General features: G+C 32.2%; 3 protein-coding genes across 3 annotated transcripts; all 3 read left to right on the forward strand.

The window, feature by feature from the left end:
* The first annotated feature begins 1,640 nt into the window (after positions 1-1,640).
* On the forward strand, positions 1,641-8,792 carry LOC134685083 (short-chain collagen C4-like). The gene is made up of 4 exons (XM_063544492.1): positions 1,641-2,187; positions 5,369-5,443; positions 6,237-6,476; positions 8,271-8,792. Exons 1-4 carry the CDS (start codon positions 1,902-1,904, stop codon positions 8,507-8,509), a joined length of 840 nt encoding a protein of 279 aa, XP_063400562.1. The 5' UTR covers positions 1,641-1,901; the 3' UTR covers positions 8,510-8,792.
* Positions 8,793-12,071: 3,279 nt separating this feature from the next.
* LOC134685082 (short-chain collagen C4-like) lies at positions 12,072-20,792 on the forward strand. Its single transcript, XM_063544491.1, has 4 exons — positions 12,072-12,441; positions 14,031-14,099; positions 15,888-16,121; positions 18,445-20,792. The coding sequence occupies exons 1-4, from the start codon at positions 12,120-12,122 to the stop codon at positions 18,684-18,686; spliced, it is 867 nt and encodes a 288-aa protein (XP_063400561.1). The 5' UTR covers positions 12,072-12,119; the 3' UTR covers positions 18,687-20,792.
* Positions 20,793-47,101: 26,309 nt separating this feature from the next.
* On the forward strand, positions 47,102-51,228 carry LOC134684295 (uncharacterized). The gene is made up of 3 exons (XM_063543582.1): positions 47,102-47,126; positions 49,390-49,458; positions 50,978-51,228. The coding sequence occupies exons 1-3, from the start codon at positions 47,102-47,104 to the stop codon at positions 51,226-51,228; spliced, it is 345 nt and encodes a 114-aa protein (XP_063399652.1).
* Positions 51,229-72,089: the final 20,861 nt, after the last annotated feature.

A 72,089-nucleotide genomic window follows, 5' to 3' on the forward strand; every position in this document is an offset into this window, starting at 1 on the left:
CATATATGTAATCAGAAATTTTTAATTATGCAGTTAGATTTGTCTGGAATAACCATATTTCTAAACTTTGAATAAATTTCGAAAACTATAAATACTAGTGTTTTGACACTTTTCATTCAAGTTTGATTTTTTTTACTTCCTCATCTGAAATGTTTTGAAAATCGTCTTAATTTCACCTTTCAGGCAGAAATTTACCATTAATGTAGATTGTTTGTTGAAGGTTCAGATTAGATTTAGACATTATTAAAGTCTCCCCACACACAAAATACATTTAAAACAAGATGTATGTCATGATATAAATATACAGTTTATTATATTATATAAAAAAAAATCTATGTATGTGCCATTCTTAATGAAATTATGAAAGACTATTAACACTGGTGGATCTAGAAATTTTCATAAGTGGTGGCCCACTGACTGCATAAGAGGGGGTCCGTTCTAGTCACGCTTCAGTGATTCCCTATGTAAGCAACACATTTTTTTCCCCAAAAAGGGGGGGGGGGGCGGCCGTCCCCCCCCCCCCTAAATCCACCTCTGATTTAGATATATATAGTTTGACCAATTTATATATATAAATACAACAAAGAGCAAATGTTGAGGTAAAATACTGTTTCTCCTTGTTAAAATGTTACTGCAGGTTTTGACAAATATATTGCAAATATCAATAAATTTAAAAAGATATCTATGTTTGTTACATATCATTTTGATATAATATATATCAATAAAGGTAAATATATAGTCTTAGATCCTCATATAATGGGCAATTTGACAGTTGCAAATTTTGCTGCAAAAAATATCTACTCAATTTTGCTTATTTCGTATTGCAGTATTCTAATATTCTCTAAACTAGTAAACCGATTAAAAAAAGACTTGACAGCAATTTTTAGAATAATTATTTTTTTCATAATACAGAAATTAACGACCCAATAAGACTCTAAAGAAAATCTCCTCAATGAAAAACATATTGCAGTGGCAAAAAACGAATTATCAGTATCTATATGCAGCCAAATCAGAGAAGTTTAGATTTACTTTCTTCAAAGTAATTGATGATCATTGATTGTAACACAGCGAAGATCTACAATTGAAACTAAGTTACTAATCATTTTCAAACGGACCTTATCCCGATGAAAACATTGAATGTTGATGGATCAACAGGACTGACTGCAAACACGGCAATCGAGACGACCGTTTCCAAAAATTGTATATATAGCAAACTTGTTTAACGGATAAAGAAGGTTATTTGTTAAAAAAAAAATGCCCTCTTTCATACAATTTTTGACATTTTCCAGCGAGGAAGACGGCCAGTAGAAATGTTAATTAAAGTTAGTATTTCAAAAATGCATTTGCATAGCATCATTTAAACTAGTTTAAAAATTCCGCCAATTTAAAAGTGTACATGCAAATGTATTGATAAAAATTTTGAATCCGCCAAAATAATAACCGCCAAAATATTTGCGTTTTGCCCCGATATTGTTATGCTATTGTTAGACATTCTTAATAAACATAATAGTTGGAAGTTATGGCAAATGTCCATTTCAGGTGACCAAAGGTTAGTTACGTCCATATAATTATTATAACCGTAAGGCAAGATATAAAAGTACTCTCCTGTTTTGTAAATAGATCAATAAATCTATAATAAAATCCTGTTTATAGTATCCTTCCTCCCAAGATAGGATAACCCAATGATACTACGGGGTCAATTTTTATTTGTGATTGATATAAAATTTTGATTTTAACACAAGATAATCAATCGGTAATACACATTTCGGTTCAAGAATTTCTGCGATTGTTATCTGTAGCTTATTTAAGGTGACGATAAGTTGCTCTAAGACAAACTCGTGTTACAAAGTCAAACCGATCAGATATTAAAAGTAAAGGTGTCAATATTTGTCAATAGTGCAATGTTCCGAACGGTATTTTCTTCTTTTATCGTGTTTGGAACCCTGACGTTATGTGCCTGCAATGCTGACGAAGAGGTTGGTCTACCGTTGACAGGGGCAATGAAAGCTGTACTGAAAGCCGACTTCGACGTATCCAGTCTGAACGCACAACTGAAAACTTTTATCGAGAAGGAAATACAGAATGGTGTTGAAGCTGCCATGAGAACCGCAATGGAAAAGCTGGTTGCCGAAGGAATGGAAGAGGCCAATGCTACAATAGTATCCACAATCGAAGAAAGAGTAACAGGTATTTATAACTTTTTCTTACATTTTATATCATAACTTTTTTCCCCGATATTCAAACATTTTATATTCCATTAGAATAATAGGATTGAATATTTGGCATTTTTAATCATATCTTATAAAAATGTGTATTTAAACATTTATAATTGACTGTCCTTAGACAAACATAAATGACGGTGGTGTAAAAAGGATTTCTGCACAGATCAAGAGGTTTAGACAGTTATAATTTGATCACGTGATTTCATAAAACTCACATAAATTGATTTCACGTAAACGTTCTTTTGAGTCGAAATTTACGTGAATTTTACGTGATATTCAGGTGAAATTGATGTTAATGAAATTTGCATGTGTAGGGACATACGTAATCTGACGAATAAAACGTTGATAACATTGAACTATAACTGTCCGAACTCGTGATACAATTTAAAAACTTTCGGAAAAAAATAAGGAGAATTAGGAAGAAAGTCATGATAGTGTTATTTGTTTATTCGGAGCCAAGCTATGGACATGCAAATAAATATATATTTGCACCTGTCCTAAGTCAGGAATCTGATGTACAGTAGTTGTCGTTTGTTTATGTAATATATACGTGTTTCTCATTTCTCGTTTTATTTATATAGATTAGACCGTTGGTTTTCCCGTTTGAATGGTTTTGCACTAGTAATTTTGGGGCCCTTTATAGCTTGTTGTTCGGTATGAGCCAAGGCTCCGTGTTGAAGGCCGTACTTTAACCTATAATGGTTTACTTTTTAAATTGTTATTTGGATGGAGATTGAGACTCAGACCACATCTTCCTATATCTATATATATATAATAAAAACTATTAAACAAATTCCCATACGTTTCGGCCATTACGGCCTTCTTCATTGGAATATATATATATATATATATACAACTCGTCTAAACATCAACCCAACAATGTTAGATCTGTAAATTTGCTTTCGCAAATTTTTGGTTCTTCCATGCGAAAGCAAATTTACAGATCTAACATTGTTGGGTTGATGTTTAGACGAGTTGTATATACATTATGTACACAGCCATGTATCACCATCATTGATGGCGATCCGATGGATACATCTGTTGTAGGGTTGTCACTGACTCAGACGTACTGATATATATATATATATATATATATGTATTATGCGCAAAAAAATAATATATTGTGTGCATTTTACTTTGCATGTCCCTAGTGGGTGTCCGTTAGTTTACATGTCCAAAGGTTCACAATAATTCATAAAGATAAAAAAGAAATAAGATTGCGTGACGGATAGTCAGTTTGTACTACATTTTCAAGGCGGTAATAACTGGTTCATTTTTCTTTATTCTAAAATCTTAAATCTTATTTGATTTCGTGAAAGTAAAGGAGTTGTCTATATCAAAACTTCCAGAGAACAGAACAATTTCGGTTCACGTGTTTGATTTTCTGTCATAAATAAATTATACATCATAATCCTTCGATTTTTTTCCTATTTTCTTGGTAGAATTTTTTTTTTTAAAACGGAATATTTTCCGAAACATAAAAAAAAATCATCGTAATGAAAATAAATGTCGTTATGTTCTCACTAGCTCGTTCAAGAATAAGTGTACAAGACTTTAAAACAATTTCGTGTATTATGGTAATTCTTATAAATTTATAAATTTTTTAATAATAAATCTTATATGTATGTTGACTTTGAAAAAAACATATTAACCACGAAAACGCTATTATTCGGACATCGCGATTAATTGTGTGAGATTCAAGATTTGAAATATTTTGCTAGTTAGAAGATATAATTTTCTTCTATCAAAATTAGGTTTACATATCTAGGTATTTTGAATGTATTGGTCTGAGATTGCTTATTGAAGAATTGTAGATCTTTTAAGCTATCCGATAAGAGGAAACTACAAAACTTTGAGTGAACCGGGGCCCGGCGGATCCATCCATTTGAAAAAGGGGGTTATAAATCCAGGACAAAGTAAGGGGTGTTCAACCATTTGTCCCCATTCAAATGCATCGATCGTCAAAAAAGGGGGGTTCCAACCCCCCAAACCCTCTCTGGGTCAGCAACTATGAACTTAACAGTATTTGACTCATCCTGGGAGGTATACCATGGTGTTTGATATTTGTTTCTGTTAACGGGCGATAACTCAAATCTGTAACATGTTTTACCATCCGTTAAAATGCGTAGTGCGTATATCTGATAAGTCCGATGGCAAAAGAAGTCCATATTTTTATAGTAATAGATATAAATAAAGACGTCATATTTAAGTAAAAGGTGGCGATACTCTTTATATCGGCTATTAAAATGTTTCACTGATAACTAATTGATAGTATTACCCGAAGACATATTGTTAAGTTTATTACATTAATCTTACTAACATTTTACAATGTCCTAAAGGGTTTTTAATTTAGTATCTTGTTTATCAACATTGGTGCAATACACTTAGTCTATTTAATTTAAAATTTTTAAAAGGAGTAAAAAATACATTGATTGAATAATTAAAAAAAAACATATTAAAAGACAGTCATATAGAATTACGGGAGACGGTTATTTACAGATTATGAAAAAAAAATTAACATCATTTGTAACACAACCTATTCAAACTCTCCACTATAAAATCATTGCGCAACCTTTCAAACCCATTCCTCATAACGCACATGCATACTTAAAATAAGTATGACACAGGCAAGCACTCCAAAGCCTTTAACAAAGCTCAAACGTGTGACCATTAATATATTCTATGTTATTTAAATATCTAGTCCCGATATATTTTATGGTAATATTTAGGGACGACATCAAAAGTTCAATGTAGGATAAAAAAAAACTTAATTCACATAGTTCTTTCACTGCCCCCCCCCCCCCCCCCCCCCTCTCTTAACTTAATTTGGGAAAAATTGATTTACCTATATGGATATATATATAAAATCGATTTTTGATCAACAAAACTTGCAGCAATGTTGACGCCCCTCCAACCCCCAAACTATTTCATTTAAGTTTTTATCCTACATTGATCTATTGATGTCGTCCCTTAGTCCCAGATATAGTTATACTTGAAAGGTAATCTTGTAATTCATTGGAACATCGTTTAAACTACATGTAGAAGCAAAATTAATAAAATACTATTTATGTTGGTTTTTTTTCAAATTGTTCTCCTGAATTTTGCGATTCGCTTTATCTTTATATATTATTTTCACTTGTTTACAGATGCTGGCTATGGTGTGACGTACATTCGATGGGGAAGAAAAGACTGCCCTAATGGAGCTGATGTTGTTTATTCTGGTAAAATTTATCTATCATCATTTTTATTTCTAATCACTCTTCGATTCAACAAACTTAGTTTAGTTAATACGACCCTTTTACATACATACATGGTCTCATATGCTGGCTTCACAGAAACCTCGATATTACATAGGTCCTACCTTGTGTATCTGATGATAAAAAAAATCAGAAAAAAATTAAGAAGTAATTATGTAATCAAACAACAATATTCAAATGATGTCAATATCTTGTGATGACGTGAACATTCAGTCGTAAGATCGGGACCTCACTCACCCTTTTTTCACCCAAAGACCAGGATCAGGATCATCTATTATCTATGTTAATCTTTGAATAGTCAAACCATACATAGTTTGTGCCTGTTCCAAGTCTGGAGACTGTAATTCAGTGGTTGTCATTTGTTAATGTGTAACATGGTTTTTTTTGGGTTTTTTTTTTGTTATGAATTTGACCGTTAGTTTTCTTGTTTGAATTGTTTTACATTATCATTTCTGGGCCTTTTATAGCGGACTATGCGATATGGGCTTTGCTCATTGCTGAAGTCCGTACAGTGACCTATAGTTGTAAATTTCTGTGTCATTTTGGTCTCTTGAGGAGAGTTGTCTCATTAGCAATCATATCACATCTTCTTTTTATATATAGCACTAATTCAGGCATATGACAGTTGTTTTTTCATTCGTTCGATGTGTTTGAGCTTATTTTGTAATTTTAAACAGGACTTTCCAGTATAGATTCCCCTTTAAGTTCGGTATTTTTGTTACTTTACTTCTTAATCCTTTGCATTTTTTCCCTCCAGGTAATGCAGGTGGTAATATCTACAACAACAAAGGTGGTGGCGTTAATTATCTTTGTTTGCCGAATGATCCTGAAAATGGTAACAAACAGTCATTTGACAACGATCAGATTTATGGTTCTGAGTATGAAATATCAGAAGGTCGAAAGCCATATGGATGGTCCTCAACTGATTTAAAACAAAAGGAAGTACCTTGTGCTGTATGTCGGAAGTCGGGCAAATCAGCAGTAGTGATGATTCCTGGTAATTATTTAATTTTTGTGAAGATATTTCAAAATGTATTTATCAAATTAACATTGAAACAAATGTCGTTCATTGGCCTTACCTTTCCCCATAAAACAACTATAGTGTAGGTAAATTGAAACAAAACTTCATCACAAATAATCTTGTCGTATAGCTCAAAAGTTATATGTTAATAACTTGATAAAAAAATAAATTCGGACCGCATTTAACTTAATAACCGTCGGTATCAGTCACAAAGTGACGATCTAAGGACAAAATAGTCTCTAAATCAAAATATATTTGAAAAGGTAGATGGCCCAAGACCACAATTAATGACCCCGCTTACGAATATAGTTCCTTTTAATTAGAGTGTATTTTTCCTTAATTTTTTTTCTTTCCTTTCCTCACTCATTCCTTCAATCTTTTTGGGTGGAAATGAAAGAAGAGAGGTCAAATAAATTTTTGGATGTTGTATTTTAACTGATTTTGATGTGGAATGAGTGATTAGGTCAAGTGCAAAAAGGTGATATTTACAGTTTTCGGAACATCTCTTGACTTGTCAATAGGGATATGGATGTGTATTGGCTAAATTTACAAAAGTGATTGCTTCAATCTTTCTGAATTTTGGATATATATTTGGACTAGGACAATACATTACACACACAAAAAATTTGACAAAAGTGCATGGTGCAATTTTTTTAATGATGCAAAAGGTTATAAAGAACTGATAGGGGAATTAATTGTGGTCTGTGGCCAGATTGATGGTATACCGCCATCTTGGATTGTACAATCACAGTACAAAATCGGTCTAGTTATTTGCCCAAAACAGCAAATTTGGAAACAGATTTGCAATTTTATGGTTAGACTGTTTAATTATAAAGAAAACTTGTTAATTTATTGTATTATTCAAAATATTTTCACAAATATCAACCTTTTTGTTTTTTAAAATCATTTTTTGCAAATGAGCCATTTAAGGGGAGATAACTCTTTTAGTACAAAATTTATACTAGACTAATAGGGAAATTTTTTATTTTTACTTGTGGCAAGAAAACAAGTTCGGTGACACCATGTTTTCTTTTTATTTTCTTAAAGGGTACTACGAAACCTATCTTCTCACAATTTATTTCAAAATTCTATCTCATAGAACTTTTTTGATGCACTTTTATGTGTTTTTCCATGAACAAACTAACCAAATTTAGGCAATTTTCAACGACTCATAGCTCGAAAAAAAGCACGGTGACCCATACTTTTTATCATATTTTTGAAAAAAAGTGTAGTAAAATCTTCATTTTGGCAAGTTATAAGAAAATTCTGTCTCAAAAACATTTACTTATGATCTACCTTAAAGTTTAATGTTATCTTGAAATTAGATGTGGTATTATTATCCATAGAGACTATTAATCCACCAGAGCTCAAGTGATGTCCCCTTTAGCACAGATGCGACGTAAAGCAAACATCAATCTATTGAACAATCAATCAGTTGACTTGAATTTACTATGCACTTTTATCAAATCCTACAGTTTTGGTTTAAATATTTTCTGATCGTGTTACATTGCCATGAATTGACAAGGTATCAAAACTAAGCTAAATTGTCACTGTCTGACTCGTAAATGGTCATACAGCAATTTGTTTTTACACTTTTCATTTTGCTAGGGTACTTAAACTTATTTTAATTAATGCAATGTATGAGATCTATGTTAATTAAAACAAAAAATGCGAGGAACTTGCTCATGACCAAATATGTACCTATTCCATTGATTGTCATAAAAAAAGCATTATTTTCAGCAATAATATTAAACATTTCATTATTTATAGGAAGAAAAACATGCTACGGTAATTGGAATGCCGAATATAACGGTTATTTAATGAGCTCACACAAGAACCATCAAAGGACAGATTTTACATGTGTCGATATAAATGCCGAACCATGTGACGACAGGCCTTCCAATGAAAACGGTGCTTTGTTTTATCCAATCAGAACAAAATGTGGTAGTTTGAGATGCCCACCATACACAGATGAAGCAGATTTGCTCTGTGTAGTTTGCACAAATTAAGACATCGGCATACAAAAACTGTGTTCAATTTGTTTTGTTATTTTGTATTGTTAATATCTGTTTAAGATTAAGAATTTATTTAACCAAACATCTAAATTTATTGTCGTTTTCATTCACATTTAATTGTATCTGTAATAACAATTGTGTTTTTTTCACGTTCGCTAATCCTTTTAAATTTTACATCCTTGTATTATATTTTCGGAGCCATCTAAAATTAGAAGGGTTTTTTTTTGTGTTTTGTTTAATTTGTTCTGTTCATTTGTTCTGTTTTTTGGGGTTTTTTTTTTCAATGGTAAATAGAATTCAGAAGAGAAAATCTTGCCCTTTTCTTGTAAAGTATAAATTTGATGTGTCGCATTGTGCCATTTTTCATTTATGTCATTTCAATATGCATGTATATATAGTTAATTTCTATAATAAACAGTATCATTGCAACATACGTGCCTGATCTGGTATCTCATTGAAATATCAACCCAACAATACAGTCTGCCCTCAATCTGTCGAATTCTTAAACAAAGTAAGGAATGCATCTGATAAAAATTTCCGAAGTTCTACATTCTAAACCAAGTTCATGAAAAGGACAAGAGAAGACACAAAGGACAATCAAAACCCTTAAGTCGACAAAATATAACAAAAACCGATGAAAAGACCAGCAACAGAGGGGAAAACACTACTAAAAAACTATAAATTGAGCAAATCGAAACTAACAAAAAACTCAGAGGTTTCCGAAAGATTATCTGTTTCTGGTCAACTACTGGTACCCGCCTTATTTAAATATTAAAGAAAAAAGCCAATAATCAGATATAAAAAAAATGTAGTATGAGTGCCAATGAGACAACACTCCAATGTCTTTTTCTATGAGTTCCGCCGCTATTGTTCATCGTCAATTTTATATATATTTATGAAATGCTTAAGACGTAGGTTACCCTTTCGAAGAACCTTCGGAAAATCACTCTAAATTTTTGCTGGGTCCATGTTCCTCACTCTTTTGTTTTATATGAAATGTTTTATGTACGAGTATTTGTCTTTTGATCGTGTTTCTTTTCTTGTCATTGCACTGTTAGTTTATTTTTGACTTATAGGTTTACTTTGCCCTTTGGTCTCTTTCGCCTCCATTTCCCTTAACAACATTTCATGGTATGATAGTGTAGTCAATTTAGGGAACATTCTGCAACTAACACAAAGTTTTTCTCTGAAAAACATGTCGTCTGTTACTTTCTATGAACAACATGCTTAAACTATACAAAAATATATTTTGCAAAAAGTGGTGTAATTCATGTAAACATTTTGTAGTAAAAGTAAGGTTATATGAGTTGCTAAACCATTATTTGCCAAGTTGAGAAAAAAATATCATATGGAAATTGATCTGTATTTTTGTAAATTCAGTTGGCGGTTGAGTGATTTTAGAATTAAATTGACAAGGCTATGATGTCATCAGTTCTATCGAACCAAAAAAGACAAATTACCGAGGTTATGCCAAGAGGGTCATAATTACAATGTCGATTTAAAGATAAGATCCACAAATCAGAAGATATCAGAATGGAAAAAAACGTACGTTTAAAGACATGCACATAATTTGGGTCTTATGTTTTTATTTATATTGCTCTTTAGTGCTTCTCCGACAAGCCCTTTCCAATTCATGTTTACAGTTTGTTTCTGGTTAATGAAAGGGTTGTGAGTTCACAAATATGTTTAACGCCACTACATTCTCCAAGTGCCTTAAGTGCCTGTTATTACATATATGTAATGGTGTCATTGATTTCTGTATATCATATTAGTTTTATTCTGGCTTTTCTTTTAGCATTAACAGGTGTTTGGTTTTAATATCCACTCTTTGCGGAGTGGGGGAACATAGTTTTACTAGATGTATAATATATCCGCCCGCCAGTCCCTACATTCGTACGTCAATCCATCTGAAAGTTCGTCCATCCGTCAAGTCAGTCTTTCCGTCAGTTTGTCAGTCCGTCCTATGCATATTTTTGTCGCATCTTTCTTAGGAAATACATTATACGGATATCTGAAATTTGGTTTCAAGGTTTATATAAATCAGCTATACCGTGTGATGAATTTTTAGATTTATCACTCAAAAACTTTGAGTTTTATACCGAGCACTTGTATCATTGAACACATGATAGCCGTCGTTTTCTGTGAAACCGATATCCTATAAGGATTAATCAAATCATAGAAATTAAACAACAACAGTGACCAAAACCACATTTTGATTACAGGGATATTAATATTCTTAGGTCAGTCCATCGTATAAATATAATTATTGTCGAAGATAACAAAAAGTTATTATGTTGGTTCGAGTTTTCGTTTGTGAATAATTATGTATGAAAGTCAGTAACAATTCCTTTAATCTTATTAACGAAAATTAATATATTAAGAACTCATAAAACAACTTATTGGTGATAAGAAAAATAAAGATTACTGAAAATTGTATAAGTAGTGAACTCCTATCGAAAACGTTAAGCATCGCTCCAGTCATTTCTATAAATAAAAGGCAGATGTGTGGTATGTGTCACTGATACAGCAACCTAGCGACATAAATATAAAGATAATAAGAAGCAATGATCCACTTTTCTGTACATAAAAAAAAATAACAATTTTGAAAAGATTCAAAAGGGCACATTTGTGTCATTATATAAGAAGTTGATTATAGCAAATCGACAAACACCAAGATTTAAGGTAGAAAATTCATTACAAAACAAGTAAAATTAAAATCACAAAGAAACTGTACTCCGAGGGAAATTCAAAAGGGAAAGTTCCTTACCAAATGGCAAAATATAAACCTCAAACAAATCAAACGAATGGTTTACAACTGTTATATACTTGACTTGGTACAGGCATTTCCTTATGTACAAACGATATTCAAAAACGAGTCTCTCAAAGCAATTAATACCGCTCATACCTATTGCAAGGTTACGTTTTGAAATTTATGGAAGAAAATTTCAAAGGCTTTACTCGGTCTTTTAGTAGAAGAATAGTAATAAAAGCTCTATTCCTTTAATTTTTTTCATGGACGTGTAGTACTTTTTTGTCATGAATTGATACACCGTGTCCTATCTTTTCCATTGCGTGATAATTCTCTTTATTTTTTTGTCCAAAAATTGTGAATTTTCGCAGATCCTGTATTATAAAGGAAAGGAATTAAATCCGTAATTTATAGTTTTATAGATACCACTTCGTAATTTTATTTTCACTTTAATTATCCTACAAGGTACATGCAAGCTGTATCAGTCTTTTAATTCATTCGCTCTTATGAAAGCTTTAAACTGATTCTTACATCAATAGAGATTTAATATAGCTTTCATCATAATATAAACTGTGAAAATAAACTGCACTTTGCACTATCTTGTTTATAAGAGAGAGAGAAAAAACATACCAAACTCACATGAACGCGTAATTTGAATTGGTTAAGTTTTAAATTCCATTCGTTTTTGTTTATTTCTTTTTTTCAAAGAGAGTGATAACATATGAATGTAGTTCGTTGAACAGATTTATTTTTTCAAACTGTTATTATAATTACCTTCCAAATTGTCTAACATTTGCAATACATAACTTGCCATACTTAAAATCACTGCGCAGTTAGTTTGAGGTAAGGTTTGTAATGGATCGGAAGTTTGTTATGTCTTACCAGGGATTTTGCTATATTCTATTGATGGTCGGAGTATTACCGTCCACATGTTCTGAATGCAATGAGGATAGTTGTAGAGATGTGATTACAATGCCGTTATTGGATGATATGAAAGCTACTTTAAAGGCTGATTTAGATGTAACAAATATGAACAATCATTTGAAAGCATACATAGAAAAACAGATACAGAAGGGTGTTGAAACAGCAATGAAAGATGTTATGAAACAGCTGATTGATAACAAACTAGAAATGGCCAATGCTACAATAGAGGCAACAATCCTTTCAGGGCTTGAACGTATGTTTTTTTTAAATTCATATCTATTTTTTTTTTTAAGAACATGAAGATAGTATTTCTGTTTGTTATTTTAAATCATTTATGAAAGGGAGATTTTTTTTGGTTATTTATGTTAAAAAAGTGAGAATTGATCATTGCAAACCTGTAGGCCTAACTGTCGCATTGTTTTCATAGATAAAAACATTTGAACAAATTCTGAATTTACATCTGTCTGTCTGTCTGTCTGTCTGTCTGTCCGTTCTTTCGTTCGGTCGGTCGTTGTCAACATGTCGGATATTGACTCACGTTAATTATTTTTCGTGAAATTTAGTGAACTATTTATATCTATTGACGTGAGCTTTTGGTTTTCTATAAATTTTGCATTTGGAGTCCCAGTTAGGCATTTTTGCTATATTAATTCTTATATAAACAATTATGAAATTCTTCAGCTGAATAATTCAAAATCTGTTTACGTATACTTGAAATAAAGGATAATACAGGCAGGTAAAAGTCTCAGTAAGCTTGATTTTCATCTGTTTGAATTAAAAAGAAAGGTTGCTTGAAATCTTTTATCTTAACGAAAAATTCGATGATTGAAATTTTCACGTTGAATTGTGTACTATCCATTTATATACATGTACATAATTTCAGCAGCGTCTTCATAATGGATACAGTGCTCATATTAAACTATGGATTCTAATGCTAAAAGTGAAATCTTTACTTATAAAGACTTACTGATAAATCAAGAGTAAATTGGTTGACAATTAAAAAATATTTTTGTCACAGTTCTGAAAACACGAATATGTTCATGTTGTCGAAGTAACAATTCCGTCCTCTTAGTTGTACTGGCATTAATTTGAGTATACATTAATTCTAATTAGTTATCTATAATACTAAAATAAAGAGGTCCAATTTGTCAGCCGTCATCACGTAAAAACGATGAATCAAAATTCAACTTTATATATAACAAATATAGTACAATGCTGTTGATTAAATATTACATCACTCCAGACCCTTTTGTTTTCCACATAATTAATATTGCCAATAATTAAGAAGTTCCGCATCTGACAGGCGCACCACCAAACGCTGTATTTAGGATTTTGCTATATACACGGGTCGTTATTACAGGGATGACACTACTAAATTCAATCATTGTCACATTGTTCCCGATTGTAGTATTTTAATCAATATGACTTTCTAAGATGACAATACGAATAATAAAAATCTGGACTTAAAATAAGGCGAATAGGTACAGCATGTACAGTTTTCAATTTGTTAGCCGGAATGACGTAAACAGCAAAGAATTCAACTTTATTTATAACTCATAAAGGACAATGCTGTTGATTAAAAAATACTCCTTTCCAGGCCCTTTTGTTTTCCAAATGAAATTAATAATACCAATAATTGATAAGTTCCAGGTCGACGGGTTCCAACAGAAAGATGTTGAAAGCATAGAAAACTATGCATCTTATAATTGGCATGACTTTTTCAGATGACAATACCAATACTAAAATAAGGCTTACGCAGAGATATATTCTTTAATTCAGTCACAGTTTTCTAGAATTACGTATATTTAGATTTATGTTAATTGTGTTTAATAATTTTAACAGGATATGGTATAACCTATATCAGATGGGGAAGAAAAGGTTGTCCTGATGGTTCTGAACTTGTTTATACAGGTAATGTTGGCTTTTTTATTCACGAAATATCCTTTATCACATTCCCCATTTCCATTCTCAGGTTTATCTTTATTTATAACTTTTTAAGTTAAGCTATTGATTTTTTTCAACATTTCCAACATATTCTGACATGATTAACTTAAAACGTCAATGTACAATGCAGTTTTATTATTGTGGTCATTCATTGTCTATTTGTTTAATCTATTTGAGACTTTGATTTTGCCAGTGAGAGGTTTAACGCTATAAAACCAGGTTTAATCCACTATTTTCTACATTTGAAAATGCTTGTACCAAGTCCGGAATAGTATGACAGTTCTTGTCCACTCGTTTTTAATGTGTTTTGTCTTTAATTTTGCCATTTGATATGGGATTTTCCGATTTGAGTTTTCCTCCGAGTTCAGTATTTTTGTGATTTTATTTTTTGAAATGTTTGACCAATAAATTCTATATTTGTTAAGAAACAATTGATTTTTACATCATGATTCACGATTTTCTATTAATTTTTATATAAGCTGTTATTCCTTTATACGGCTAGAATATAATCTTTTTGGATTTAAATATGCAGTTGAAACGAACAACAAAATGAAGAATCAATTATGCACCTGTTGAAAAAAAAATGTATCATCTATAAATCAACGTTTCAATTATTAAAAAAAATCACATCATTAACAAAAGAAGGGCGAAAGATACCAGAGTGAAAGTCAAATTCATAGATTATAAATAAACCGACAGCGCCATGGCAAAAGAATATAGATACAAACAGACAAATTATAGTACACATGACACACCATCGAAAACTTAAGACTAAGTAAGCAACACGAACCCCACCAAAAAACTGTGGAAGATCTCTTCGGAAGAGTAGACAGATCCTGCTCCATATGTGGCACCCGTCGTGTTGCTAATTATATAAAACAAAATCCGGTAAATAGCCCAATTCGGTAGTAGATCAAATTCGTGAAAAGAGAAGGGTATTGTAGTCTATGATTCTAAAAAAAACAATCACAGATATAACATGCAGAAAGTATTGGAAACATTTTGTTTTTACCTTTGACTTCACAATGCAAAATTGTGATTCCTTCTAAGGACAGCTTTTATATGATGTTTCATTATTTCCTTTTTGCATTTAGCCGTGTTATAGGTAGGATGTCTAAATTTTTCTATTTGTCGAGTCTGTGACATTAGTGCCACAAAAAGCAAGTAGCCAATCTACATTCTATCGTTGTGAGAGGCGTTAATGTATAGTTTCAGTATGTGGACAAAGTCAATAACAATTAGTGTTAAACCTTTTCTTTGTGGAATTTTATGAAATATTAGATGTTTTATTTAACCAAATGACACTATCAACCCCCCAAAAAAGAAGGAAAACGTGTTTGCATTGCGTTTGAAATTTGAAAACATAGTAATTGGTCTTAGTTTTTATTTCAATTAACTTTTCGATCTGATCAAGAACTTGTTAAAAAGCAGTTTCTTCATAGGGGGTTATTAAACTCGGGTAGCATTTTGTTTGTTGTTTAGTTCTTTTTTAAACAATATATGAAGCCAATTTTTCAGTGTTGTAAATCTTCATGGATTGTTGTAAATATGACAGAAGCAAATGTCCTACACTAAGAAACATTAAAAGTGTCTACAGAAAAAAGCGAGATGAAAATACTGTTTTATAGTTATGACACATGGTTCTGTGGAATCTTTTATACATTTTGTTTTCGCCGATTGCTCATAGATTAAAAAACCATAGGGTTTTTTTTTGTTAACTTTTATGAACCTTTGGTATTGTTTTTCTTGTTGTAGGTCAAGCTGGTGGTAATCATTATAATCATAATGGCGGTGGTGCAAATTATCTTTGTCTTCCAAATGATCCCGAAAATGGAGAACCCCAATCATATGACAATCCACAGCTTTATGGTGCTGAATATGAGATCTTTGATCGGAACCCACGCGGAATGTCGAGCATATTGGGTAACAAAGAGGTTCCATGCGCAGTCTGCCATAGGAAGCGGAGATCTTCAGTAATAACAATCCCTGGTAAATAGTTCTCATCTGAAATAAAAATCAAAGGCTTATGAATAAAACATTGGTGTTCATTGTGTAAGTGTATCCTTCACATTTATGTTCGCTTATTGGCAAATGAAGGTAAATTTTATATACTTTGCCTCAGGGTGTTCTTTGATACTTCAGGATATTTAAAATTACATGTCTACGGATTTGAACGTAGATTACTTATTATATCACTGAGTAAAGCGTTGATTCTAATATATGTATTTCAGTTGCTTGCATTTACCAAAGAAAATAGCAGACACGGTTACTTGCTCAGACACAGCTTAAATGTTTACTGTGAAATTTGTGAAAACCTTAGAATTTCCAAAAATTATCCTATATGTGCGTTAGAAATTATTATAAATTAAGGAATGTTTCTCCCTCATGCAAAGCTCTGATTCCTTTCACGGATTTGGCTATACTTTTTTGACCTTTTGGATTATAGCTCTTCATCTTTTATATAAGCTTTGGATTTCAAATATTTTGGCTACGAGCATCACTGAAGAGACATATATTGTCGAAATGCGCATCTGGTGCAAGAAAATTGGTACCGTTAATGTTATTACTACCACTGGGTCGATGACTCTGCTGGTGGACTATTAGTCCCCTAGGGTATCACCATCCCAGTAGTTAGTACTTTGGTACTGGCATGAAAATACGGATTTTTTTGTGTTATTGAAAGGAGTAAGTTCGGCAAGGGCCATATTTGGCCCCCATTATAAAGTTCATAGTTACATGACAATACATGCTTTAAGTTGCATTAAAGACATGTTGAAAAGTTAAACAGAACAGTTTTTTGTCAAAGTTTAATTCTAACACGTTGATTTTTATATCCATAAAAGGTCAATTTAAGGGATTTTGGTGAAATTTGACAAAATCAGCTAGATTTCAACCAAATAAAGGACGGGGAAACATAGAACGCAGGCGTCGACAAGCTTGAGATTCAAATAAGACATGTGAATTGTCTTCACAAACATTATTTTAAAAGATCTTTGTTGTCGACGTATGCGCTCTATGTTCTGTCTAATAATCTATAGAAATTTAACCATTTTCATTAATTTTTTCGTGAAAAATCATCATGAGTACAACTTGTGACGTCATAATGAAACGCAGAAACGTAAAATTTTCAACAAAATGGTTTATATCCTAGCTGGTCAATATATTAGCTATTATTTATCGTGATATTGGTCGATAAAACCGAGTTTGAAATTTACGCTAAAAATGGGGGCCATTTTAGGACCTTATCGAACATACTCCTTTGCTGTTACAAAATATTAGAAATTATTTTAAATTAAGGAAGTATCTCTCTCATGCAAAGCTCTGATTCCTATCTCAGATTTGGCTATACTTTTCAGACCTTTTGGATAATAGCTCTTCATCTTTTATATAAGCTTTGGATTTCAAATTTTTGGCTACGAGCATCACTGAAGAGACATATATTGTCGAAATGCGCATCTGGTGCAAGAAAATTGGTACCGTTAATTTTATCATAAGTCGAAAATAAACTGACAACGCCATGGCAATAGAAAAAAAGAGAAAAACATAACAAAGATAAATGGAGACTTTGCATTATGCATATTCATGTATTAAATATAAAAATCTGGAAGATTGATTAGTCTACTGAACTGCTGTGATCCCTAAAGTATTTTCTACATTTTAAAATTTAGCGAATATGAAAAAAAGATTTCGCTGGCCTAAGGTTTTGTACGATTTTGTAGAAATATGAGAACAAACGAATGAATTCATATTTCGTCAAAGAGGAAGATCTTTTGGATCAGAATGGGGTCATAAACTTCTGAATACATGAAGCTATATTTTATGCATACTTCTTATTTTAATGTAACGTTTTTTTCCCCCTTATACCCCTTTAACAATGAATATAAGTAAACATAACTGTATGTTATATATGTTGAGTAATCAATAGACCCATTTCACAATTATTTAGCAATCATTTTCATTGTTTGACCGCTACTATTCTTTTGGTAATTACATATTCGAAATTTGCGGGAAACCATATGATGCTCCTTCTTTAAATTTTAGTTTAGTCCACCAAAAAGAGTGTCTGCAAAACATTCATCAGGGGCGACAAGAATGTATCAGGCTAAACGCATGACACGTTACGTTTAAGATTTATGATGGGTTTAAAAAATATCGAAAAGTCAACAAACTTCATTTTGTTGCTGACCTTCACCATACAGAAAACATATTGTTTAATGGTATATCTTTAGGAATAGATATCATATATTAAGTTATATCAAGTTATCAGGAATTATTCATGATCAATACCCTCTTACCATATGCTTATTTTCAGGAAGAAAAACCTGCTACAAAGACTGGAATGTTGAATATAATGGATACTTAATGGCTGCTCATAATGTTTACAAAAGGACTGATTACGCATGTATCGATGTCAATGCTGAACAATTCGATAATAAATCAGCCTCTGATGAAGATGGTGCTCTCTTCTATCCAATCAGAACCAGCTGTGGTAGTTTGAGGTGCCCTCCTTACAAAGCCGATGCAGACGTATTTTGTGTAGTATGCACTAAGTGAAATACCGATTAGAATAGAAAAAAATCGGATACTACATGTATTATGCAAAATCAAAATTATGTTGTACTTGTTTAACATGCTTACATATGGTTAGTTCAAACTCGAATGTACATAGAGATTGGGTCTTCTTTTATTGAAAAGGCAAATTACGATAACAAACATAAATTAAGAAATCATGGTAATTAAGGTAGCACAATACAAAGATTTTTTTACTTCCAATCACTAACCTTTGAAATGCTGTAACTTTCTTATGAACGCATAGACAATAATAAAAGAGGTATATATAGATAGATAAATGATTAATCTTTTGAATGAATGCAATACTTTTATTATGCAATCATTATGTAATCAATTATTATGCAATCATTATGTAATCAATTATTATGTAATTAGCGGCAAAATCTAGGTGAGTTCACTCGAATGAATTTAGCTCTATCATCTCTTTAACTATACAGAAAATTTTAACGCAATCTTAATCAACACATCATGGGCTTCAAAAGGGTGTCTTAGATTGTCTCTATGGTGTTCCATTCTCTCATCTCTAATTAGTGTAAACATCCTAACCACATAAAAGAAGATGATGTTTAATTAGGAATAAAACTTGTTCTATACATTCTATCTGAAATCTGAGACACCTTTTTGTAGATAATGGCCATAGGAACAACATACAATAAAATCAACCCTCTAGGGATACCTATGCAGAAGCTAATTTCATTTGAAAGTGGAAATTTGGTGAAAAATATTTTAGACACAGTTAACATTATAATTGGTTACATAATTGTTGCGTAATACTAACATTGCATTAATTTGAAAGAGTAATCTGTTAGCTATCCAAAACTACCACTGTTTTTAAATTTTCAAGCATTATTAAGAAAGTTACAGCATTTTTTAAACTTGGGAGTTGGAGTTATAAAATCTTTGTATTGTGCTACCTTAACTAAGAACTATCAAACATGTACTTACACTTATCCTTTGTTAAAATAACTAACAATCGTAACGTTTGTAACAAGATAAGTGATTAAATTAAAAGAAATGCACAAATGAATAAGGCTGAACGCTTCTTTCTGATAGTTTTGACATTTACATTATTAATTTCACAGAATAAAAAGAAACTGAATAGATATACAAGAACAAGGAAACAAAAATATATTTTAGAAAGTACCTACTCATACCTAATTAACTAGTTTTTTTTACTATAAATAAATCTATATTTGTTATTTTGAATTAGGGATTAAACAAAACAACGATTTCATTTAAATTTATATCTAGAAAAAAAGTATTTTCTCAGCCAAAAACCTGAATCCATTACAAACGTTGGAGCTTAAAAAAAAACCAAAAAAACTAAATTACTGCTAAACCCAGACACAGAATCAGAAATAGATTATGGGGTTTCAAATGACGCGAATGAGTGTCTTGTTCTAGTAATAAAGTCAATGATTTTGACATTTCAAACATTTGAAACAATGTTTTAATCCTACCTATTTACATATGAATAAGCAGATGTGAGGTATATATCATTTAGACAGCAATCAAACAACAAAAATATCCAAATGACAAACACATGTGTTCAGCAAATTTAAATAACATATCAAGTTGGTGTATGAAGAGGACTTTTCTGTAATCAGCTTCTTCAGAAGGCTCTTTGCATATATTACAGATGCATAAATGCTGGGGATCTGTTTGAATAAAGGAGACCTTGATAAAAGACTAGACAAAAAACCTGGCAGGTCTTCGTTGCATGAATGAATTGAAACCAAAGATTTCATTTAATTTCTAATTTTATTAATCATAATTTTTAGAAATGTGTGTTAGAAATCATGTAAATGATGATATACTGACTAATGAGCTTATTTTAACGAATTAGCCGCAATACACTTACTTTTAAGTTGTTAACATTACATATTGTAACTTCATATGAAAATTACGCTTTGTATGCATAACGTCTCTTGTCAGTATAGTAAACAGTTTGAAATATACACACTACTTTCTCTAACCCCCAAAACCATCAGCTGTATCGACCTTGTGCTAGAAAATAGTCTCATAAATTTGGTTGCCTGATGAATAAAATTGAGAATGGAAATGGGGAATGGGTCAAAGAAACAACAACCCGACCAAATAAAAAAAAAACAGCAGAAGGTCACCAACAGGTCTTCAATGTAGCGAGAATTTCCCGCACCCGGAGGCGTCCTTCCGCTGGCCCCTAAACAAATATATACTAGTTCAGTGATAATGCTTGCCTGCATTAAACATAATGTATAATATTATTTTGGAACACAATGTGAACGTCTAATAACTTATCGTAGATTGGTAGCTATTCTATCCTATTCCTGACAATTAAAAGGTAAATATCGAAAACTAAACACCTAACGGGAAGGATTTTGCCTGATATTCATATGATGAAATCATAATCTTTCAGTCAGTTTAATTGAAGTCTGGATCTGGCATGTCAATTAACTGCTAGTAGTCTTTTGTTATTTATGTATTATTGTCATTTTGTTTATTTTCTTTGGTTACATCTTCTGACATCAGACTCGGACTTCTCTTGAACTGCATTTTAATGTGCGTATTGTTATGCGTTTACTTTTCTACATTGGTTAGAGGTATAGAGAGGGTTGAGATCTCACAAACATGTTTAACCCCGCCGCTTTTTTGCGCTTGTCCCAAGTCGGGAGCCTCTGGCCTTTGTTAGTCTTTTATTATTTTAATTTTAGTTTCATGTGTACAATTTGGAAATTAGTATGGCGTTCATTATCACTGAACTAGTATATATTTGTTTAGGGGCCAGCTGAAGGACGCCTCCGGGTGCGGGAATTTCTCGCTACATTGAAGACCTGTTATATTAAATCACTGGGATACATTAAAGGATGACGAAGAGGCAAACATTTTATTTTATATGATAAAAAGACCTCTGTGTGCTTTACGTATGCATAAAAACTTAAAAGAGACAGTAACATCAGCAACTCTGTGTTTTTGATATGTTGCAGATTATGAAAATAGTTTCTAAACTTTGTTCGTTAAATGGATAAAAAAAGGTTAAGTAGATAAGAGTATAGAAAAATATTAGTCAGACAGATCATGAGGTGTCGAGCCCCTAATAAAAATTACAGTATTTTTATAATAAGTGTCACTATGCAATGGCTTGGGCTCCTGACGATGGACATGGTCATGGTCAATTAGTTAATTCTAATAGGTCTAAATAGATGTTCGAAACACCTTATGATCTATGGAGTTGGGGTGCTGGGATAGGCTTTGACAACGATTTATTGAAATATTTGAGCTATTATCACGCTGTCAGCCTGAGAATTGTTTAGTTCACATCTTGTTGACTTTATGATCTCCTCGTACCACAATAAAGTGGTTATTTGGTACATTTTGAACACTGCTGCAATTTCCTGTATTTGCTTATTCACTGGAGGAAATATCTATCATCAGCAATGCTAAAAAAAATTAGGGTTTTACCCACATCGTCTTAAATTACAATCTGACACTTTAAGGGCAGTCGCACCAGTGATCTGTTATGGCTTTATATTCTATACAGTTTTATAAAAAAAAAAATTGAATTACATAAATGCAACTAGCGATGGATATGATTTAACTGAACTGTGTAACATCAGATAAGTCATTGGAAGATGCTAAAACATTTAACGTGTGCATATACACTTCGTTAGTGATGTTTTTTGACAAACAGCTGTAAAGTGTGTAAATAAAAGTGTAATATCTTATCACTTCTTGAGTTACGCTTAATTTATAGATATTTGATAGAGCTGAACAGAGAAGGTAAGTTTATCAATGAACCCAATGTAATTATGATGATAAACAAATGGTTACAAATATATCTTTATTTAAAGTTGAGAAATAAAACCATCAAAGATAATTTTTGATATCTTGTTTACGATAAGTGGTCATAATTAATACACTATAAGTAAATGCAACGGTTATTATCGACAATAGCAATAGTGGATTGATAATTAGTTTTTTATTTCTGTCAACATAGATATTGAATTTGAAAAATATCTTTACCGAAAGGTTTAAGGGTTGATTAATTATGTCAATTTCATGTTAAAGTTGTAATACATACACAATACAAGGAAAGTAAATGTACGTCAGAGATTCTTTATTGAGAGGAATAAATTGATAAGAAAGTGCTGAGATTTGCAAAACAAAAATGTATGGTTTTTGTTTATCTGATAAATTAAAAAGTCAAATTGTCAAAATGCATCTGGTAAACGTGTCAGTTTATAAAGCAATGAATGGTGATTGGTTGCAATGTCTAGGAGGGATGTTCTCCTCTTCCCCTTATTTAGTTTCCTAATGAGTAACTGATATCTGATTGGTTGGTGAGTTCATACAGGCTTGATAAAGAATCAATATTACATCAAGAAATCAATTGCACACTGCCTTCTGGCGATTTCCTCCGATCTGTAAGCATGGCTAACTGACACTTTAAGAGAGCAAAAAAAACAAAAAAGGCTATAACCCCTTACGGGAAGGATTGTGCCTGATGTTCATATGATGAAATCATAATCTTTCAGTCAGTTTAATTGAAGTCTGGAGCTGGCACGTCAGTTAACTGCTAGTAGTCTGTTGTTATTTATGTATTATTGTCATTTTGTTTATTTTCTTTGGTTACATCTTCTGACATCAGACTCGGACTTCTCTTGAACTGAATTTTAATGTGCGTATTGTTATGCTTTTACTTTTCTACACTGGTTAGAGGTATAGGGGGAGGGTTGAGATCTCACAAACATGTTTAACCCCGCCGCATTTTTGCGCCTGTCCCAAGTCAGGAGCCTCTGGCCTTTGTTAGTCTTGTATTATTTAAATTTTAGTTTCTTGTGTACAATTTGGAAATTAGTATGGCGTTCATTATCACTGAACTAGTATATAATTGTTTAGGGGCCAGCTGAAGGACGCCTCCGGGTGCGGGAATTTCTCGCTACATTGAAGACCTGTTTGTGACCTTCTGCTGTTGTGTTTTTTTATTTTGGTCGGGTTGTTGTCTCTTTGACACATTCCCCATTTCCATTCTCAATTTTATCATGAAAAAGGCCTTCTATCAGAAAAATAGAAAGATATAGATTCGCTCTCTTAAGATATATGTACGAACCATTGGCTTCTAGCTCGTTGTGTGTATACCTTTGGTTTTTGTTTGGTTTTACGAAAAAGTTCAATACAGGAGTCATACAGATTCATGTCTCCTTCGGTCATTGATACGACTTAGTGTGTGTAAGGGGGAGGGGGTGTTTTTATGTTTGAATCGCAATTCCAAAAATAAAAATCGATGTAAAAAAGTTTTTCTCACCTTAATATTATCAAGGAAATAAACCAACAGAGTTTCTAAAATCGGATTTCTCATTCCTCTGTGTTGTTGGTTAGCAATGTTTATTTTCGACTAAAATTGAAATCGGTCTGGGTTTTTTTTTCCCACAAGTAAACAAGAAAACATCATGCTAAAAAAGATGAACGGTCTGGCAAACAGTTTGCTGGTAAGTCAGAAGTTGTTCGGATTTCTAGAATTTACTAAAGTTGTATCTGAGTTGAAAAAAGAGATGAAAAACACATTATTTTTCAAGTTTTCGCCTGACAAACAACAAGACAGGAAGACAGGCTGCATCGAGTACCTTTATTTTCCATAACGTGTTTATTCTAGTCTTTTTTTTTTCTTTTCTTTTTTATATATCCCCATTTTTTTTCTGTCTTAGATGTTAATTATTATTGAAGAAGGCAAATCATTATGTGCATACGTTTTATTGATTTATTAGGTCTTTCAACTTTTCGTGGAAAGACTCTTAGCTTTCGTTCTGATTATTATTTATTTTTTTGGCCCTCTGTCAGATGCTTTTATGTTTTAGAACATATCGATAGGATTTTTGGCTAAAGATGTCGTAGAGTGATGGGGATTTCAAAACTCACCCTTGGTAACCAAACACTTATAGGAGATAACTTATCTCCCCGAGAGCCCTTTTTCCTTTTATCTTTTCATCTTTGAAATCGTAAAAGATTTCAGCAAACTGTTTTCACCAAATTGTTTGTCTTCTCTTGATAGATATTATATGTTTTGGTTAAGTTTAACTAATGCAAGTAGATGATATCTTATGGGAGTTATTTCCCTTTAAAATTTAACATAGGGGAGATGTTAAATAAATGCATACATTATGAGTAATAGAGGCCTAAAGTCTTTTGATATGAAGTCCTTGGTTCGTTAGGAGGAACATGAGGTCAAGGTCAAATGTCTAGGTAGTGTTTTAAATTTTGAATTTTGCTTGTTATCTTTATGCAAAAGAAACCATAACTGTTTATGATATGCTATGTTTGCCAAATAGTTGTTTACAAAAGTGCGCAACTTCAAACCATTTAAGTTGAAGTGTTTTGGTCAACCCTTAAAGGAGTGTTCCCCTTATGTTTTGAAATCAGTATTACTCTACAACCATACAAGAGAATGACCTTGGTTCTTTCGATTTTAGATCATTTAGCTCTGACCTTGACATTGAGTGCAAAGTCAAGGTCAATTTGACGTTCTAGATTTTGACCTTTCCTAAAAAAAATCTTACTGGTTCATTATATAACAATTAAGTTTTCTGCATTTGGTTTTAAACATTTCATCATTTATCAGGTCAACCGGAAATGGCCGTATTTTAACCGGAAGTAGCCTTTGTTAGACTAATCCTATGAAAAAGTACCTACACAACTTATTTTCTAATATCAAGTTGAAGTAACAGTTACATAAACCAGTAGTGACATTTTCCAACACGTTTTTTTTTTCAATTTCATTCTTATCATTGAGGTTGAAGGACCTTTAATTGAGAATTGGTTTTTAAATGTAATTAAGTTTGTTTATACAAATGTTTCTTTTAGTTCATTTCTATTTATTTTGATAGCTAAGCCATATCCGTTAAATAATATGTAGTTAGAAAAGCTTTTGACTTACTAATTTCGTTTTAGAAATTAGCGTAAACACTTCTGGCTTTGATAACCGTTGAGTAAACAATTCTATAATACACTACGTGATTCAAAATGTTGGGTAGTACACTTTGCGCAATCTTGTTTAAGAGAAAAACATCAACCTCGTAAGAACACGTGATTTGATTTCGTTAAATATCATTTGTTTAATTTTATAGAGAGTAATTACATATGTATAGTGTTCGTTGAACATATTTTTTTCTTTCAAACTGTAACAGCTATTTTGATAACCTTCAAAAAAGTCAAACATTAGCAACGCATAATTTGCCATACTTTACCACTGCGCAGTTAATTAAAGAGAAACCTCATAATGGATCGGACGTTTGTTTGGTCTTTCAATGGATTTTGCTGTATATTGATGATGGTGGGAGTATTACCATCCACAGGTTCTGAATGCAATAGTGATAGTTGTAGTGATGTGATTTCAATGCCGTTATTGAATGATATGAAAGCTACATTAAAGGCTGATGTAGATGTTACAAATATGAACAATCATTTGAAGACATACATAGAACAGCAGATACAGAAGGGTGTAGAAACAGCAATGAAAGATGTTATGAGACAGTTGAGTGATAACAAACTAGAATAAGTCAATTCTACGATAGAAGCAACAATCCTTGCAGAGCTTGAACGTATGTTTTCATTTATGTTTTTCATTTTCATTTTTAAGTTCATGTAGATAGTATTTTGTTTATAAAAAATGATATATATACGTAAGTTCATATAATAAAGATAGGAAAAGCAATAATATAACAAAATTAAAGTTTTTATTATTGCAAACCTGAATCTGTCGTAGTTTTTACAAGATAAAAAAATAATGCAATCATTTCTTACTTTTCAGTACTGATGTTTTTTTTGGCTTTTTATGTTCACACAGGCAAATTTTACTCACATCAATTTCACTTCAAACAAGCTTATACGTGAAACTCACGAACATCAGTTAATGTAAGTTTCACGTGAATCTCGTGTGAAACTCGACAAAAAGAAAAAAAATATTATACGGACCGCATATTTTCTCTCATACCTAAGATGTTATCTAATCTGTTCATGTCAATATGTTGAGGTTACATAGATGACTATACAAAACTTGCTGTAACAGTTAAAATATCTAATATATGTGGTATGAATCTGATGTAAAACAAAGTCTAACAAATATGTGGGACAATTGTGAGTTTGTAATACAAAACAGATTTGTTTTTGTTTCTCTGAAATTATGATAATCAAAGATCTTGATATTTGAAAAGCAAAACTGTACCACTGTAAAACTTATAAATTCAGACATAGGAATTCTCCTATTAGCAGATGATTTAATCATATTATCAGAAAGCTAAAACGGTCTGCAAAATAGCTTAAATAATCTCTCTGAATATTGTGATAAATAACAATTAACAGTTAATACAAAAAAATCTAAAACCATGATATTTGAAAATAACCTAAGTATAATAAATAAACCCTTTTTGAAATTTAAAGGAAAATACGTTGAAAAAGTATATGACTATAAATACCTTGGATGTGATATGACACATAATGGCAGTCTGCCTAGTTGTAGTTCATATCTTTAAAAACAGGCAAGAAAAGTTTAACTCTTATCATCAGGCTTTGTGCAACTTCCTGTGAGAGTGTCTTGCAACCTTTTTGAAACTTTGATCAAACCCATTCTAACATATTACAGTGAAATATGTTATATAGACACTTATATTCAATTTTATACACTAAACTCTGAGCTAACAAAAAAATAGCTCAACACCAGATGCTATTCATTTTATTGATAAAACTATCTTAGAAAAAAACAGCTACATTTTATCAAATAAATTATTGGCACAAAAAGAAGCTCAACAAATCTAGCTGTCTAGCTAAATTCTTTGCTTAATGGAGTCTTTAAATTAACTAAGAATTTAAATATTAAAGGAACATACTCTTGGTTTACTTTTGAAAAAAAATGTGTCTTAATGTCATAGAGTCATTTTGGACCTCATTTTATATTTGGTGAAAAGTTAGTTTTCAGCAAAAAGGCAAAAGTTTAAGATATTTTATTTATTTAAAGTCCATTTCGAAGCTGCAGTATTAATTAAAAGTATTTTTGTTTTATAATCGTTCATTATTGTTGAAGGAAATCATTTTTATATTCTCGAAATATTTCAGATAAGAATTTCAAATCTAACAGATATTTATTTTGGCATTTGTCACTTTAGATTTTCTCTTTGTTAGGCTTTATTTTTATCAATTTAAGATGTTTTAGCGACAAGCTAAGTGGACACAATCAGACATGTTTTTAGTAATTCTATTGTCCGGTAAACACAAACAAGTTGTTGTGTAAACAACCTATGTCTAGGTAACCTGGTCAATTAAGGTTCTTTGTCCTGTCCAGCAAAGACCTTTTCACGCCCCTTTTTACCCCAAAATATCAGGGTAACTAAGATAGCTTGATTGTTTAACGAATCTGATTGGACGAACCTGAAACAGTAACGCAAAATCGAACAAGTGAATTTCGGTCCCTAAAGTGGCATTATCGAATGTGCTTTAGAAGATATAACATCTAAAACCAACTTCACTGTGTTTGTTATAACTGTTTTCAGGTGAGTCAAGTATTTTTATTTATTATTTTATTTATTGCATCATGAAACTTCGTTAAGTTTCATTTCCATTTTATTTTAGTAAAGTTGATTGCTCGATCAGTGTAAATAAATGTATATATGTTCAAAAAAAGGTTGGTTTATTCTTCACAAACTTTCTGTACTCAAGGGTATTTTTAAACGCGTTATAGAATTAAGTATTACGCTCGCATGTTGGAAATGATAATTTTAACTTATCGCTTGTTCATACTTAATACAAGTTAAGGTCAGTTCCGCAAGGATAAGTTATTGATTATTTTAATAAACGCGTTATGCGTAATTTTCACATGTGTAGGTTTATTTAATGAGAAATTATTTATCGTAAACTATTCTTGTCGTTTAGTCCTATATATTTTATTATGAGTCATGAATTTTTGATACAAAGCAAGCTCGTATATTTTAATAGCTAGTTTTCCCCAATTCATATTATATTGTTTTATATTTATATTATTTGCATATTCGCGATTAGTTTCGTAATGCTAAGTTTAGTCTCGATTTCGCATATTTCTCAACCAATGCTCATTGTCGGAATTGATTATATTTGGGTTGATAGGTTTATAGTTTAAGCTTTTACAAGCACCATATATATGCTCTACCATGTTTATATTTCGAAAGATACCAGATCTCAATATGTTCTTACATATGTACATCCCCCTAGTCAAAATATTATATTCTCATTATTTTATGCTGTTCGGCACGTGCTTTATGCTCTGTTAGGTTCAAATAGTCGGTCTCGCATTATGCTCATATATTTAATATTAAGTTTGCATCTTGCTTATATATTTGAATGCTAAATAAGCTTTTATTTATAAGAAATATTATAAGCATACGTGTTCGTCAGTTTAAATGCATATGCTCATGCATTTACATAAAATTTGTATACTATAGATATTATTTGATCATTTATATAAATTATATGTTTATTACTTGTATTATATACTATTATATTGTGTTAAATATATATGGTTATCGAATGCGCTTTTGAAGATATAACATCTAAAACCAACTTCACTGTGTTTGTTATAACTGTTTTCAGGCCCTTACCCATACTCAATAGTCCGTAAGGTGTGCTGTTAGTTAAGTCCATCCATAACAGGCAAACATCAGTACATACAAACCAGCATCCGACAACTCAGATAACAGTCAGAAACCCAACTCTGATATTAAGATATAAGTATTGACATCACACTTATTGAGGAAACTAAAACTTTAAAACAGATTCAAAAGTTAAAACCCTAATTAAAAAAGGTTATATTATTTATTATCAAACTCTTATTGATGATAAAATAAATGACTTGAACGAAAATGATAAAATATATCTATATAAATTTCTTAAATCTAATATACATGACCAAATGAAATACTACCTATCGCAACCAAATAAATAAACAAGAAAAATGTAAACCAAATTTAGAATAAGCCATCATTGTCTCTAAATAGAAACTGAACGATATACAAAAATACCACGAAATGAAAAAAAAATGTAAAATTTGTAATGCCTTTGACGATGAATTCGATTTTTTCTTTAACTCTAAATTAATAAAAATAAAAGAGATGTCTTTCTAAAATATGATATACAAAAATATGTCAATTTTAATACACTTAATTGTACTGATAAACTCGTGATTATCACTAATCCATCAACTCCAAATGATGTAAAAGCAGTTGTTTCTTTAATTAAAGAGTCATTAGAACTGAGAAAAGGAGAACAATAACTATTTTTATCATATTTCTTATAATATTGTCGAGTTTTCATTATGTTTGATCATGTTTGTTTTGTCAATGTATTTGCCATAACCAAAATTGGTTTTTGTCTGTTTTTGCAAATAAATCAAGTTATAAAGAATATCATCAGCTTCAACAAATACTAAAAATATATGGTCAATTTATAGTTATAATATTGTCGAGTTTTCACTATGTTTATTTTGTCTATGTATTTGCCATGACAAAAATAGTTTTTTGTCTGTTTTGCAAAACAAGAATTTATTATTGCATTGACATTATACATGCTACATCAGATCCAGTGCCTGTTATTTTGCAAACTTCACACAGGAGATGTTAGGATGAATAAAAAGAAGCTAGCATTAAATTATAGAATTTTATTTGACTTTGAGAGATTTAGCTAGCTATAAAACCAAGTAAAATCCACAATTTTCTACATAAGAAAATGCCTATATGAATGAATGAATGAATGAATGAATGAATGAATGAATGAATGATTTATTATAGTGCAACCTGTATATATACAATAGATACATATCAATACAATATTACATTACAGCCAGCCAGATAGGCTTACGATGCACTGACAAATTAAAGTTCAAAATTTGAAAAATAGATAACACATAGTTTTGGACGAATGTCTAAATTATTAGAAAATTCAACAGTTCAAGTAAAATAGTTAAATAATTTCTCTTCTGATACGATCACAGTCCAAGATAAAGTTCGCTATACTTTTGTTGTTGTTAGATAACAGTTCATTTAAGGCAGCATTTGGAGGAAGTTCATTTATGCGTAGAGGATAAGCAGGGTATGGTGATATTGAAGTAAATAGTTTATTTCTCAAAACAGAGTAACGATCACAGTACAGGATGAAGTGTTGCTCATCTTCAATAGATCCAGTATTGCACATTTTACAAACTCGTTGTTCGATTGGAATGTTTCTATAGCGTCCTCGCTCGACTTCTAGTGGGAAAGTACCACAGCGAATTCTAGCGATTGCAGATCTTTGTGTCCTTGTTAAATGCTTTTGTACGTATGGCTCGGCAAAAAAATCGGTTTTTAAATGTTTATATGTCCTCAACTTTGGCATACTGTTTATTTCGTTAAACCACTTGTCTTTGAAGTCTGCTACAAGTTTACTTTTTACAGAGTCGAGTATGAATCTTGTTGAGATAGCGGAGTCGTTTTCAGTTAGGTGTGAAAGATTGCATCTGTCCAGTAGAGTTTTTGCGCTGTTAAACCATGTGTTTCGGTAACGTCTCGACATTTCACGATCCCAAACATACACTTTTCGGCAAATCCTATGACCAGGCATGTTCATAAGACGACACCATAGGCGGACAACGTTACATTGATTGTGAATGAAAACTGGATGCCATCCCATGTCTGCTAATATTGCTGGAATTGGTGTTGTTTTGCCGACGCCAAGAAAAGTTCTGATTGCTCTATAATGTAAGCGTTCGATATTGTCATATTGCTTTGCTCCCCATACACCGGATGCATAGTCAAGTACAGGAATAACAGTGTTTTCATAAATTTTCGTGAATATGTCGTAGTCCATATTACCCATATTAAAGAATTTAGATATCAAAGATCCCAATGATCTACTACCTGCACTAACGAGTTCACTGACAGAGACATCATAATCAATATGCTCGGATAATGTGAGTCCCAAGTAACGATATTTATTTACAAATGCAACTATGTTGTCCCCTAGTCGAAACGTAAATTGAGTTCTGTCCTTTGTAGTCTTTCGAATATGCATAATTTTTGTCTTTTCTGTGTTAACGTTCATTAATTGTGTCTTTGTCCAATCGTTTAGAGCATTGAGCTGATTTTGTAGTCCGTCAACAGTTCCCGAAATAAGAACTAGATCGTCAGCGTATAGCAAGCAGCTGATCATATCGTCACCGATAAATGCGCCACAAGAGAGTCTGTTAATGAGTGGTACCAATTCATCAATAAACAATGCAAAAAGTGTGGGCGCGAGATTAACCCCTTGACGGACACCGGAATCAACGGAAAACCATTCAGTAAACATCGTAGGCGATAATCGTACTGCACTTTGTAGCTTTGAGTAGAGACACCTAATTACTTTGTACATATTTCCATACACACCCACGGCTAAAAGTTTATTCCAGAGTATAGTATGATTCACGGAATCAAACGCCTTGCTGAAGTCAACAAAGCACAAAAAAGTGTCAATGTTCTGCAGTTTCCTGTTTCTCAATATTGTACACAGTGAAAATATATGGTCCAGACATGATCTAAGCCGCCTAAATCCGTTTTGTTCCTCACTGAGAAGGTTATTGTTTTCGAGATGACTGATGAGCCTTTCATTCAAAATCTGACTAAATGTTTTTGCGACAGTTGACATCAGACTTATGCTTCGGTAATCCATCGGATTGCGGAAATCCTTGCCTTTTTTTTCGCAGAGGACATATAATGCTTCGACACCAAGGATCTGGAACAATTCCATAGCTAAAACACACATTGAACAGTTCGTGAAGAGTTTTCGACAGTACATCGCTTTTAAGTATTTCATTAGGTAAATTGTCTATTCCTACTGCTTTGCCATTTTTTAAACTCATTAGCGCACGTTTTCGTTTCATCAAGAGAAAAAGGTTCGTTCAATTCAGATGTTCTCGTGTTGTCAGCATATGTTTGATTAACAGGGAGGTTTTCATATTCACGCTCTAGTTGTGAATTAAGATTTTGCAGTTGCTCAATAAATTCAGAATCAACTTTTGTATTGTCACTTGATAACAGTTTGGAATACTCCTCTTTCCATCGTTGTAAAATTTCGGAGGGATCATGAGACACTGACCCATCGTCCATGTTGATACTATCAATGTTTGTCGATTTTTTTCCTGGACCTAGTTTATTGATTTCACGCCAAAATTCTTTTGGATTGCTCTGATTGATTGATTTTATTCGATTTAGTCTTTGAGCTGTATATTTCCGTTCTTCTTGTCGTAAACGTTTGTCAAATTGTCTACGCTTTATTTTAAATATCTCCCTGCGTTTTTGTTTTTGTTCGACGGTCACCCTGATAACTCAAATAGTCCTTTTCGGCAATATTTACCTCACGTAGTAGATTTCGTAATTCGTTGTTCCAGTACGGTTTTGTGTTACAGCGTTTACGTTTGTGTGTGCTTTGTCCAGAATCTTTGTAGTCAAGAACATTGTCCATTTCGTCATGAATTGCATTCAGTAGCGCTTCATAGATTGAGTTAATCCTTTGTTCAATGTTATGACGATCGAGTAGTGAATCGACAACTTTGTCTAAACAGCGCACACATCGTTCGCTCTTGAATATATCATTTGGTATCTTTGTGACGTCATATTTTCGCCTCACAGATTGTACACAGTTGTTTTCATAAATTGGCGTTTTCGCTACCTGTGGACTTGAATAATTTCGATACTCCGAATAATCGAATGAACACTGTAATACTGAGTGATCTGGAACTCTTGAGTTGGGATGTACTTCAATGTTGTGATCGATCAGCAAGTCTGACACAAGTTTTACCTCGAAATCGTAAAATTTTGTGAACGAAGCATGCGGAGTAATCATGTAGTCAACGACAGATTTACCAATAGGCGAAACGTACGTAAAATTGTCTTTTGTACTGTCTCCTCTTCTGTTTAACAGAGAGCAGTTTGAGTCGTTCAGGAACTCCAACAGAAATACACCAAACGCATTTTTTACAGAATCAATATAGCATCGATCTGGTAAAGTACAGATAGAGTCAGTCCGATCTTGCGAGTTTCCTATGCGCCCATTAAAGTCACCACAAATTAGGACTGTATTACAGCTACTATAAAGATACACTTGCGATAGAAGATGGTCGTAAAATTCCTGAGCAATGTTGCCCCTACTTTACCGTTCCGGTTGCAGGTAACACACACACAGATAAAGCATAAAGTTTTGGTCATGTTTACATTTCAAATTAATCCAAAGAATATCATCTCTACTATTGTCAAGAATATCGACGTCAAAGTTGTCAAGTATACAGTTCTTAATCAAAAATCCTATTCCACCACTACCCCTCCACGCTTTGTTCGAAAGAATTCGCCTATTACAACCTATCCACTTATAACCATCTAGTTCGATAGCTTCATTGTCTTTCATATGGGTCTCAGAAATGCCATACACATCACAATTCAAAGAAGTTAAAATGTTTTCCCTTAAAAGTCTGCCATTGTCATTTTGTCGTTTAACGTACCAGCCGTTGTAGTTCCAGCTACCAATTGTCAGTTTTGCATCGGTCTTATTTGACTGGCATGCATATTATTCTGATTTTTCAACAACACGACCACCCCGGAATTCCAAATTTGGAATCGATTTAATGATTCGCCGAAGGTTCGCCTCTTGCAGTCGTTCATGACGTGAACGGTCCGTTTCAATGTATAAGGTTTTGTAATCTTCCGTATCTTTTAGCTTCCGTTTGTTCCGAAGAACATCGATGTGTTCTTTTCCATCAGAGAAAGTTACGAGAACGGTTTTTGATTGATAAGAATTGTTAGTTGTACCGTTATTTTTACCTCCGATCTTCTGAACATCAACCACGTTAAAGTCTAGTCCTATGGCATTTAAAACACCGTTAACATACGCCTTAAGGCTTTCCATGTCCGAAGTATCATGGGTGATATTTTTAAATACCAATTTGTGTTGTGAGCTGTTTTCGTTAATTGCCGATTGTGTGGTGTTTTTAACATGTAAATCTGATTCATATTTTAACATTTTATTTTCCAATGTTCTGATCTTATTATCAACATTAATTTAGCGAATTCCATTGACATTTCATCTTTCAAAGATTGTATACCTTTGCTTATCTCATGTGTGAATTTTGTTTCCATGTTCGTCATTCTTTGCTCTAAAGATGTTCTTAAAGAGTCTTGGTTCTGTTTAATACTCATCATTAATTTATATAAATCATTTGTTGATACATTTTGGTCTGAGTTTGGTTCGGACATTTTTGACTGAGAAGGTTGGATAGGAACAGAGTACGATTTTGTGTTCAATCTTTTGGGCGAAGGACGGACAAAATCACAATCAGAGTCGGAGGAACTTTGCCTTGGTCTTCGTGGAGGATATCTTGACATAGAGTGTTATGGGTTTTTGGTGTATGTATACTTTCCCTTATAACTGTTTATCACAATATTCTGGTTTTTAACTGATTAGCACATCCAGATCAGAAGATTTTTCCAATAATCTATCACAGTTCTTTCAGTGAAAAATTCAAACGTCCATCTTGTTTAAACGTCACATGACTATCTGAGTTATTTTTTTTTGTTAAATTAATTCTTATATAAACTATTATGATAATCTTTAGCTGAATAATTCAGAAATCTGATTGAGTATACTTGAAATAAGGATACATTAGACACTTTGAAGTCTTCTTTATCTTGATTTTCATCTGTTGAAGTTAAAAAGGAAGGTTGCTTGAAATCTTTTAACTAAACAACAAATTTGATGTTTCTTATTTTCACATTGTGCACATCCATTTATATACCCCATTTTAGCAGCGTCTTCATATTGCATACAATGTACAAACGGTTGATACGCTATGTTCTCTAATGTATGGTTTGGTTGCCACCTTCAGTAATCATATTAAACTATGGATTCGAAAGCTAAAAGTGAATCTTTACTTCGGAAGACGTACTGAAAAATAAAGATTTATTTGGTTGACAGTTAAGAAATACTCATGTCACAGATACGAAAACACTAATATGTTCTATCTTGTCGTAGCTACAATTCCGTCCTCTTTTCTGGACTAACTTTGAGTATACATTAGTTATAAGTAGTTATATTACATATATTTAGATGTATGGTAATTGTGTTTGATAATTTTTGCAGGATATGGTATTACCTATATCAGATGGGGAAGAAAAGGTTGTCCTGGTGGGGCTGAACTTGTTTATACAGGTAATGTTGTTGGGTTTTTTATTCACGAAATATCCTTTCCAACTTCTTAAAGACCAAACAGCCTATACATTTCTACCAGTGATTTGTCCTTCAAATTTTGTGTGCAGGTATTTCATGATTTGAGGAACAAAATATAATAAAAAAAATTGGGGTTACCGACTTAGATTTGTCGTTATAGCAACCTCAGTTTCGTGTTTTCCCGAATATTAATATAATAAGTGCTTGTTATATAAACCCTCCAAAAAATACTTTATATCAAACCTACAAGCATAATTCTAATTTCACATTAAACAGCAGATTTGTATCTATCAAATACAGGTTCAAGAGTTTTAGACTCGTATTGTTTTGATCTTTAAAAATATGATTTATTTCATTCCCGCCAAAAATAAAACGTTATAATGTAAAACGTTTCCAGTATTAAAAAATATCTATCAATGATTTCTTCATTATTATTTCAAGAAGGAAAGTGCCATGTGTACTCTTCAAAATAAAGCAATAAGAAGTGTATGTCACCGACCTTTCAAAAAGGTTATGAGTAATTTTCATGTTTTTTTCTCGTTCATTTTGAAGAAAAAAATTGTCTTTCTGCAGAACATAGCATCTGACGTCATTGTACAAACTGGCGCACTATTTGAAAAAATGCATATTGGACGTTTGAAACCCACATTTAAATTTCCAAGAATGACAACTATATTCACCTACTTTATTATAGTATTAATGTATGGACTTTTTCATATTGGCCCTGTAACATGCCCGAGGTGTTAATAATGGCCAAGGATGGTTGTAATGGCCCTGAGGCAACGCCGAGGGCCATTACAACTGTCCGAGGCCATTATTAATATCAAGGGCATGTTACAGGGCCAATATGAAAAAGTCCATATATTGATACTTTTATTAATCAACTATAAAGGCAACTTCATAATTTCAAGAACAGTCTTCGAGTCTCGGATCCAAAATTATACAGCTATTAACACACTACAACAAGACCAATACAGAAAAGCCCGTTTCATAACATTTCTATTTTAAAAATGGTTTTAATTCTTCGATTAAGAAAAGTGTAAGAAACTTACCGTGAATAAGATACAGGAATTTCATAGCTGAACTTCAACTTGTCTTTTCGCATTCAATTTCGCATGGAATTTTAGTCAACATTGTGACTGTCAGATGTAATTTCTGATTTCTCATCCAAGTACTTTATTTTATGCTATTAAATTTCATTTCATCTAGCAAATAAAAAGTAGCTGGGAAGAATAAATCAGAATAACTATTCTAAAGTCTGCATTCTGAGGATTGAACAACGGAAATGAAACAGTGATAATAATCGAAAGTCGTACTCGAAAAAGGCTGTGAAATATTTCCGTTTCAAGTCGTTACAAAACAATGTCAATGAACATCATTCAAACTTGTTTTTATGATATTAAGTTTAAAAAAGATTTTTTTATAAAAAAATGTCACACTTATTTAAAGAAATAAAACGACATTTTGATTTAATCGATGTCCCGTTTCATCTGTTCATAATGCATGACTGTGATTTCGTAATGCACGGGTGTGATTTCGTAATGCATGACTGAGATTTCGTAATGCATGGCTGAGATCTCGTAATGACTGGCTGTAGCAATTTCTCCGTTCATAATGACCAGATGTCGAAATTTTCCTTTTATAAAGCATGGGCATTTCTATACATATTGTAGTAAGTTGGTTAATAATATTCAGTAATACAAGAGATTAAATGCATGTGTCAGTATCAGATCTTACGATGTTGCCGCACAATATTAACCTTCAAAAACACCATCCGTCGGAATGGGAAATTGTTTAAAACTTTTCACGCTGCTTTTGTTAGGAAAATCTGTTTTTGTCCTCTGCCCCTCATTACAAATTATTGAAAATAACAAAAGAGATGGAAGATGGCACTGGCTAACTACAGACAGAGTGTTTGACTATATCAGACTAGATGTGTGTTCGTTTTTTTCGCGTCAATTTCAGAAGTTTGCCGTATCGAACTCATTTGCTACTGTTGACAGATGGACATACAAAAGCACGGACAGACTTCTTCATACCATTTTTTCATGATTAAGACGAACGTATAGACATTATTCCATCTAGTTTGTGAATTCATTATTTCTGAATATTTAAGATATAAGGAAATTAAAATTATAGGTATAATATATTATCATATATGAATTAAAGTTTTTGATTCGAAAACGTTATACATCTTTCATAAAATACAATCCTGTTATTCTTTCCTCACGTGTTTTAAATAAACGAGACAGTAAATATAAATACAAAAAAAAATTAATTCAAAAATTTATTTAGAAATAATTTGTCTGTTGAAAATTACATAAGATGTCTTCAACAGGATAAATCATTATAAATCTAAAGTTATGAAATTAAAACAAAGATAAGGTTGTTGCCGGCATTGAAAATCAAAATGTGTTCTCAATCTTTCCGTTCATAGTTGTAGCTAAATGAAAGGGATATACTTTATGTTGGATATTATTCGTGGCGTTATTGTTTTTGTCATTAGTTAAATTTACAACAATTTAGTTTTAAACGAGAACAAATTTTGATTTTAATTCATATTCGCTGAGTATTAATTTTGTCATACAGCTAATTTCCTAATGTATGTAGGGTAAAACTTAAGGTGGCTTCCTTTCTTTGTTTGTAAAAAAAATTATTCAAGCTATGTAAGTAAGATTGACATTTTCATATATAGTAATGTAAACCTGTAGATATGATATTTAAATTCAATTGGACATTATCAAAATATAATTGTACAAAATATACAAACAAAGCAAGCAAACTAACCAAAGAGTTGATCTACATACATTAGGAAATTAGCTGTAAGCTTCAGTCAGATTAGGCGAAATGGTTATCATTTCTTCTTAAGACAACTTGAAATGAAACAAATGACAAACGACAATGACCCTTTAACATCATTTTATTTTTAATCTAAGATTTTGACAAATAAGCAGTTTAAATAAAGTTTAACTTCATTGCAAGACCGGACGTTATTGTACTAGAATCATCCAGACATCAGTTACATGCATACGTTGCCAGTATGTCAAAACTTCTAGGAATAATTTGTTTATCGGCCTGACCTTCTGAATACCTAATTTTTTAATTTTTTGAAAAATTGACATTACAATTTGAATGATCAGATAATGCACATGTGTACTAAGTTTAAAATTGATAGGACTTCAACTTTATCAAAAACTACCTTGATCAAACACTTTAACCTAATGCGGGACGGACGGACGAACGAACGGACAAACGGACGTAGAGACCAGAAAACATAAATTGGACATAAAAATAACTTTTACAATTCTAATTGGCCCGGTAACCTGTACACAATCGGCGCAAATGAAAGACAAAATCTGAAAGCGAAAGGATAAAAAAAAATGAAATGTAGATCGGCGCAAATAAGTCGAGATCAAAATTTATATTTTATTATTTTTATTAAAACGAAGGTTAAATATAGTGTAGTACCTTTGTGTCCATTTGTGTTAAATTGCCACAAGATATCAGCGCAACGCTAAATTTCCTTTATTTCTTGGGAGACGTATTTTTAAGCGTACACCATGTTGGAATCCGTGAAAAACGCGAAATAGGACGTTAAAATTTGAAGTTTTTTATTGCTATAAACAACGCCATAGAGCTTTTAAGTCACTACCAAGTTGCGTTAGTTGATGCGCATAAACAATAGGCTGTTTGGTCTTTAAGTTTAGCTATTGATTTATCTAGCAGGGAGCTGAGATCATTGACTTATAACGTCAATGCACAGTGCAAGCTCATTACTGTGGTCATTCATCGTCGTTTCGAGTATTGAGCTTTTGATTTTGCCATTTATATAGGACTTTCCACGAAGCTCACATTTCAACGTATACTCATTTAAGATTTTTTGCTTTTTAATAATGTTGGACAATACTTTGTTAATTTGAAATGTGGAATTAATAAATTCAAATGAACTTGTTTTTTTTAAATATTGTTTTGCATCATGATTAATGATTTTCTGTACATGATTACATATTAAGCTTTGATTTCAACTACGATTAGAGTATAACCTGTTACGGTTTGAATATGCAGTTGAATTAAACAACAAAATGAGGAAACAAATGAGCAGCCATTGATAAAAAAACTGCATCACTGTAAATCATCATTTCAGTTATATAAAAAAGAAAACCACAGCATTAACAATACACCCATAGACACTCATATGTGGAAACAATTCAGGAACATGTCATCTAGATGCCTTTCGACTTATGTAACTGTCGTATGAAGACACATTTAATTGTAAAATTACCACTAGCAATGCTTACAATGTGACATGCAAATCAGTTAAGTGTAGATGAATCATAATCCCAAAAGGACATGACTGTTCTACACCCATATGCACACTTTTTGTTGTTCCCCTCTTATAGTTAATGCGTTTCCCTCAGTTTTAGTTTGTAACCCGGATTTTTTTCTCTTAATCGATTTATGACTCAAACTCATAGACTAAAGTTAATCTTGTATGAAAACAATATAAAGAATTCTAAATATACACTACTAAAACGTTTTTCATTAATTTTTTATTTCGTATTTCATTTAGGATAACATGTTCCATCAAATATATATTTCTTTTCAATATGTCTATGATTTATAAAACAATCACAGAAGTAACATTCAGAAAGTATTGGAAATATTTTGCTTTTACCTTTGACTCCACAATGCAAAATTGTTATCCCTTCTAACGACACCATTTATTTTATGTTTCACTATTTTCTATTTGCAACGGTACGCATTTAGTCGTGTTATTGATATGTACTCTATTTTTTCTGTCCTATAACATTAATGCCATAAGAAGTAGCGATCCTAAATTAAATCTTACTCTTTCAGTATGTGGACAAAGTCAAGTCAATAACATTGTTAAACCTTGAAGTTCGTTGAACTTGGACAGACGCTTTTTTTTAGATTATTTGTCGATTTGATCTAGAATTACTTTGACATCAATTTTTTTCAAGAATGTTATATAAGTCATATGAAACTTCAAATTAAAAAAAATATGTTTATGATTTTTTTTTATAACTAAATGGCTAGTTTATGTACATATTCTTTTTTCTCAAGAAAATTCCATGATTCGTCCATATTTAAAAGAAGTTTACCTTTTTAATTGCTTGTTTCTAGCAAACGATGCGCCGACATGTTTTTCGATTGCAGCGACTTTTCTTGTAAAAATTCGGTGGTCGCAATACGCAAGCGCGAATGGAAAACAAAACGTAAACATCGATTTGTTATCAAGATAAACTATATCTTATTACACCAGTTATAGACGTGCTTTCCTGAACATACAGATTCTTTGTTAATTGTTTACAAACGGGTGACAATCGTTAAACTTCGTCTTCGAAACACAACCATTAATTCACTGCCATATTTTTACACAATTTATATTAAAAATACTTTTTATAGGAGTTGTGAGCAACCGTAGGCGTTACACATGTTTTTTTGGGGGGAATCAATTAAACTGACTGAAAGATTATGATTTCATCATATGAACATCAGGCTCAATCCTTCCCGTTAGGGGTTGAGTATCATACCATCCTAACATATACGAGACGAACATAACCCGTGTCATGCCAACAACTGTTTTAGAATAAATGTGTTTAGTTCCGATGCAAAGACCTTATCAGTGACTCAATATTAACGCCAAAATTTGCAATCTTTAATGACTTGACAACATTATCGTAATTATATTCCTTCTTAAAAAGTATATTCAATGGTTTTGTTAGTTTCTGAGGTGAATACTGACACCTGTGTGCTCTATAAAGAATATTTCCATAAAAATTGGATGTGAAATACCTGAACGTATAAGAAGTCTGCATGTTGAGCTATATTTACGAATGATGTCCTTATACCGATGATAAAATTTAGTAAATGTTTTGACTAGTTTGTCATATCGAAAACCCTGGTGTAATAATTTTTCAGTTATACAAAAACTTCTCTCGTTAAAATCTAAAACATTGTTACATACACGAGCGATTCGTACAAGTTGAGATATATAAACATCGTAAGATGGTGACAAGGGAACGTCACCATCTAAAAATGGATAACTAACGATAGGAAATGAAAAATCATCCCTTTTATCATAAATTTTAGTATTCAGCTTTCCGTAAGTGATATAGACATCAAGATCGAGGAAAGGGCAGTGGTCATTGTTAGTATTAGCTTTATTTAAAGTAAGTTAAACAGGATAAATTTCATTAATAAACATACTGAAGTCGTCATTATTGAGAGCCAAAATATCATCCAAATATCTAAAAGTATTATTAAATTTGTTTGTCAGATGTTGTTTCGATGGGCCTTTACTTATTTTTGTCATAAATTGTAACTCATAACAATACAAAAACAGGTCCGCAATAAGTGGTGCACAGTTAGTCCCCATTAGAATTCCGATAATCTGACGATATACGGAATCCCCATAGCGATCAAAAATATTATCTAGTAAAAATTCAAGGGCATATATAGTATCAAAGCATGTCCAATTAACATAGTTTTTTTTTTACTTTATTGCTACTAGAAATGACCTAAAAGAGTTTGAACATATATATTCACATTCTGATTTTCTAAATGCCCATTTAATTAGGTTTGTGATTTTTTTCTTAATGCGAATGTGAGGCAATGTGGTATTCAGGGTAGAAAAATCAAAACTTTGAATAGATTCAAAATCACCAATATAAGCATGCAATTTATCCAGTACTTCCAACGAGTTCTTGACACTCCAAAAGTAATTTATTCCACTATTTTCGAAGGGCTTATTTGAACAATTTATTATAAGGTTTTTATTTGTACTAAGTGTGCTGGTAAGAAGGATAGACAATATAGTAGTTGAACAATGGCCTGAAGACGAAATAAATCTATATTTGTAAGGGGTTTTGTGTAGCTTCGGAAGCCAATACATAGTTGGGACTACCATTGTATTTGGCTCTGCTTGTAAAGCGGTAGCTAAAAGTTTATGTTTGTTACAGATTTCGTTTTCTGAAAATGGAGTCAGTTGGAATGTTGGTGAATTGGTGATATCAGAACCTCAATGTAAAATTTACGTCAAATAATAATAATATTATTAGCAGCTTTATCGGCCGGGGCAAAAACAAATGCCTTGGCTAGTTCTTTTAGTTTATGTTTGATACGAGAAAAAGGTTTATTGTGGTTATTATTAATAGTAAAATGTTCTTTAAAATGTTGAATACGTATATCAACTATCTTCATTACTGAATTAAAAAAAGAGTCCAAAGATTTTTTGTCAGCTTTTTCCCGTTTTATCCATTTCATACAGTAAGTATGGAGTTAGTCGTGGATGACATTACGACACTCATTCCAATTAATGGACGGTATTTAGGTCCTTTAATGAGCAATGATTTTAACTCTCGGTCTTGAACGATGTTAAGATCTCCTGTTATAACATGGGAAATGGGTCCATAAATATATACGGAATTACTGCAATTACATGAAGTTGGTGTATTTTCACTGATCTTAACATCTTTACACAATTGACTATAATAAAACACAAATTTCCGGGTAGATTTCTTGTAAATATAACAAATAAGAGGTAGCTCAGAATTGTCAAAATATCCAGGAATTTGTTCTTCAACAGAATGGTCGTTAAATATACCGGCAATATTTACAAAATCAAAGCCTTTATTGACATACTTAATTTTAATAAAATGTTTTTTATGATCTTCAGGGCGATCAATTTTGGGAAATAATTTAGAATAACAATATGCCATAATAATTTGAACAATTTCATACTTAGGACTGCTATATGAAATTGTGTTGCAATCGTCCAAAATTTTATTTAACTTATAAACCGATAACGAACAGAGTTTTGTTAACAGATAATGTCTGCCGTTGTTTTTTGAAATAGAAATTAGGTCCGAAATATTGGAATGATTGGCCCGAAATTTTCTTTTATTGCGATTTGTTCTACGACCGTTAGTAGATATAGGAAGATGTGGTGTGAGTGCCAATGAGACAACTCTCCATCCAAATAACAATTTAAAAATTAAACCATTATAGGTTAAAGTACGGTCTTCAACACGGAGCCTTGGCTCACACCGAACAACAAGCTATAAAGGGCCCCAAAATTACTAGTGTAAAACCATTCAAACGGGAAAACCAACGGTCTAATCTATATAAACAAAACGAGAAACGAGAAACACGTATATATTACATAAACAAACGACAACTACTGTACATCAGATTCCTGACTTAGGACAGGTGCAAACATTTGCAGCGGGATTAAACGTTTAAATGGATCCAAACCTTCTCCCTTTTTCTGAAACAATAGCATAACATCACAACAGAGAAAAACATACGATAAAATATCAATTGGCAGACTTAACTCAATCAAAAAACGTATGATTACACAGTGAACGAATAAATTTGATCTGCGATATCTGAATACAAATGCACAGTTAATTAAATATTAGAGACAAACATTCATGACCAAAAGGCTAACAAACAAATTCAAACACACTAAGAAATATTTAACTAATCAATGTTCACTTTAGAAAAAAACCGGTTTTTTATAATCTTGAAGTTTATACAAATGTTGTAAGAATAAGTGAAAAATTGAAGATATTACAAATAATCAAAATCAAAGTGTACAGACAAGATCCATATAAATAAAAAATGACAAAAAAGCATTATAAACAGTATCAACAGGTCGAATTAACAAGAAAATACGATTTGAGAGTACTCGCAGTTACTGACAGCTAGTTAAAAGCCAAAACCAATTAATAGTAATAAATCATGCATCAGAGACAGTTAGGACGGTTTTTAAGAACAGTTTTAGAAACTATATCCAAAATGATAACGGAATTGGTTCTAGATGTATTACCAATTCCCATGATATTATCATTAAGACCGAGAGGGTAAACTGTCTTTAATTTTTTTTATCCAATAGAATTCAATTATTTTCCGTGATCGTACAAACTTTAAATGCGATTCACCAGGCTGCTTATTTACTTCTTCTAAAGGTTTAACTGCTACATATTTAAAAGGATGGTTGTGCTTCTTAAGGTGTTGGTAAATGATACTTTTGAATTTATTGGGTCTTTTAAAACGATACAGATGTGCTTGAGTGTGTTTAGATAAATATCGTCCAGTTTCTCCTACGTACTGAATACCACACCCCGGTTTGTTTGATGTGAGTAAATAAATAATACTGTTTGTTTTTCAAGTTATATCAGTTTCAAAATTTAAATAAAATGCGCGACCATTAAACGCGGACCTTACCGTATTGTTGGTGGAAAGACAGGGACATGTAAGTCATTTAATGGCATGACACTTATCGATAGAAGGGTAACCACGATTTTTATTGTTAAAAATGTTAGCGATGGTAGTATTTTTAGATAACCGATTTTAAAAATTGAGACGTGTATATACCCTTTGAACTTAGTATTTAGTATTTTTTCCATTTCTAAGCTTCACAATTGTTTTGTTAGTGAATTATATAATAAAGGAGCAAAGATTGGCGTCCGGAATATGAATCAGCATACAATAATTTAAGTTGATAAATTTGTTTGGCTAAAAATGTCAAACGCTATCAGTATTAATTACCCGAAAAAGATAGGGTATATCAGGGTAGGACTGATGGCTGACTAAATAGTAGAATGGGGCTGAATATTGAAATACTACTTTTTGATAAATATTCCTAAAGTAATGAACTAGAGCAGTTCTCGCTCGGACACACACTCCATAATCTAGTATATTATAAGAGCATAAACCTGAAGCATGGGGAGACATTCTACTGCCTTCACACGGCACTAAGTACATTGTTTTACACAGGATTGAGAAATGTATTTTCTAATTTAAGACAGTTTTGTTGGTTATATTTTTTTTTAAATTAGATTTTTTTTAATATTATTATAAAAATAATTTAGTTGCCTTTTTTAACATACTCCTTTCCATAATATATCTGCACGTGTATTGCTAAACTGTTAAACTTGTTTGTTACTGCATTACACATGGTATCAGGATCTGACATACTTGTTCTAAAGTGTCCAGGTTCTATTATATGCACTGTTACTTCTCTGCGATAAAGCTCACGTCTATAATAGAATTATCCAAATATTCAATTATTCAATTATAACCATAATTTACAATAATTATGCAGTCTTAATTCAGTTTCATTTCTTTTAAAAATCATCGTATCAATATTTTTCAAGAATGGAATAAAAAGTATTAATGACGGAATTCATTTTGTAGCCAAAAGTTTCGCATTTCTGACATATTACACATTAAAATACGAATGTTGAATAAATAAAATGAGAAGATTGAGTGATAACATATTTGTCACGTTTGGAGGACGTGTTCTTCAACAATCAGAATTACAATGTGAACTAACTTTGCTCATTTTCTTGTCAACTTGTTCCTTTATTCACGAGGCTGACTTCCTAAGAACCTAGCATTATCACTTAATTTCACTTTCTACCGTACCAATGATGTTCTCCCACTAGACATTTCAAAATTTTGTGAATACTTTGATGCATCTATTCCTTCGGACTTGGGATATAGGATACAACAGATACAGCGAAGTATGTTTATCTTGATTAACATCTTTAACTTGACAATGAGTGTCGTTCGAGAAACCAAACTTTAAGACAAAAGAGTTGTGAACTTTACATTTCTATGTAGCATCATCCCTGCTTCGCCTACATACGAAGTAAACATATCCCAGTTGATAGTTAAAACAAGCTATCACGATTTCCGTGATATAGAGCTTCTGCTTAAAATCCTCAAACGCAAGCCATAAAAAAATCAACTTGTTAAAGTTAAAGTCATATCTCCGTAAATGTTTTGATTGAGTAAAGCCATTCCAATTGGTTTTTTTTATAATATGTCTTTCTATGCTGTGATGTTACATTATTGATTCAGATAAGGGTGAAGGCTTGGTACCATTAAAATGTTAAATTCCGCTGCAATTATTTGCACCTGTCTTAAGTCATGAATCTGATGTTCAGTAGTATGACCAATAATGTTTGTTTTTTTACAATAACATTTAACACTCATACCACATCTTCTTATATCTATATAGAAAAAGTTCATTAGCAAAAAAAATAGATAGATTACAAAAATTTACCATAGCACAATAGCACAAAGACAACGAACCACCAGCAGCAACGAACCACCTCAAATGGATATAGCTAAGAAGCAAAATGACGTACATGTTAGCAACTATAGGTAACCGTGATGCGTTCAACAATGAGGAAACCAATATAGCAAGCTAAAACAGGCCACAACATTAAAACATGCAAAACAAATGAAACGAGAACAACTACCCGCCTGATTATGTCGAAACACCAAACGAAAATCAAATATAAAACATTGTATACAGCAAAACGTGCAGGGACTGTAAAGCTAGTCAAGGTCATTAAAAACTTCAATTTTTTTACAGCAACCTACGGCAACCTATTACGCTAGACATGATTAAACATTTGTGAGGGCTTCCAACCCTCCCTTTACCATAGAATGTGTCATGACAGCACAAAATAGGAACAAACTACATCAATGATTGAAATTTGCTGTACTCAACAGATCAATACACAGCATAAAACAACGTATCAAAAATCAAAAGACATAATGTACCACTTTCAGAGTACTCGCAGTTTACTGAAAGCCTATTCGAATCTTATAACAATCGATTAAAAAATCAAAGAACTATATCATATTCAATACACATTCATATGGTTTGTTGTAATGACGTCATTAACATTCTTTTCAAACAAGACCGTATACAATGCCACAATCTATGTGTATTGACCTGTTTGAAACCCGTTAGCGCTAATAACTGTATTTCTATATCTATACATAACATAGTAATTGTGTTTGTTAAAATTAGATAAGACTATGTCGTTTTCAATGGTTTATATCGGTATACGACTTTACAATAAAACATCGATGTTCATTAAAAGGAAACTGGTGTACATTAACGAAGAAAAATGCAGAAAAATTATAAACAAATATAAGACAAACAAATATAACCAATGGTGACCTTAATCATCATTACCATGATTTCCTAATCACAGACTTTTTTTTTATAGTAGTTGTATACCGTTTGGTATGCAATTTCAAATCTATTCATTAATATTCCATACCAATTCATATCAATTTACATTTATTTAACTTCTTTTGTATAATCATTTTTGTAGTTTATAATATTTCAATTAGGATAAATTGTTTGTGATGAATGCCAATTTCAGCAATATTCTGGCAGTTAGTTTTAATTACTGGTTGGAACCAGAGTGGCTTGAAGGCTGAGCCCAACGAAAATTGCAATGTGCGGGTTTCGAACTTTAATCCCTAGTATTGACACTGGCAGAACGTTAGGTAAATTCATCACTCGGTCATCGATTATTGAAATGGTATATGTATGGGATACCGACTATTTTGTCATTAATGTAAAAACATGATGACAATCGTTCAAACACAATTGAAATGATCTCCTACTCTTCATAAAAACTAAGGAAATTACCATGACATCAAATCCGGACAGGACCGAGTGGAATATGTTGTTCTACAACTATGATATTCATACTATCACAATACTCATTTAAATTGAGACGTCTTGGTAAATCAAATTATTTTTATATATTGAAACGCGTCCACTTACGTCTTAAAGCTATGTTATAGCAATGTATTACAAAAGAAAAATATCACATTCAGTGTATTAAAAAAATACTTGTGGGAAGCTTTGCACGTGCACCTTTGAACTCTGTGTGTACTCTCTTTTTCTAAAATTGCATGCTATTCAAGAGGAATATGACAAAATTGAAATTATGCCGAGTTAATTGACTAAAAAAAAAACACATCCGGTTGCGTAATAAACGGGTGAAAATTAGGATTGGTTTACTTCCGGTGAAAGGTCTTTTCTCTATGTACAATGCATTGTTATGTGAAATTTTGTCTATAGTATTTGACAGGATAAAACTTTACTCAAGCTAATGGTTATTATAGGTACACGGACTGTATTAATTTATATCTCGACTTACATCTACAGTATCGAAATATATGGTTGGCTGAAGTTTTTGTTTTAGGACATAAATACAATCTACATTTTACACATTGTCGAGTCTACTTTGTGGTAAGAAAACTAACATTAAGGGAAACGTGCCATTAAACGCATGGCTTGGCATATTGTATCAAATTTAATTTAATTTGTAACTCATGCAAAGACGCTGTTCACATATTGCACATACATTAACTATGTGTTTTTAAATCTGGAACTGAAGTTCTTGTTCCGAAATGTTTACTGATGAATCAAGTTTTAATAGGTTGACATAAAATTGTTAAGGTGTCAAAGTTCTGAAAAAAAAAGATTTTATTATCTTGTCGTGGCCAAGTTTCCTTCCTCTTTTCGACATTGCTCGTAAGTATACATTTAGTGTAATACACCATATTATGTATATTTTGATTTATAGTAACTGTGTTTGATACCATTTAACAGGAATTGGTGTTACCTATATAAGATTGGGAAGAAAAGGTTGTCCCAATAGTGTTGAACTTGTTTATACAGGTAAAAATTGGGTATTTTTTCACAGAATATTTGTTTCAACTTCACAGTTAAGCGTTGCTTAATCGTCTAATATATATATAAAAAAAAAGAAGATGTGGTATAAAAAGCCAACGAGACAACTCTTAACAAGAGATTAAATTGCATAGAAATTAACAATCAGAAATCACTACACCACCGTTAACAATGAACAAAACCCATACAGCATGGTCAGCTATAAAAGGTCCCGAAATAACAAATGTAAAACAATTCAAACGAGAAAACAAATATGTAACACATCAACTACTTAATTTAAGGCTTGATTTGTTCTACTAATTAGCCTTTACTTAAACGTTTTATGAAGGTAGTTTTTAAACAAGTTGAGGTTATAAGCAGATACTTCTTAGAACAGTGTATCATTAGAATGAGGGATAAGTATTTGTTTACCCGTCCGCCCCTCTATATCTCAAATTGTTTGTAAAATTATTCTGAAAAACTACAAATCCAAGAATTTTAAAAAAATCTTCCTGCTAGTATTTTCACCATGTGATGTGTCTTTACACTTATTGTTTATTGATTACTAATATATTGTTAAACAGAATTGTAAATGTAATCCTAATAAATTTATACTTTGTTAAGGTGATTCATGGATACAAAATTTTCAGCAAAAAATTAAACCTTTATTTTTTTCATTTCAAATTTTATTTATTGCTATTTTAGTTATTACTTTATGATATGGTACAAACATCAACCCAAAAAATGATTATACAAAAGAGGTAAATGACTTGTAAAATGTTTATATCATTGAAAAAGCTCCAAATCGTCTCCTTTTGATGCAAAAATACAATTTTTTGGCATTAAATTTGAAATATTTTTTTTACTCAACGGTGACCTGTTTTTTTATTATGGTTTTCATAAGCTTTACATAAACTAAATAATCGTAAAATTTAAGCGATTTCTGTAAAAAACAAATTCGATCATGTTGACTTGTTTGTACATCATACTTTGCTGAACATTATTGCTGTTTACAGTTTATCTCTATTTATAATAATACTCAAGATAATAACCAAAAATAGTCAAATATCCTTAAAATTACCAATTTAGGGGCAGCAACCCAACAACGGGTTGTCTGATTCATCTGAAAATTTCAGGGCAGATTTGCTCAAAATGCTTTGGTTTTTAAGTTATAAGCCAAAAACTGCATTTTACCTCTATGTTGTATTTTTAGCCGTGTAAGCCATCTTGGTTGGGAAGCCGGGTCACCGGACACATTTTTTAAACTAGATACTCCAATGATGATTGTTGCCAAGTTTGGTTTAATTTGGCCCAGTAGTTTCAGAGGAGAAGATTTTTGTAAAAGTTTACGACGCCGGACGCCGGATGCCGGACACCGGACGACGGACAACGCACGCAAAGTGATTGAGAAAGCTCACTTGGACCTTCGGGCCAGGTGAGCTAAAAATAGTTTTTTGAAACTTATGCTTATGAAACAATGCGTTAAGCAATTTAAATACTGATCGTTATTACATTTTGTTTGTTGTAGGCCAAGCTGGTGGTAATCGTTATAATCATGGAGGCGGTGGTGTTAATTATCTATGTCTACCAAATGATCCGGAAAATGGAGAACACCAAACATATGCCAACTCTCAGCTTTTTGGTGCTGAATATGAGATCTTTGGTCGGAACCCACGCGGAATGTCGAGCATGTTGGGGAACAGAGAGGTACCATGTGCTGTCTGCCGTAGGAAGCGGAGATCTTCAGTAATAACACTCCCTGGTAAACATCAAACTTAACATTTGCATAACTAAAACTAATATTTATGAATAATACATTGGTGTTTATTCTTTAACTGTAGCATTATCGTCGGTTGTCATCATAGAAGAAATATTATATCATAAAATTCTATTGTTACCAGTAAACACAAATTCGATATAATAATTCTTTTTTGGCTTTAGTGACTTTATCAAATCATTGGATACGGACAAACAGTTATATCAGAGAGTAATTATATATATAAAGGTAATTAATGTTTGAAGTGACGGGAAAGAAATTAATACATATCACCGAGTTAAACGTTGCTTCTTAAATTCATCTTTCAGTTGCCATGAATTTACCAGAAGCAAAACAGTAATTTTGATCTGTTTTATAGACACTTAATCAAACGTATATTTAATGTTGATGGAAAAGGTTGCGGAAGCAGACCATACAAAGCAGATGCAGACGTGTTATGTGTGGTGTGCACAAAGTGAAATACCTATCAAAAGACTAGTAAAACAAAATACGCAAATAAATGTGATACATTTCTTACCTCTTATATTGTATGCAAAAATAATGTGTATGAAAATTATTCGAGATAAATTCATGCAGCACGACAATTCAATAATCTTGGATCTCTCACCTGGTAAATAAAAAAAGTTGATAGTATGTCTTTTATCATTGTAATCCGTTCTGTCTGCCTAGTTATGTTTTTTGGATAGATTTTGTATTGAATATCATATCTAATTTTTACATTATATACCATTCATATGTAAGTGTTTTTTAAATGAGCCATAAATGCATTTAATAGTCAAAAGTTTGATAAAACATATTACAAAGAAAATGGCAAAATCAAAATCTCAAACATATTGAACCACAGAAAAAACTTATATTCCTGACGTGGTATAGGCAGTTACTTCTGTATTTGTGAATTAAACCTGGGTTTACAGCTAGTTAAACCTCTCACTTGAATTCCATTATATTGATAACAATGCTCGAGCAAAAATGTAATAAACAAAAAAACTATGTCAATTGGACATGCTTTGATACTTTATATGCTCTGGAATTTTTACTAGATAACATTTTTGTTAGCTTTTGGGATTCCGTATATCATCAGGTTATCGGAATTCCAACGGGGACTAACTGTGCACCACTTATTGCGGACCTGTTTTGGTATTGCTATGAGTTACAATTTATGACAAAAATAAGCAAAGACCCATCGATCTTCGTGTTATTACTGAAGATCTCCGCTTCCTACGGCAGACAGCACATGGTACCTCTCTGTTCCCCAACATGCTCGACATTCCGCGTGGGTTCCGACCAAAGATCTCATATTCAGCACCAAAAAGCTGAGAGTTGGCATATGTTTGGTGTTCTCCATTTTCCGGATCATTTGGTAGACATAGATAATTAACACCACCGCCTCCATGATTATAACGATTACCACCAGCTTGGCCTACAACAAACAAAATGTAATAACGATCAGTATTTAAATTGCTTAACGCATTGTTTCATAAGCATAAGTTTCAAAAAACTATTTTTAGCTCACCTGGCCCGAAGGTCCAAGTGAGCTTTCTCAATCACTTTGCGTGCGTTGTCCGTCGTCCGGTGTCCGGCATCCGGCGTCCGGCGTCGTAAACTTTTACAAAAATCTTCTCCTCTGAAACTACTGGGCCAAATTAAACCAAACTTGGCAACAATCATCATTGGAGTATCTAGTTTAAAAAATGTGTCCGGTGACCCGGCTTCCCAACCAAGATGGCTTACACGGCTAAAAATACAACATAGAGGTAAAATGCAGTTTTTGGCTTATAACTTAAAAACCAAAGCATTTTGAGCAAATCTGCCCTGAAATTTTCAGATGAATCAGACAACCCGTTGTTGGGTTGCTGCCCCTAAATTGGTAATTTTAAGGATATTTGACTATTTTTGGTTATTATCTTGAGTATTATTATAAATAGAGATAAACTGTAAACAGCAATAATGTTCAGCAAAGTATGATGTACAAACAAGTCAACATGATCGAATTTGTTTTTTACAGAAATCGCTTAAATTTTACGATTATTTAGTTTATGTAAAGCTTATGAAAACCATAATAAAAAAACAGGTCACCGTTGAGTAAAAAAAATATTTCAAATTTAATGCCAAAAAATTGTATTTTTGCATCAAAAGGAGACGATTTGGAGCTTTTTCAATGATATAAACATTTTACAAGTCATTTACCTCTTTTGTATAATCATTTTTTGGGTTGATGTTTGTACCATATCATAAAGTAATAACTAAAATAGCAATAAATAAAATTTGAAATGAAAAAAATAAAGGTTTAATTTTTTGCTGAAAATTTTGTATCCATGAATCACCTTAACAAAGTATAAATTTATTAGGATTACATTTACAATTCTGTTTAACAATATATTAGTAATCAATAAACAATAAGTGTAAAGACACATCACATGGTGAAAATACTAGCAGGAAGATTTTTTTTAAATTCTTGGATTTGTAGTTTTTCAGAATAATTTTACAAACAATTTGAGATATAGAAGGGCGGACGGGTAAACAAATACTTATCCCTCATTCTAATGATACACTGTTCTAAGAAGTATCTCTTATAACCTCAACTTGTTTAAAAACTACCTTCATAAAACGTTTAAGTAAAGGCTAATTAGTAGAACAAATCAAGCCTTAAATTAAGTAGTTGATGTGTTACATATTTGTTTTCTCGTTTGAATTGTTTTACATTTGTTATTTCGGGACCTTTTATAGCTGACCATGCTGTATGGGTTTTGTTCATTCTTAACGGTGGTGTAGTGATTTCTGATTGTTAATTTCTATGCAATTTAATCTCTTGTTTAGAGTTGTCTCGTTGGCTTTTTATACCACATCTTCTTTTTTTTTATATATATATTAGACGATTAAGCAACGCTTAACTGTGAAGTTGAAACAAATATTCTGTGAAAAAATACCCAATTTTTACCTGTATAAACAAGTTCAACACTATTGGGACAACCTTTTCTTCCCAATCTTATATAGGTAACACCAATTCCTGTTAAATGGTATCAAACACAGATACTATAAATCAAAATATACATAATATTGTGTATTACACTAAATGTATACTTACGAGCAATGTCGAAAAGAGGAAGGAAACTTGGCCACGACAAGATAATAAAATCTTTTTTTTTCAGAACTTTGACACCTTAACAATTTTATGTCAACCTATTAAAACTTGATTCATCAGTAAACATTTCGGAACAAGAACTTCAGTTCCAGATTTAAAAACACATAGTTAATGTATGTGCAATATGTGAACAGCGTCTTTGCATGAGTTACAAATTAAATTAAATTTGATACAATATGCCAAGCCATGCGTTTAATGGCACGTTTCCCTTAATGTTAGTTTTCTTACCACAAAGTAGACTCGACAATGTGTAAAATGTAGATTGTATTTATGTCCTAAAACAAAAACTTCAGCCAACCATATATTTCGATACTGTAGATGTAAGTCGAGATATAAATTAATACAGTCCGTGTACCTATAATAACCATTAGCTTGAGTAAAGTTTTATCCTGTCAAATACTATAGAAAAAATTTCACATAACAATGCATTGTACATAGAGAAAAAACCTTTCACCGGAAGTAAACCAATCCTAATTTTCACCCGTTTATTACGCAACCGGATGTGTTTTTTTTTTAGTCAATTAACTCGGCATAATTTCAATTTTGTCATATTTCTCTTGAATAGCATGCAATTTTAGAAAAAGAGAGTACACACAGAGTTCAAAGGTGCACGTGCAAAGCTTCCCACAAGTATTTTTTTAATACACTGAATGTGATATTTTTCTTTTGTAATACATTGCTATAACATAGCTTTAAGACGTAAGTGGACGCGTTTCAATATATAAAAATAATTTGATTTACCAAGACGTCTCAATTTAAATGAGTATTGTGATAGTATGAATATCATAGTTGTAGAACAACATATTCCACTCGGTCCTGTCCGGATTTGATGTCATGGTAATTTCCTTAGTTTTTATGAAGAGTAGGAGATCATTTCAATTGTGTTTGAACGATTGTCATCATGTTTTTACATTAATGACAAAATAGTCGGTATCCCATACATATACCATTTCAATAATCGATGACCGAGTGATGAATTTACCTAACGTTCTGCCAGTGTCAATACTAGGGATTAAAGTTCGAAACCCGCACATTGCAATTTTCGTTGGGCTCAGCCTTCAAGCCACTCTGGTTCCAACCAGTAATTAAAACTAACTGCCAGAATATTGCTGAAATTGGCATTCATCACAAACAATTTATCCTAATTGAAATATTATAAACTACAAAAATGATTATACAAAAGAAGTTAAATAAATGTAAATTGATATGAATTGGTATGGAATATTAATGAATAGATTTGAAATTGCATACCAAACGGTATACAACTACTATAAAAAAAAAAGTCTGTGATTAGGAAATCATGGTAATGATGATTAAGGTCACCATTGGTTATATTTGTTTGTCTTATATTTGTTTATAATTTTTTTCTGCATTTTTCTTCGTTAATGTACACCAGTTTCCTTTTAATGAACATCGATGTTTTATTGTAAAGTCGTATACCGATATAAACCATTGAAAACGACATAGTCTTATCTAATTTTAACAAACACAATTACTATGTTATGTATAGATATAGAAATACAGTTATTAGCGCTAACGGGTTTCAAACAGGTCAATACACATAGATTGTGGCATTGTATACGGTCTTGTTTGAAAAGAATGTTTATGACGTCATTACAACAAACCATATGAATGTGTATTGAATATGATATAGTTCTTTGATTTTTTAATCGATTGTTATAAGATTCGAATAGGCTTTCAGTAAACTGCGAGTACTCTGAAAGTGGTACATTATGTCTTTTGATTTTTGATACGTTGTTTTATGCTGTGTATTGATCTGTTGAGTACAGCAAATTTCAATCATTGATGTAGTTTGTTCCTATTTTGTGCTGTCATGACACATTCTATGGTAAAGGGAGGGTTGGAAGCCCTCACAAATGTTTAATCATGTCTAGCGTAATAGGTTGCCGTAGGTTGCTGTAAAAAAAATGAAGTTTTTAATGACCTTGACTAGCTTTACAGTCCCTGCACGTTTTGCTGTATACAATGTTTTATATTTGATTTTCGTTTGGTGTTTCGACATAATCAGGCGGGTAGTTGTTCTCGTTTCATTTGTTTTGCATGTTTTAATGTTGTGGCCTGTTTTAGCTTGCTATATTGGTTTCCTCATTGTTGAACGCATCACGGTTACCTATAGTTGCTAACATGTACGTCATTTTGCTTCTTAGCTATATCCATTTGAGGTGGTTCGTTGCTGCTGGTGGTTCGTTGTCTTTGTGCTATTGTGCTATGGTAAATTTTTGTAATCTATCTATTTTTTTTGCTAATGAACTTTTTCTATATAGATATAAGAAGATGTGGTATGAGTGTTAAATGTTATTGTAAAAAAAAAAACATTATTGGTCATACTACTGAACATCAGATTCATGACTTAAGACAGGTGCAAATAATTGCAGCGGAATTTAACATTTTAATGGTACCAAGCCTTCACCCTTATCTGAATCAATAATGTAACATCACAGCATAGAAAGACATATTATAAAAAAAAACCAATTGGAATGGCTTTACTCAATCAAAACATTTACGGAGATATGACTTTAACTTTAACAAGTTGATTTTTTTATGGCTTGCGTTTGAGGATTTTAAGCAGAAGCTCTATATCACGGAAATCGTGATAGCTTGTTTTAACTATCAACTGGGATATGTTTACTTCGTATGTAGGCGAAGCAGGGATGATGCTACATAGAAATGTAAAGTTCACAACTCTTTTGTCTTAAAGTTTGGTTTCTCGAACGACACTCATTGTCAAGTTAAAGATGTTAATCAAGATAAACATACTTCGCTGTATCTGTTGTATCCTATATCCCAAGTCCGAAGGAATAGATGCATCAAAGTATTCACAAAATTTTGAAATGTCTAGTGGGAGAACATCATTGGTACGGTAGAAAGTGAAATTAAGTGATAATGCTAGGTTCTTAGGAAGTCAGCCTCGTGAATAAAGGAACAAGTTGACAAGAAAATGAGCAAAGTTAGTTCACATTGTAATTCTGATTGTTGAAGAACACGTCCTCCAAACGTGACAAATATGTTATCACTCAATCTTCTCATTTTATTTATTCAACATTCGTATTTTAATGTGTAATATGTCAGAAATGCGAAACTTTTGGCTACAAAATGAATTCCGTCATTAATACTTTTTATTCCATTCTTGAAAAATATTGATACGATGATTTTTAAAAGAAATGAAACTGAATTAAGACTGCATAATTATTGTAAATTATGGTTATAATTGAATAATTGAATATTTGGATAATTCTATTATAGACGTGAGATTTATCGCAGAGAAGTAACAGTGCATATAATAGAACCTGGACACTTTAGAACAAGTATGTCAGATCCTGATACCATGTGTAATGCAGTAACAAACAAGTTTAACAGTTTAGCAATACACGTGCAGATATATTATGGAAAGGAGTATGTTAAAAAAGGCAACTAAATTATTTTTATAATAATATTAAAAAAAATCTAATTTAAAAAAAAATATAACCAACAAAACTGTCTTAAATTAGAAAATACATTTCTCAATCCTGTGTAAAACAATGTACTTAGTTCCGTGTGAAGGCAGTAGAATGTCTCCCCATGCTTCAGGTTTATGCTCTTATAATATACTAGATTATGGAGTGTGTGTCCGAGCGAGAACTGCTCTAGTTCATTACTTTAGGAATATTTATCAAAAAGTAGTATTTCAATATTCAGCCCCATTCTACTATTTAGTCAGCCATCAGTCCTACCCTGATATACCCTATCTTTTTCGGGTAATTAATACTGATAGCGTTTGACATTTTTAGCCAAACAAATTTATCAACTTAAATTATTGTATGCTGATTCATATTCCGGACGCCAATCTTTGCTCCTTTATTATATAATTCACTAACAAAACAATTGTGAAGCTTAGAAATGGAAAAAATACTAAATACTAAGTTCAAAGGGTATATACACGTCTCAATTTTTAAAATCGGTTATCTAAAAATACTACCATCGCTAACATTTTTAACAATAAAAATCGTGGTTACCCTTCTATCGATAAGTGTCATGCCATTAAATGACTTACATGTCCCTGTCTTTCCACCAACAATACGGTAAGGTCCGCGTTTAATGGTCGCGCATTTTATTTAAATTTTGAAACTGATATAACTTGAAAAACAAACAGTATTATTTATTTACTCACATCAAACAAACCGGGGTGTGGTATTCAGTACGTAGGAGAAACTGGACGATATTTATCTAAACACACTCAAGCACATCTGTATCGTTTTAAAAGACCCAATAAATTCAAAAGTATCATTTACCAACACCTTAAGAAGCACAACCATCCTTTTAAATATGTATAGTCGCCGTCACGTAAAATTGGCACCATGATTTTTGTCAAAATTTTCTTAAATATCGACCGCGTTTACTCGAGATCATGTTTTTCAATTAGCGGAATAAAAATCCAATCCAAATATATACTACTGTCCTACCTTTTATTGTGTTTGCACAGTATAATCCTGACCTTCACAAAATCAAAGATTAATTTGTATGGTGGAATCCGACATTGTTATTACCGGAAGTGTTACCGTGGAGTCCACGTGCTCTCAATTTTCTTGTGTCTCTCGGAGCTGTGCGTCATCTTTATGTAAAAAGAGCGGGAAATCGTATCATCAATGACAATGATATTACCAGAGAGTAACGAATGTTATGTAGTAAGGGATCCTCATGGAAACCAAGATGGCGGTTTTACAATGAAAACAATCTTGAAAAAAGTGAAGGTCAGGATTATACAGTGCAAACACAATAAAAGGTAGGACAGTAGTATATATTTGGAATGGATTTTTATTCCGCTAATTGAAAAACATGATCTCGAGTAAACGCGGTGGATATTTAAGAAAATTTTGACAAAAATCATGGTGCCAATTTTACGTGACGGCGACTATAGCAGTTAAACCTTTAGAAGAAGTAAATAAGCAGCCTGGTGAATCGCATTTAAAGTTTGTACGATCACGGAAAATAATTGAATTCTATTGGATAAAAAAAATTAAAGACAGTTTACCCTCTCGGTCTTAATGATAATATCATGGGAATTGGTAATACATCTAGAACCAATTCCGTTATCATTTTGGATATAGTTTCTAAAACTGTTCTTAAAAACCGTCCTAACTGTCTCTGATGCATGATTTATTACTATTAATTGGTTTTGGCTTTTAACTAGCTGTCAGTAACTGCGAGTACTCTCAAATCGTATTTTCTTGTTAATTCGACCTGTTGATACTGTTTATAATGCTTTTTTGTCATTTTTTATTTATATGGATCTTGTCTGTACACTTTGATTTTGATTATTTGTAATATCTTCAATTTTTCACTTATTCTTACAACATTTGTATAAACTTCAAGATTATAAAAAACCGGTTTTTTTCTAAAGTGAACATTGATTAGTTAAATATTTCTCAGTGTGTTTGAATTTGTTTGTTAGCCTTTTGGTCATGAATGTTTGTCTCTAATATTTAATTAACTGTGCATTTGTATTCAGATATCGCAGATCAAATTTATTCGTTCACTGTGTAATCATACGTTTTTTGATTGAGTTAAGTCTGCCAATTGATATTTTATCGTATGTTTTTCTCTGTTGTGATGTTATGCTATTGTTTCAGAAAAAGGGAGAAGGTTTGGATCCATTTAAACGTTTAATCCCGCTGCAAATGTTTGCACCTGTCCTAAGTCAGGAATCTGATGTACAGTAGTTGTCGTTTGTTTATGTAATATATACGTGTTTCTCGTTTCTCGTTTTGTTTATATAGATTAGACCGTTGGTTTTCCCGTTTGAATGGTTTTACACTAGTAATTTTGGGGCCCTTTATAGCTTGTTGTTCGGTGTGAGCCAAGGCTCCGTGTTGAAGACCGTACTTTAACCTATAATGGTTTAATTTTTAAATTGTTATTTGGATGGAGAGTTGTCTCATTGGCACTCACACCACATCTTCCTATATCTACTAACGGTCGTAGAACAAATCGCAATAAAAGAAAATTTCGGGCCAATCATTCCAATATTTCGGACCTAATTTCTATTTCAAAAAACAACGGCAGACATTATCTGTTAACAAAACTCTGTTCGTTATCGGTTTATAAGTTAAATAAAATTTTGGACGATTGCAACACAATTTCATATAGCAGTCCTAAGTATGAAATTGTTCAAATTATTATGGCATATTGTTATTCTAAATTATTTCCCAAAATTGATCGCCCTGAAGATCATAAAAAACATTTTATTAAAATTAAGTATGTCAATAAAGGCTTTGATTTTGTAAATATTGCCGGTATATTTAACGACCATTCTGTTGAAGAACAAATTCCTGGATATTTTGACAATTCTGAGCTACCTCTTATTTGTTATATTTACAAGAAATCTACCCGGAAATTTGTGTTTTATTATAGTCAATTGTGTAAAGATGTTAAGATCAGTGAAAATACACCAACTTCATGTAATTGCAGTAATTCCGTATATATTTATGGACCCATTTCCCATGTTATAACAGGAGATCTTAACATCGTTCAAGACCGAGAGTTAAAATCATTGCTCATTAAAGGACCTAAATACCGTCCATTAATTGGAATGAGTGTCGTAATGTCATCCACGACTAACTCCATACTTACTGTATGAAATGGATAAAACGGGAAAAAGCTGACAAAAAATCTTTGGACTCTTTTTTTAATTCAGTAATGAAGATAGTTGATATACGTATTCAACATTTTAAAGAACATTTTACTATTAATAATAACCACAATAAACCTTTTTCTCGTATCAAACATAAACTAAAAGAACTAGCCAAGGCATTTGTTTTTGCCCCGGCCGATAAAGCTGCTAATAATATTATTATTATTTGACGTAAATTTTACATTGAGGTTCTGAAAAAGGAAATCACCAATTCACCAACATTCCAACTGACTCCATTTTCAGAAAACGAAATCTGTAACAAACATAAACTTTTAGCTACCGCTTTACAAGCAGAGCCAAATACAATGGTAGTCCCAACTATGTATTGGCTTCCGAAGCTACACAAAACCCCTTACAAATATAGATTTATTTCGTCTTCAGGCCATTGTTCAACTACTATATTGTCTATCCTTCTTACCAGCACACTTAGTACAAATAAAAACCTTATAATAAATTGTTCAAATAAGCCCTTCGAAAATAGTGGAATAAATTACTTTTGGAGTGTCAAGAACTCGTTGGAAGTACTGGATAAATTGCATGCTTATATTGGTGATTTTGAATCTATTCAAAGTTTTGATTTTTCTACCCTGAATACCACATTGCCTCACATTCGCATTAAGAAAAAAATCACAAACCTAATTAAATGGGCATTTAGAAAATCAGAATGTGAATATATATGTTCAAACTCTTTTAGGTCATTTCTAGTAGCAATAAAGTAAAAAAAAAAATATGTTAATTGGACATGCTTTGATACTATATATGCCCTTGAATTTTTACTAGATAATATTTTTGATCGCTATGGGGATTCCGTATATCGTCAGATTATCGGAATTCTAATGGGGACTAACTGTGCACCACTTATTGCGGACCTGTTTTTGTATTGTTATGAGTTACAATTTATGACAAAAATAAGTAAAGGCCCATCGAAACAACATCTGACAAACAAATTTAATAATACTTTTAGATATTTGGATGATATTTTGGCTCTCAATAATGACGACTTCAGTATGTTTATTAATGAAATTTATCCTGTTTAACTTACTTTAAATAAAGCTAATACTAACAATGACCACTGCCCTTTCCTCGATCTTGATGTCTATATCACTTACGGAAAGCTGAATACTAAAATTTATGATAAAAGGGATGATTTTTCATTTCCTATCGTTAGTTATCCATTTTTAGATGGTGACGTTCCCTTGTCACCATCTTACGATGTTTATATATCTCAACTTGTACGAATCGCTCGTGTATGTAACAATGTTTTAGATTTTAACGAGAGAAGTTTTTGTATAACTGAAAAATTATTACACCAGGGTTTTCGATATGACAAACTAGTCAAAACATTTACTAAATTTTATCATCGGTATAAGGACATCATTCGTAAATATAGCTCAACATGCAGACTTCTTATACGTTCAGGTATTTCACATCCAATTTTTATGGAAATATTCTTTATAGAGCACACAGGTGTCAGTATTCACCTCAGAAACTAACAAAACCATTGAATATACTTTTTAAGAAGGAATATAATTACGATAATGTTGTCAAGTCATTAAAGATTGCAAATTTTGGCGTTAATATTGAGTCACTGATAAGGTCTTTGCATCGGAACTAAACACATTTATTCTAAAACAGTTGTTGGCATGACACGGGTTATGTTCGTCTCGTATATGTTAGGATGGTATGATACTCAACCCCTAACGGGAAGGATTGAGCCTGATGTTCATATGATGAAATCATAATCTTTCAGTCAGTTTAATTGAAGTCTGGAGCTGGCATGTCAGTTAACTGCTAGTAGTCTATTGTTATTTATGTATTATTGTCATTTTGTTTATTTTCTTTGGTTACATCTTCTGACATTAGACTCGGACTTTTCTTGAACTGAATTTTAATGTGCGTATTGTTATGCGTTTACTTTTCTACATTGGTTAGAGGTATAGGGGGAGGGTTGAGATCTCACAAACATGTTTAACCCCGCCGCATTTTTGCGCCTGTCCCAAGTCAGGAGCCTCTGGCCTTCGTTAGTCTTGTATTATTTTAATTTTAGTTTCTTGTGTACAATTTGGAAATTAGTATGGCGTTCATTATCACTGAACTAGTATATATTTGTTTAGGGGACAGCTGAAGGACGCCTCTTGGTGCGGGGATTTCTCGCTACATTGAAGACATGTTGGTGACCTTTTGCTGTTTTTTTTTTTACTGTTGTCTCTTTGACACATTCCCCATTTCCATTCTCAATTTTTACTCTTTAATGGTACGGCATCAATAATGATAGCGTGGATGTTAATTATGCCCGCGTCACACTGTCCCGATTTTTATATACGACGGACACCCGAATGCGAAAACTGTAAGTTCGTACGAAGTTGGTCCCGATCTCGTTAAAATACCAAATAGTGACCGAAACAAGTACGATGAATAACGAAGTCTATACGATGGTGCCGACATTATATTCGATAGCAAAAGATGGACATACGAAGGTTAGCCGAAGACGGGTATTTAAGCTTCATATCTCAGCTGAAGCCTACACGATGGATCACGAAGGCTACACGATGGATTACGAAGGCTTCACGATGGATTACGATGATGGCGCGATGGCCATACGATGTCTAAAATGCGTTCTACCTGTTTTGAACTTTTTTATGATACGAACAGAATTTCGACTACATATCATTTCTGTACAAGTCTGCCATGCATAGCGGGAAATCGATCTGTTTGTCTAATTCTTATGAAACTTGGTTTATTATCCCCTCGCCTACTACATGTAAGTTTCGTGTACATAAAATTGTCATGGACACTCTAGAACCAAGATGCTCAAAACTTGGTATGGTGTTACTCGTTAGGAAAACATTAAGCGCTATTGACTTTAAAGTTCAAAGGTCAAGGTCACAGTGGCAGTTGTAATACAAGGCAATATCACCCTTGTGGACACTCTAAAACAAATATGATTCAAAAGATTTTAACCACATTTGGTATATTGTTCCTCCTTGTAATGATCTGACATTTTTTACGTTCAATGCCAAAGGTCAAGGTCATGCAGATGGACTTGTTTTTTCTCCTTGAAATAGTATAATACACAGGAAATTGGTTGCTCAATTTGTTACCTACTGGTTCTAAAGACAATATTAAAGGTATTTCCAGTTACTGAATGTTTTGGTTGATTTCTAAAAAAAATAGTTTATGTATCAAATATGCATATTCAATTTACCATTTTCTGCATGTGCCATATAAAAATATAGTGTCCTTATTTGTCACCAATATGTTACATACGACATTGCCTTGTTTGAACTGTAAAATGTGGGGACTAGTCTGATTAATCACCCATAATTATGCCCATGTTTACTGATCTATCTTAAAGATAAGGTAATGGGTTCGTTGATCCCTTTTATTCAAAAAGAGCTCTTTCCAGGAGAATATCGTAATAATATAGTCAAAAGGAAGAATGTGGAGAAAGCAACAAATGCGGCAAAATATGACATATAGAAAGGTTATGGAGTAAAAATTCGTGTGACAACAACTCAGACGATACATAAAAAAATCAGAATAATGAAGTAAAAGTTGGTTTCCCAATATACGTGTATCTGCAGTGTTGGTGTACGCGGCGCGTTTATGATTTTCGTCATGTTATTTGATATGAAAAATTGACAAAAAGTAATATTTGACTTGTAAAAGTAAATCCTGAGCCTGTAACAGCTGCTCTTCATGTTCCATTTGAATTAATAGAAACAAAGCTGTCGCCTTTCTTGATCTCATAGAATCATATGATATGAGCTCCATGTTTTGTGAACGTCTTTCTTAACTGTCGTATAAGACTGAGTAGTGCATATAGCGCATGGTACCTTTAAATTTATTTTAGCGCAACAATTAACTTACATTTAGTTGGATTTATTGCCGTCGTAGTTCCATCTTGTCGCCTTCGTACTTTTATTCGATGGCAACACGACGGGATTACGAGGTCTTCACGTAGTCGTGTTGCCATCGTAAGACCTTCGGGTAGCTTCGTGATTCATTCGTGTATATATCGTAATGTCAAAACTGCCCGATGGAAACGATGGAAACACGAATGCAATACGATGTTCAAAGATGCATTCCCGGTGACATTACGATGGTGAGGATGGTGATACGAACTCAATACGAACCCTCAACATCGGACGCACCTTCGGGGATTTTTTAAAATGTTAAAAAATTTAGAACCCTTTCCCGAAGTTGTTCCCGAAGGCTTGAAAAAGTGGCCGATGGTTCTACGATGGTTAAAAGTGGCACTACGAATAGGCCGATATGGATACGATCAGTCCCGATTTTGAAAATTTCCATAATCGAGTTGACATCGGGGTGAAAATCGGGACAGTGTGACGCGGGCATAACAGTATCCATATGATTTCCTGTATAAACCAACATATTATCATGTGCTCACCATCCGTGATATTCAATTAAGAGTCACGGCTTTGTTGAATTGGTAATACGACAAAATATTATGGTTCAATGACTTGACAGTTAAAGCTCATAGGCTGCAGAAAAAAGGCAACAGTGGTATATTGCTGTTTGAAAGTCATAAATCGATTGAGAGAAAACTAAATTCTGATTATAAACTAAGACCGACGGCAACACATCAACTATAAGAGGAAAACAACGAAACAAAACAAACGTGTCCTCCCTATCTCTCTGTTGAGTCAATTATGTTTAAAGCGAGGATAAAATTATTTTTTCGTTTTTGAACAAGCGGTGACATTGTAAGTTTCAGTTTAAACAAAAGTTCTGTTAAAAGTTGGTTTGTTAAAATAAATACACATGAAAAAGCTGCAATATCTTCAAAATGTCGAGATTTGAAGGTTAACCCTAAAACATTCTCACAAAGAGAATTTAGGAAAACTCAAATGAAGTGAGATGAAACTGACGTTTAAATATTGGTTCAGACACTGCAAAGCTGGGCAAGTCCATTTGAAACATCTGAGCAGTTATATGGCTTGTCCTTGGGTACTGTTGCTTCTTAATGTGCGGTCTTCTCAACGCATATGAATCGGGAAAAATTAGCAACAGGATTTTTCATTACTGAACGGCTTTTTTAAAAATTCAACCGATATATTCAAACAAATCAAAAGAAAATCATTGCTTACATATTCAACAAAGGAAATACAAGGTCGCCTGTTTGTTATAGTCCATGCAAGACAGTTGTATATGCGAGATGTATTCCAGCTCGAATTAGGTCCTCTTCAATGGTCTCTTGCACACGTTGATGGTACACTTGTTAAGACAAATAAATCTGTCCTGTGTGGTCTTTTGAAAAAGGGCGTTGAACAAGTGCAAGCCATTCCCGAGGAAAGCTTGTGGATATTTGATGACATGGCTGTCATTCAATCGAAGTGCTTGGGGGAGGCAATCATTACGATTATTTTTAGACCTTCACAATGATGTCTTCGGCAACGGAAGAAATTTTTGATTGTTTTGTATCACACAGCAAAAGATCTTGAAACATGCCAGCCTCCGAACGCATGAATCCAACAAAATAACAGGCAGTTTTCCGTACCAACTCTTGCATCATTGTAATAAACTGCCCAAACATCAGACGCCGTCCAATTTATGGCTTAAACCCCCAAATTCGGGTGTTCTTATACTGCTCAAATCAACGCTACCAGCACTATATTTTTCTTTTGTTGGATTAAGGCAAGGCGTCTATTCAACAGGGCCGAAAAGTCCTGCGACAAATATTTTATTAAAATGGTTTATGTTGGTCCCCACGACAATGTGTTCATCGAACAACAGTCGCACGATACTGTGGTTAGACACTCTCTCACGACAGCCACAAGACAGTGATACGACAAAAATATCGTAGAGCAAAAAAGGTTCATTTCCAATGTTCGTCTCACGACAGCGCCACGGTGCTAAAAATATCGTGCAACTGTTTGCGACTGTCGTACGATGATCACAAATGACCCACGATGTGACCAAGGCTTAAGGAAATCGCAACATTTTGTTTACGTTTTAGAACATAAAATTAATCATCAATGCTCTTCTACTTATAATACATCCAACGATAGAAATATACAATACACGCATTTACAAGGTCGAGCATGTGACCTATAAAACCACTGACCGACACATAACAATGTAATCCAGGTGTTAAAAGTACAAAAAATTAAATGCCAATTATATAAGTAAAGGTAAATTATTGTGTAGATTGTAGTGTGTTTTGGGGGACTTTTAATGTATTTTCTTTACTGTAGAATATTGTGAACATTTTATACGCAAACTCAATCTGTGTAATTAATATGAATGTATAACTTATGTATGGAAAAACATATTAAATAGATTTTTTTTTATGATAGAGTCCACCGTTTATCCCTGGACGTTGGATCATTGTAAACACAGGGCCCCTTGTGTATTCTTCCCTGAGTTATACAAGGAAAATGTAATCAGGTGATTTTCAATAAATGTATTTCAAGTCTTAAAAAAAAAATGCTCTTCTACTTTGTACTTTATTTTGCCTTTAAACTGTTTTGGATTCGTCACTGATTAGTTTTTTGTTGACGAAACGCGCGTCTGGCGTAAATATCAAATTTAACTCTGGTATCTATGATGAGTTTATTTAGAATCTAAAATCAGAAAGGGCATGTGACGTCATTTGGACTCTTGAAGAGTGTTTGAATGTACATAGGGTTTCAATTTCCTCTTTTTTGTCTCGTTAGCAATCATACTACTTCTGCTCATATGTATTTGTTTATAGAAAATGTATCACAAATATAAGATAAAAAGAATCACTTAATATGAAAAAAACGTCCGATCAAAGTAAGAATGCATAATAATGCAGTGGATTTCGCTTGTTGTTGTATCTCGTATGAATGATTTCCATCTGGAAACAATATATTCAAATACAGATAGGGTGTTTTTTAAAGACAATACTGTTTTACAGGAATAGGAACTTATTGGAAAGAATACTCATCCCTGGATTTCAAATTTAAATATTATTTTTAGTTAAAAACTCCGAAATTCTTCTAGATGAGTTCGATCGGGCATTCTGATTTTTTCTGTTTTGGTCATATATCTCCTGATGTTTAAGCGTATAAAAGCATCCTTATCTTTCAAATGTATAGGTTTCAGTGTTTCTAATAAATGTCTATCCCAAAAATTGGTTCGAATGCACATAATGTATGAAGTGTTGACTTCATATACCAATGCAGTTTCAACGAATGGAGTCCTTTAATAATTCTATTATATTTCAAATTGAATATTGTATCGACAATATAAAAATGATTTAACCATGCTTAAAATATATAAATCATAGCATTTCAAAAGGTATAAAACAAACTTTCATGGAGTCATCCTGGAATCGAAAATCAGTATATTGAAAAATATTAATGTTACTGGTTCGAATTATTTGTTGATTTAAACCAGAAAGTAAACGAATTAACGTATTCATACACAAAACAGCAGAGCTTCCTTTAGTGCTGGTCATTACCATTCAACAACTGACCCCGAATACAGGAGGGAGTCTAGAAGCAACAGTCTGCATTATATATATTTATATAGGAAAACGATAGATCCTAATATCTTTTAATGATCAAGATCAAGACAAATATTAAAAATAATAAAATCACCAGAGTTTCTACGTAACATGGAAAAGGTGACAACTTTCTTGACACTTCTTCGTTGTTCTTGACAAATTCAAAAAGAAAATGTACCACATACTGAATCGAGGAAGACGATACGTACACGTCGAATTAATCATACTTTTGACAGCCTATTTCAATTAAATGGCTGTCCATTATAACCCAACCTTAGTTACAAGACAAACCTACTTATTGTCGTACTTTTAATCTATAATCGTCAACAACACTGTAAGTAAAGCAACCAACCAACAATAAAGAAATTACAAAATGAACGCATACTTGAATAGAACAATGATTAACGACATTTGATTAAAACATAGAGGGGAAAAGGCAAGTTTATTTCATTGTGCCGAATTGTTTTTTGAAAATTTAGTTTTTAATACTGTTTCCTTTGTCAATTTTTTCTACGTTGACCAATTTACCCCAAATACACTCCAACATTATTCAACTTCAGACTATATTATGGAATTGCATTTAAAAAAGTAACCGACTCAATTAAACATGTTTCAAAAGAGGGACGAAAATACAGTCAAACTCGTAGATCGAAGACAAACTGACAACAACATGGCTAAAAATAACATATAAAAATAAAGACTACGCAACACGAGCCCAACCAAAAACTGGGGGTGATTTCAGGTGCTTCAGAAGGGTAAGCAGATCCTGCTCCACATGTAGCACCCGTCGTGTTGCTTGTGTTATTACACATCCGTTAAGTAGTCTTATTCGGTAGGTCACATTCATGAAAAGGGAAGGATATTGTAGCTACACCATAAGGAACAAGGCACCTATATGATCAATTATTGTAAAAGATTTGATAAATTTGATATTACATCATTGTACTTTAATAGTTTAATGTATGTCCTTATTTTAATACATATAGTAAAAAACAAGAACATGCTTTCTTGTAATGTTTTCCTACATACAAGATGTCACCCAAGTTTAATACTTCTAAAATACAAAGTTATTGATAAAATGTATTGCATAATGTGTTTACGTGTTTATTAGTTCCAATGGTGGAATAATGTACTCTTGTTTAAGTACCTTGTCGTAAAAGACAAGCTATACGCATTGTTATTTTTTTTTATTGAATCAAATAAATACTTACAAAAAAATATCGTTGCAGACACTGCAGCTGAAACCTCTCTGTCCGTCTTTATTTCTATACATATTTGCTTGATTCTTTATTATCATTTTGTAGTGAAGTATAAACGTTATGGTCGCACTTGTGAATGATGCGACATTAAATCGTTTGGAAACTTTAATTGGTTTACAGTGTTTAGTGATACGGCTTCAAATGAAGACAAAACTATTCCTAAATCAATTGACGAAGATGTGAACAATTACAGGTAATCGTACGGCATGACACAATGGTAATATGAATACAGTTTACTAACCAGGTAAATAACATGTTTATGACAAAACAATTGAAATCATTCAAACCAGAACAATAATAGACTGAATATAAGTACAACAATAACGAAAAAACAGATAGGTAGGAGAGCAACAAGCTACAATCTCTGTATATCATTGTATTGGTCTTGGATTGGCACATTTGTGATTGCTGAACACCCTCTAGTTTAGAAAGTGGTGCAATAACACAACACAAAACAAATTGTTTTACATAAGTTGGCAAGGAGTTGACTTATATAATTTAAAACATAAAAGACAAACCATATCAATCTGAGAGTACTTGCCTTTACTGAAAGCTAGTTACAGATTAATTTCCAATACACATCCGAATAATTGAATGATAAAACAGTAGTTTATGAATAAAATTAGACTATTCCTGTTCAATTGACATGTTAAAATGAATAATCGGATACACAATGATTAACTGATCGCTCAAATAAACGATGATCTTATAAATTCTCAACGGATTTTACCTAATTTTTAATTAAAAAATAAACTAATAAAAAAAACAGTTAACAATTGTTTGTGTAAATTAGGTTTGAAATAACTTTCATAAGTGATAGTTAATTTTTCAGATTTATGAAATTCCTTATATATTTGTAAATGGACGCTGATAAAAAAAAATGTTGATTCGAAACCTGGCTTTATTTTTGACAGAATTTTTTATTTTTTTTGAACTTTTTAGCAGAATTCAGATTTTCAGTTCCAACTTACTTCGCTTTCGCATTGACCTTGACAATGTTATATACAATCATGTGGGCAATTGAACATGAAATATCAAGAGTTTTAAGATTATCTGTTCATAAATAATTTGAATAAGGTTTATAAAGTTATGTGCCTATTGTCTATGATTTGAAAAATAAATCATACATGTTACCTATTGTGAATGTCATATCATATAAATGTTTGGCTTGGCTTATGACCACGTAGAACAATTGAAATCATGTCAATAGATATAAGCAGTTGTTGTCCGAATCATTTTAAATATTTTAACGTAAAGATGAAACTATTTTACTTTCAAGAGTAAGATTACATCATTTTGTTATCATGAGTTAATTTATGTATTAATTTGAAATATTGTTCTATTTATAGTCTAGACACCATGTAAAACGCGTATTGAACAACAGTAACATGACATGTCATAAAGGTGAAAAACGAGGGAAAGCAACTTTGGCAGTTTGCAGGGTTGATGATTTGAATTTTTATTCAGGTCAGCTTTAAAGATATACACAATGAAGTCAAAATACTTATATGAGTGAACCGTTGGAAACTTTTGTCTTTCATTTCGGGGTTTTAAATATTGTCGTACCATAAATCTCATCAGAAGAAACTAATGTGACAATATGTTGGCCAAATACTGAGAGCTTTGCCTCTTGTGGTGGAAAAGGAGATATTTTAGCTTTTTCCGTTGAACACCAAAAAACAAACAAATTAATTTAATGCATGTTGCCAATAATGTTACATCATTATTTAACGTAATATTTTCATAATTATATTTAATGTGACATAGTGTGTGTAGAGAACAACCAAAAGAAAATAAACAGTTATGTTTTACATATAAAAATATATAAAAATAAATTAAAATCTTAAAGTACAAACATGTAAGCCTTGGGTTAACGAACGTTTATAATATAGAAAACTTGCTAAACGTTCGAAAAACTTGTAATATACAATAGGTAGTTTAGAAGAAAGGATTCCTAATGCACATTTTTTCATTACGATAGATCAACATAAATTGGTTGACCTGCACAACGAATCCTAATTTAAAGATTTTCATATTTGTGATAAAAGAAAATATTGCCAGACGTAAATAAAAGTTTCTAAATACTTCATATTTATTTAAAATAAGATCAGAATTAGTAAACAAATATACCAAAGCGTGTAAGATATAATATAAAAGCCGTATTATGAATATTGTTGGAACTGTACTTTGCCTACATGTAATTAATCTCATCAAACGTTTTATTCACGTTTTAAAAAGCAACGTTCATTAAAGTTAATAGCAGTGTGTGGTCCGAATTC

Source organism: Mytilus trossulus, chromosome 9 (assembly GCF_036588685.1).
Source record: "Mytilus trossulus isolate FHL-02 chromosome 9, PNRI_Mtr1.1.1.hap1, whole genome shotgun sequence".
NCBI lineage: Eukaryota > Metazoa > Mollusca > Bivalvia > Mytilida > Mytilidae > Mytilus > Mytilus trossulus.

Coding starts and splice junctions, on each gene's coding strand:
- LOC134685083 (XM_063544492.1), top strand. CDS start 1,902: ATGTTCCGAACGGTATTTTCTTCTTTTATCGTGTTTGGAACCCTGACG. Junction 5,444..6,236: donor AGCTGATGTTGTTTATTCTG/GTAAAATTTATC, acceptor TTTTCCCTCCAG/GTAATGCAGGTGGTAATATC. Junction 6,477..8,270: donor AGCAGTAGTGATGATTCCTG/GTAATTATTTAA, acceptor CATTATTTATAG/GAAGAAAAACATGCTACGGT.
- LOC134685082 (XM_063544491.1), top strand. CDS start 12,120: ATGGATCGGAAGTTTGTTATGTCTTACCAGGGATTTTGCTATATTCTA. Junction 12,442..14,030: donor AATCCTTTCAGGGCTTGAAC/GTATGTTTTTTT, acceptor TAATTTTAACAG/GATATGGTATAACCTATATC. Junction 14,100..15,887: donor TTCTGAACTTGTTTATACAG/GTAATGTTGGCT, acceptor TTCTTGTTGTAG/GTCAAGCTGGTGGTAATCAT.
- LOC134684295 (XM_063543582.1), top strand. CDS start 47,102: ATGACGTACATGTTAGCAACTATAG. Junction 47,127..49,389: donor GTACATGTTAGCAACTATAG/GTAACCGTGATG, acceptor ACCATTTAACAG/GAATTGGTGTTACCTATATA. Junction 49,459..50,977: donor TGTTGAACTTGTTTATACAG/GTAAAAATTGGG, acceptor TGTTTGTTGTAG/GCCAAGCTGGTGGTAATCGT.